General features: G+C 40.3%; 1 gene segment (V, D, J or C); it reads left to right on the plus strand.

Annotated features, from left to right (window-relative positions):
• The first annotated feature begins 4,251 nt into the window (after positions 1–4,251).
• On the plus strand, positions 4,252–10,412 carry LOC103562754 (T cell receptor beta variable 5-5-like). The segment is given in 5 exon segments: positions 4,252–4,349; positions 4,456–4,805; positions 8,102–8,187; positions 8,375–9,116; positions 9,222–10,412. Coding segments are annotated over 2 exon segments (429 nt in total).
• Positions 10,413–72,089: the final 61,677 nt, after the last annotated feature.

A 72,089-nucleotide genomic window follows, 5' to 3' on the forward strand; every position in this document is an offset into this window, starting at 1 on the left:
GCAATCCCAAAGATAAAATACACCATGTCTGGCATCTAATCAAAGATTACAGGCATGCAAAGAAGCAGGAAAATACAATCCATAATGGGAAGAAAAATCAACGAATCAGTGAACAGCAAAAAAATCCACAATGACAAACTGGCAGACAAAGGTATTAACCAGTTATTATAACCATATCCCACATGCTCAAAGTCAAATAGATATGGGGAAGGTATAGAAAGATCCAAGTCAAACTTCTAGAGATAAAAATACATTTCTGTGATGAGAATACACTGGATGGGATTAGCAGTAGATTAGACATTATAGAAGAAAAAAATGAATGCACTGGAAGATGGAATATAAACAGTTAATAATGAAACAGAGAGAGAAAAGAAAAGGGCATCAGTGAGCTATGGGACAACTTCAAGTAGTCTAATGTGTTACTTCCCAAAGGCAAGTTTTTTACATTTAAATTTCTTTATAGGATAATTGGCTGTTTGCATCAAAATAATTCCAACATACTGTGGGGTTGAAACATATATGTAAAATAAAGTGTACGACAACAACAGCAAGACAGAGTGGAGATAAATGGACAAATATCCCACCATTGTAAGGTTTTCACACTCTATGCGAAGTAGTACAGCATCACTGGAAGGCAGACTGTGTAAAGGTGGAGACGTAAATTACAAACCCTGGAGCCACCTCTAAAATTACACAACACCGTCATAGCTAATAAGGCAACAAAAGAGGTAAAATGAATTATTACAGAAATGCTCCATTAATCCACAAGAAGGTATAAAAGAGAATGAAAAAGGAACAAAGAAGAGATGGGACTAATAGAAAACGAATGGCAAGATGATAGACACGAATGTAACGAGATCGATAATCACATCAAATGAAAATAGTCTAAATGACCTAATTAAAAAGTACAGATTGTGATATTGAATAAAAAAGAAAAAACTGCTATGTGCTACCTACCAAAAATGCACTAGGAAGGCTCAGAATGTAAAAAGTAAAAGGGTGGGAAAGATGGACCATGCTAACACTCAACAAAAGATAGCAGAAGCAGTGATATTAATATCAGAGAAAGGAAATCTCAGAGCAGAGTATATCCTCTGGGATAAAGCAGGTCATATCCTAAGGATAAAAGGGCCAATCTAATAAGAGGACACAGTAATCATAAAGATTTATGCATCTAAAAACAGAGCTTCAAATACTGAAGCAAAAAGGGGAGAACTGCAAGGAGAAATAGACAAACCCACAATTACAGTCAGCCATCTCAATACCTCTCAGTAACTGATTGAACAATTGACAGGATAAAAAATCAGTAAGGATATAGAAGACACGCACAACATTATCAACCAACTTGACCTAATTGATGTTTACAGAATACTTCACCCAACAGCAGTAGAATACACGTCCTTTTCCAGGGCACACTAACCATGTGCCAGGATGGACTATAGACTCTGGGCATAAAGTAAGTATCAATAAATTTAAAAGAATTAAATCATGTAGAGTGTGTTCTCTGACCACAGAGGCACTAAATTAGAAATCAACAGAAAGATCTCTGGAAAAATATGAAATATTCAGATTAAATAACATTCTAAATAGCCCAGGGGCCAAAGAACAAAGCAAAAAGGAAATTTAAAGTGTTTTTAACTGAATAAAGATGAAATGATAACATATCAAAGCTGGTAGGACGACACTAAAGCCGTACTTAGGGGAAAACCGAAGAATAGGAATAATCCCCTGTGCATCCTGAGGCCGGCACTGCTATGGACCAAACCAGACAAAGGCATTACAAGAAAAGAAAACTACAGACCAATATCCCTCGTGAATACTGATTAATAATCCTTTTAAGATCCAGTATGTTGAATCCAACAACATCTAAAAAGGATAAGACGTCATGACCAAGTGGAGTTTATCTCAGTAACGTGCAGTCGGTTTAAAAACTGTCAGTGCAAGTCACCACATCAAACACTAAAAAAAGAAAAATCATATGATCATCTCCATAGATGCTCAAAAAACATTTGATGAAATCTAACATCCACACCTGATAAAATCTCTTAGCAAATCAGGAGTGTTTAGAAACTTCATTGCCTAATAAAAGGCATTTATGAAAAACCTACGGTTAACAGAAGATTTTTGCAAGTGGACTACCATAAGCTAAAAATGTATATTTTAATTCCTAGATCAAACAGTAAAAGTAGCACAAAGAGGGGAAAAATAGTGTTTCCAACGAATGGTGCTGGAGAAACTGTGTATCATATGAAGAAATGATGGATCTCAGTCCTTGTCTCACCCCACAATCCAGGAGAGGGCAAACTAAGACCCACAGCCTCAATCCGATCCCTGCCTGTTCGCATGCGGCCCAGAAGCCAACAGTGGTTTTCACACTGTTAAATGGTTGAAAAAATATAAAGAATAATATTTTGTGACATATGAACCTCATACAAAACTCAAATGTCAGTATCCATAAATAAAGTTTTATTGGAACACAGCTGTGCTCATTCATTTGCATATTGTCTCTGGCTGCTTCTGCCCTGTGACGGCCCAGTTGAGTAGCTGGGACAGAGACTGCATGGGGCACAAACCAAACATATTTACCATTGGGCCTTTTACATAAAAAATATGTTCACCGCTGCCATGAGCAAAAATTCGTGTGAGATGGATCAACATTCTCAATGATCTATAAAGCTTCTGAACTACAAAGCGTCTGAAAGAAAATATAGCAAATCCTCTTTATGACCTTGGAGCAGGCAAAGATTTCCTAAAGAGGACAAAAAAAATTGTCATCTTTAAAAAGTAAACTTTTCTTTATCAAAACTTTTTAAATTCTGTCCATCAAAAGATAGTAAGATAATGATTTAGGGGCTGGCCCGGTGGCATAGTGGTTAAGTTTGCAAGCTCTGCTTTGGCGGCCTGGGGTTCATGGGTTCAGATCCCAGATAGGGACCTAGCACCATTCGTCAAGCCATGCTCTGACGGCACCCCACATAAAGAAGAGGAGAGTGGCACAGATATCAGATTGGCTCAGCAACAATCTTCCTCAACCCAAAAGAGGAAGATTGGCAACAGATGTTAGCTTAGGGCGATTCTTCCTCACACACATGCAAAAAATATATTTATATAGATATATAGATAGATATCCGAGAAAGGGCATGTATCCGTAATATAAAGAATTCCTATAAATCAATAATAAAAAAGTCAAGTAATTCAATTTTTTAAAAAGTCAAGTAATTCAATTAAAAAAAAAAAAGAGTGAAAGATTTGAGCAGGGTCTTCAAAACAGGAAAATATACAAGCAGACAGTTCCTTCTCCATGGAACTGATGGGGTTATTTCCCCAGCAGTTTGGAAGACTTTTTGGCTAATGGACTCCACCCTCAGCCCTCTCCAGGAAGTACCTTGGGTCCCAGAGAGCCCTTTGCCCAAGGTTCCAACCCCTTCCCAGGGCAGCTGGCATCAAATGACTGGCTGGTATCGCCTTTCCTAGAACACTAATTATGAGATTTAGAATTATTCTAGTCTTTTTGGAAAAATATTTGCTTAGTGCCTCCCTCACGACCACATGCTAAGGGTCAGCTTGAGAGAGGTAAGCATCAAATCAGCAAGAGCTGTGCTGTGTCCTGGGTCATCCCAACGCCTAATGTAGGTGGTACCCACCTGCTTGGGCACTGTCGATGGAGCTCCTGAACAACTGGCCACGTGAGGGCGCTGTGGATCCACTGAGTGAGCCGCTGATAGCATCCGGGAGAGAGAGAGGGTTAAGGGAGAGACAGTCTTGGCTTGGTCCCTGCATCAGGGAGATAATTTTTTGAATCAAAGTAAGTCCTGGTATATGAAGTGTTGATCATAGTCTTCTCACAAGAACTGATGTGCACTTGTGTTTGCCACAGCAGGGAACCAAGAACTTCCCTTCCATGGAGTAAGGCCTCTCTTGGAGCCTACATTTGGTGGAGAGTGTGATGGGGCTCCAGTGGGGTGGCCTGGATAATCAGAGCCAGGTGTAGTGAAAGGAGCACCTGCTCTGAGGACAGTAGAGAAGGTGTGGAGGTTGGACCCTGGCCAGACTAGCACAGCACAGCCAACTCTCCCTGCTCAAGAGGCAGGCAGACAGAGATGGGAAGACCTGGATCAGCTGAGCCTGTCCATGGGATGCACAGTGCCTACAGGAGCCCACAAGGACAGTGACATCAGAAATGACATCACAAGAAAGCCCTCCAAAGGGAGAAAAGGGAGGAGCAAAACATCTGTTCTCTTCCCCAAAGGCCAGAGCCTTGAGTAGGGAGATGCTCTGTCTTGTGCTGCCTGAGTCAGCCAGGGGCACCCAGCTCCTCTGCTGTGTGGCCCTCCGTCTCCTGGAAGCTGGTGAGTCCTGAACTCAGGTGGGACATATCTTGAGCCTTTGACTGTTGCTGGAGTATCAGCCTCCTTCCTGCACTAGGTCTTCAGCCTCTGTCTCCTTTCTCCACAGGTCCAGCGGATGCTGGGGTCATCCAGTTCCCCAAACACCTAATCAAAGGCATGGGGGGAAATGCTGTTCTGAAATGCTACCCCAGCTCTGGACACAGCAGTGTTTGCTGGTTCCAGCAGGCTCTTGGGCAGGGCCCCCAGTTTCTCATCAAGTATTATGAAAAGGAGCAGGGAGAGAAGCGGAACATCCCTGACCGCTTCTCAGCTCAACAGTTCAGTGACTATAGCTCTGAGCTGGACGTGAGCTCCTTGGAGCTGGAAGAATCAGCCTTGTATCTCTGTGCCAGCAGCTCAGGCACAGCCCTGCGGAGTTCCCGGCTCCCTGTACTCAAACCTTCCTGTCCCAGCTAAGTATGTGATGGGGGAGCGAGGAGGCCTTAGCCAAGTCCCAGGGATGCTTCTAGTTCTGCTCTAACACCCTCTCTTCCCTGCCGAGCTCAGGCAGAGCACTCCTGAATAGTCAGGCCCCAGCATCACTGAGTATTCTCACATCTCTGCCATCACCTTCCAAGTCCTAGCGAATGGCAGGAGTTCCTACTCTGTGATAGACTGTAGGTGAACTTTATGTGTTTTAATGCCAGGTAGATATCAGTGTGCCCACTGTATAGACAAGGAGATCTCAGTATATCACTTTAGAGATAGAAAGCTATCGCTAATAGACTTTCCAAATATTTCATATTTAAAGTGTCAGAGGCAGGAGTCAAGCCTACATCTCCATGCCTCCAAAATCAATGTTCCCCTAAATTCCACAGTGTTCCCCTGGGCCTTGATCAATAAGATATAGCAGAGCACTGTCTCTGGCATTTCAAGGCCAGCTGAGCTGTGGTGGGGAAGTGACCCATCATGGTGTGTGGTCACTATAGCTTATTGCCTGCCAATGTCTAGGACATATAACTTCAAGCCAGAGAATGTGTGTTTGTCCCATGATAGTTCCATATACAGTGGGGCCATTATATCCTCTACTACAGAAGAGAAGTGTCTAGGGGGATTTACAAAGTATCAGAGGATTCAGCCAAGGAAACAGAAGCCCTCCAGCAATTTCAGGCAGAATGGGAGTTAATACGGGGAATTACTGCTTCTAAACCATCGGAAGTTCTGGAGGAGGGAGGGTCTCCGAAGGCTGCAGCTTGCTCTCAGGTCCACCACTTGTGGTCAGAAAATCTGAAATGCTACTTCTGCCCAGGTCAGGGACTGAAGAAAACAGCTGAGAGTCACAGATATTAAATGTATGGTGTAGACATTTGCAGCCTGAAGGTACAAGTTTATTAGTGAACACAGACAACAGCTTTCATTCTACTACTCTGATGTGAACTTACAGAGAATTTCCTTATTTATCACTCATTTCTCTGTACCATATACTTAAGTACACTGTTTCGATTAATTTTCTTAAGAACCACATGAGATAGAACAATTTCTCCACATTACAACGAAAAACTGATTGTAACAGAGTTTAGATAATTTGTTAAAAGAGGCACAGCCACCAACTATGGGAACTGGCACTCAGCCATAGCCAATCCTGATTGCCCCCATGCTTTATCACCCCACCCTCCTGCATTTGGGTAGAGGGAGACGTCTTCAGAACTGAACACTGACCCAGAAGTCCCTTTCTGAAACCCTGGCTCTGACACACATCATTTGCACAATGTCTCTCACCTGGGAGGCTATGCACTGAAGAGGATGGAGCTCTGACTTCAAAGGCCTTGGTCTGTTCCTATTATGACCTGCCTTCAGCCACTTGGAAAATATTTATCTGAGTTTTCTGTTTGTTAACTGAGAACAATAAAATGTGTGTTGCTGAGATTTTACGGAAGCAAATAAAAAAAGTTACCTAATATAAAGTATAGGCTCAAGAAATCTTAGTTCCCTATTACCTCTATGATAAACCTCTGGTCTAGCACAATTGTTTACTATGTGCGATTCTGGGATCACAGGCAGGTGTGGATGACTTTTGCCTGTCTCACCTATGTTCCTGACACAAAGTTATCTGAAATGCAAATACAGTCGTCTGATCATTTATGTGTGAAATTAATTACGAAGTGTCGCCTCTTAAGGCAAAATAAAAATAAGACCCACGACAGCACTTCCTGTTTGATATTAATTCTCATATGAAAGAAAGTGTGGTGCTTCTAGAAATTGTGGCTTCAGAGCAATTGGAGATCACACAAAAGATCTGACGGATGAAGGGACAGTTTCATTTGAAGAGAGACCATCGTAGAAGGGCCTCTCATGCCTTCCATCACATCCTCGGCCCACCTCTGATTTCAGCCACAGCTACAGGGACAGTTACATCCAAGTCTGCGTCCATTCACCTTGTGCCGACAGCCCCCCACATGCCCACCAGGAGTCCCTCTGCTTTCTGGCCTAGTGCCTTCTCTATGTCATAGGAGTCCACTTGGCCCGCACACGAGGGCAGCCAGATCTGCAGGTGCTAATGCTCAGGGTGGGAGAAAAGCTCCAGGCTCTACATTCAGGTAGACAATCCTGAAGGCATTCCATGTGCTTCTCAGCAGTTTCCAAGGAATCCATCTTTTGCTCCAGCGCAACTTCAATATGGCACCTTCATGCTGCTTTTCCCCTTCCCCGTTTCATTCTCCCTGCTTTCTTACTCCTGTCTCCTGGGATTGTTTCCCAAATAAACTGCTTGCACTTAAGTCCTGGACTCAAGACTTTGCCTCCAGGGGCAGCCTAAACCGTGACAGTGATAGAATGACATGACCATTGGAAGACACTCCCCTTTGGAAGAAACTGACATTTTTCTTTCATTCATATTGCCATCCATTCACTCAAATTCTTATAATAACATAGATGAGTAAATCTTTTGTGAGTACATTTGGGTTATTTTGAATTTCCAACAGACTCGCATGGTTCCCGCTCCCTTAAAGCTGTGAACCTATTTGTAACTGTATGGGCTAGGATTATGTTTACAGAAGTAGAGTCTACCTGGACTCAGAAATCTATTTATTCCTTTCTTCATTCATTCAACAAATACATGTGGGATGTAGGTGAAGAGTAGATCCAGGTTTTGTGGGGCCTAAAGCTTATAAAAATTTAGGGTCCTCTTTAGAAAAGAGAACAGAAAAAGTTTTCAAAGTCCTGAAGAAGTTCTGTGCAAGTGAGAAGGCCTGAAGTTATTCTTCACTGACTTTATAGCCAATCCACCCTCCGTGTGTAGGTACTGTTCCAGGTTCTTGGGAAACGCTAGTGCAAAAAAATCAGAAACAGACAAGCTTCAAGATGAAGTGTATGTTTTCTACAACACCAAATTTGTGACTCAATAATTACTAATTAATTTAAAAATAAATTTAAAAAGAGATATTCCTGCAAAATGCTTGTCTCCCTAAAGAAATTAGGATATTGTTGATCATACCTTATTATAAGAACAGTCCTCAGATGTCTGGGATTCCAGGTACCCTACCCCAAACAAAGTGAGTCCTAGCTGAAAAACGCCCCTTTTGTTGCACTGAGCCAGCCATGGGCTGTAGGCTCCTTTGCTCTGTGGCTTTTGGTCTCCTGGAACCAAGTGAGTCCTGGGCATAAATGGGTTTGCCAGGATCCAAACACAAGCCATTCCATGTGGAGCTACATCAGCTTCCTCCTTGCCTCTGATTTCTGATTTTGTGTCCTTTCTCACTGTTGTGTGCTTGTAGGAATCAGGCATCGAGAAGTGCAGTCCCAGAAATAGGGAAGCCTCACACTGAGATATGACCTACAGATGGAACAGCAGTGTGCACAGGTACTGATTAGCTGTGAGCTTTGCACTATGGCAAATTTATGACTCAGTCAATGTTCTCTCATTTGGTGGGTGCAAGACCTTCTGAATGGAGACAGAACATTTCCCAGTGACCACAGAGGCATCAGAAATGTGTACCACTGGGAATAGCTCATCCACATCGCTAACAACCACCCTCTCTTTTTCACAGAAATCACAGTAGCTTGGGCTTCAGTGGTCCACTCGTCCATGGCCTCACCTGAAACAGAGGGAAGAATCTTGCCCATGAGAACATAGAGGCCTGAGTGCAGATGACAGGGCTCCCATGAGTCGGTGAATTCTGAGACAATATCAAACCATTCTTCAAATTCCAGTGACCCTGACCTTGAGACTGAAAAATTTCTAGACATTAAGTGGGTTTTAAAATGAGAAGATCACTGTAAGCTGACATTCAATTATCTACAGTTTAGGCAAAAATAAAAGCTAAGAAAAGGTATTTGGAGGCAAATTTTGAGCAGAGAAGTCACAAAAGTACCAAGACTGCCATGAGAATGTTTCTTAGTCAACAGAAATATTATGAAAAATTTTAATAGTATACAAATAAGGACTTGTATCATTATGGGAATAAAATATGCAGAGGAACAAATTTCCTTACTAATGGTTAGGGGAAAAACAAATATAAGATTTCTTCAAAAAACAGACTTCAAAATTGTTCCTATTCCGTTACACATTCAGTTGTGTATATATGTAAACAATTCATTTATTCCTGTGAGAAAGGGGTGTGGCAGCTTAGCTCTGCAGCATAAGCATTGGTCAGGGATGCTGGCATCATTGAGACACCGAGAGCCCAAGTTATTTCCCCAAAATAGAGCTGAAAGGCACGAGATTCTGCCCTGAATCTGAAATGGGCAGCAGGCTCTTCTGCCATGTGGTTCTTTGTTTCCTGTGGACAGGTGAGTACTGGTCATAGGTGGGTTTCTTTCTCTGGATTCCCAAGACCTCAATCCAAGTCTTCCTCTTAAGATGACAACATCAGGCTCTGTCCCTCTCTATTACAGGACACATGAATGCTGGGGCTAGAATCACTCAGAGCCCGAGACATAGGATCACAGGGACAAGGAAGAGGGTGACTCAGATGTCACCAGACTCAAAACCATGACTGCATGTACTGGTATCGACAAGACCTGGGACATGGTCTGAAGTTAATCCATTATTCATCTGGGATAGGAAGCACTGACCAAAGAGAAGTCCCCGGTGCGTACAGCATCTCCAGATCAAATACAGAGAATTTCCCCCTCACGGTGGAGTCTGCTACCTAGCCCCTCCCAGACATCTGTGTACTTCTACGCCAGCAGTTACTCCACAGTGCTGCACGGCCGCCTCGTCTCTGCACACAAAGTGTAGTTAGAAAGACTGAGGGTGCCCTGCACTCATGAGGCCTAACCCAAAGCCCAGGAAGCCCTTGCCTCCACAGGTGTCACAGAGGTCCTGCCAGCATGGCGGCCTTCCAGCAGTGGGCGATATGACGCTGAGTGTGGAAGTCCATCCCTAAGCCACTCTCGGCCTGACCAGAGGTCATCTCAACATCCTTACCTTGCTGGTTCTCTCTTCTGCAGATCTCAATCTTTCTGCATACAGAAAGGAAAATGTATCTCTAGTTGAGGTACATGAAGATTCCCTTGATAATCTAAAACCTCTACATTCTTCCCTCCACTATGGGCTTCAGTGACTTCCTCATCTACTCCTTCCACACCCTCTACTACCTTCCACTTACAGTCATGAACCTTCACTCATATGGTCTCTGCTGCTGGCAGCCTTTCTTCTCTGATACAATAGACCTACAACTCCTATAATGTTTGCCCTCCACCTATCTCTTCACCATCGTCGTGGACAAGTTCCCCTGGCTCTCTCTGCTTCAGCCACACTAATCTACATTTGGTTGGTTCCTCATATGTGCCATGTTCTTTTATACCCTAGACGTCTTTTTTATAGGCTATTTCTTCTGCAGTGAACATAAGTCCCTCAGTCTTATTTCTAGATCTCTACTTCACTCCTTACACACACAAAAAATATTTCTGGCATACTTATAAAAAGTAAAACTTAAATTTTACTAAGAGAATTTAAGAAAAGTGTTTTTAGGCACTCATTCAAAGAAAGATTTTTTTTCGTGGAGACACAAAAGAACACAAACTACATGGATAAATATTTATATTTTCAGTTTCATTAAGTTAATTTTGTGTACATCAAAACATGCAATAAAAAATGAAAAGGTAAGTCACAGACTGGGAAAAGACATGATGAATGCAGACAAATGGTCAAGAATCAGTGTGACAGAGACCATTCCTGCTCACCCAATCCCCGTGGCTCCTCTGGCATTCCCAGCCTCACCTGCAGTTGGAGGGTTGGGAACCTCTGACCAGGTTCTGACAATTGGATGTGGGTAAAAATTAGGTAAGCCAGTTCCAAGCCTTGTCCTTAAAAATATCCTGTGACGCTGTGTTGGGGGTCCCCAATGCAGTCCCAAGTTTGGAGATTCTCTAGAATGACTCATGGGATATGGCATATAGTTGTGGTCATGGCTAAGATTTATCAGTGACACAGTAAATACTCAGTGACAGATCATAAGGGAAAAAGATACAGGTGGAGTCTGGAGGAATCCACATACAGGCTTCCTTAGGCTCTTTTCCTCCTTGGAGGGGTCACAGGGAGCTCAAGCTTCCCTCAGCAACAGAAATGCAGCAACATGAGTGCAATTTTTCTTCCAAGGGAGCCATTAGGGGCCTGGTGCTCAAATTTTTATCAGGACTGCATCACACGGGCACCCACTGCCCATCATGCACTAAAAGCCTAGTCTCCAGGAAGGAAATCCGGTGTTCAGGATAAACTGTGTTGTTTGCACTCACAGTCTAGGGACAAAGAGCCACCTTTCTCAGTTAGGAAAGTTTACATCAGTGTAGGCAGCTGGTTACCACCAAATTCCCCCATTCCAGCAGAAGGCCAGTCTCTCAGGCAGGGTTCTCTAAGCACAGCGGTCTCTGGTCTGCTGTGTACAGGCTTCTCTGCACAGGCCCCTCAGCTCTCTTTTCAATGCCTTGCTGAACTTGGAAGGTACCTGTTACAGGTTGCCTGATTACGACACGGAAGCAGCCTGGCTCAGTAGATCATAATTTGATGGACAAACACTGAAGAAAGCTCTTCATGCTGTCTTTGTGGTCGTGAGAAACAGAGCTTTATAGAGTAAAACCACTGAGATTTTAGGATTTGTTTTTCTTTGTTTTCTGTAGCTTAGCTGATCTTGTCTAATAGAGCTAGTATCTAGAATGAATAATAATTCTTATTACTTAATAAGAAAAGGACAACTCAATAAAAATGGCAATACTTCATCCAGGTAGTTCACAGAAGAATAAACTAAATTATCACTAAACATATGAATAGATTCTCAGCCTGACTTAGAATCAAAGTGTTGCAAACTGGACAATATGGTATGAATTCAAACTTACCAGACAAGAAAATTTTCGAAAGAGTGACAATCTGAAATTTGTGTAAAGGTATGGAGTAGTGGAACTCTCTTACCCTACAAAAGAAGATTACAGCTATAACAGTAACTCTTTTGGGGATATACTCCAACATACATCACTTCTAGAAAAATTATCAAATTATTCAATTAACTTAGGTTCTGTTTATATGATGGTGGTACGTATTTTTTAACTTTTTTAAGATTGTGGTTATATATATAACAAAATTTGTCAGTTTAAACATTGTTAAATGTACAATTCTGTGGCATTAAGCACATTCACAATGTGCAGCCATCACCGCTTTCTATTTCCAAAATGTGTTTCATCATCTCAAACAGAAAATCTGAACCTATTCTCCATTTACGGCCCCCTCCCCCACTAGGCCCTGGGAACCTCTCATCTATTTTCGGTCTGTGTGAACTTGCCTGTTCTAGATAGTGGATATATTTGGAATCATGCAATATTCTTCCTACTGTGTCTGGAGTATTTCACTCAGTATGATGCTGTCAAGGTCCGTCATGCTATAACATGTATCAGAATCTTTTTCCTTTGTGTGGCTGAATAATATTCCACTGTGTAGATATACCACCTTCTGAACATCTACTCATCGCTTGATGGACATTTGAGTTGTTTTCACCTTTTGGCTATTGCGAATAATTCTGCAATGACATTGGTCAACAAGCATCTCTTTGAGTTTCTGTCTTCAGTTCTTTGGGTTATAAATCTAGGAGTGCAATTGCTGGGTCATATGGTAATTCTATATTTAACTTTTTGAGTAATTGCCAAGCTGATTCTCTCAGCAGCTGTACTATTTTACATTCTCATCAGCAATGCATGAGGGTTCTAATTTCTTCCCATCTTCACTAATACTTGTTTCTTTTCTTTAATAGCCATCCTAGTAAGTGCGGAGTGGAATGTCCTTGTGGTTTTGATCTGCATTTCCCTATGACTAATGGTGTTAAGCATCTTTTCATGTGCTTATTGACCCTTTTCATATCTCTTCAGAAGTGACATATTTTTTGTCTGACTGCTTTTCAGAGTTTCTCTCTGTCTTTATATTTTAGCAGTTTTACTGTGATGAGGCTAAATGAGGTTGAGGATGAGCTTCACTTGGGATTTTAGTGTATGTACTACTTCTGAAACATTTTAACATACTGTAGGAGAGACAAAATGAGTAAATGTATTGATATTATTGGGAACTAGGGTACTTATTAAGAGAAAGGAGTATAATTAAGAACCAGGAAAAGATGAGGTAGAAATGTTGTGTTGATTTGGAGGTATCAATATGCACTTACAATTTTAAACATAATATATTTCCTAACTCTATCCAAGGAAAGGTGTAAGAAACAATTCAAAAGCCAATTGTCTAATTGTTTTATTTTCTTTGTGGTTGTGCTCCCAGTAGCAATGAGCAAATCTACTGCACAGTATTTGATGTTTCAGACTGTGGGTATTTGTGGAGACAGTGACGTCACTACAGGAACTACCTCGTAGGGCCAAAAGGGACATTTCTCCTCCTCTGCTCATGCTCACAAGGACCTGAACTGCTGAACCTCCTGTTCCTATTCTGACCCTGAAATGGGCACCAGGTTCCTCTGCTGGGTGACCATCTGTCTCTTGGGAGCAGGTGAGTCCTACAGATGCCAAGATCTCTGCATTTTATCTTTCCAGTGATTATTACAATCGTTTCCTTTTTCCATTTTCAAATTCTGTCTTTTTCCCCTACAGAACTCACTGAAGGTGGAGTCACTCAGTCTCCCAGACACATGATCACAGGAAAAGGACAGGCTGTGGCTTTGTGGTGTGACCCTATTTCTGGCCACCGTGCCCTTTACTGGTACCAGCAGACCCTGGGACAGGGCCTGGGTCTTCTGATTAGCTTTGAGGATGAGGCTGTAGCAGATGATTCACAGCTGCCTAAGCATCGGTTTTCTGCAGAGAGGTCCAAAGGAGGAGACTCTACTCTCCAGATCAAGCCTGCAGAGCTGGGGGACTCAGCCGTGTATTTCTGTGCTAGCAGCTTAGCCACAGCCCTGCAGAACCCCTTCCTTCCTGTGCACAAAGCATCATGGTTCTCCTCTGTCTATTCAGCTCATGGAGGCTCTAAACAGAGCCCTTCCCTTATTCCTCACGATCAGGGGAAAGAAGTGGGCTTGCAGAGATAAGCTGGCATGTATATAAAGGGAGAACATGAATATTTCTTGAAACATGAGGGCTGAAATGTTTGCAAATAATTATGACTCAGGGATTTGAAGTACTTCTTGATGAGGACTCAAAGATGAAAAACTGAAAGTAACTGATCACAGACTCAGCCCTCAGGGGCTAGGGATGATTGCTCTCCTATAAAAATATGCCATCATGAAACATGCTCAATAAACATTAATAATATAGATGGTGATGAGATGAGAGTAGTGAACAGTGGGCTTTCCCTCTGTGGTTGTATCACCATCTAAACTATTTGAATGGATATCCTTCACTCTCAAGCCTCTTCTCAGGAAGTTTTCTGCCTCAAAGTCTCAACACATAATTTGTGTTTGGAAAACATTTTTTTCCTGTTTTTGTAGAATTGCATTGATAGTAATGATGTTATTGATGATGATGATAATTTCAGCTATTTTATTCAGCCATTTTCCTCTTCAAAGGAATACACACAGATGGATATCCTGGCAACTAGTCCCAAATCATAGCTCAAAACTAATTCTTTGTTCTCCAGAGAGTTCTAACTCTTCAAGGTAACCAGCACAGCTCAACATTATCTCTAGGCTGAGCCAGCCAGTTCAGAGGCTGTTGAGAACACTTCCATCTGTCTGCCTTAGTGTCTTAAAAAAGCTCCTTAGTGCATTAAAATATTCTTCAGTAAGAACTTCTGGAGGGGACGGTGTCAAGAAGGAAGCATAGGTGGACTCTGAACTCACCTACTCCCACAGACACAATGAAGTTACAACTACTCTTGGAAAAATTACCCCTCAGAGAGAATGGAAAACTGGATATTAAGAACTCCTAGGGATGGTACTGACTGAGGTAGAAGAGGCAGAAATTCTTCCAGAGAGGAAAAAACCCCCTTCCAGCTGTGATGTTTCACAGCTGGGCAGGAGCAACCTTAAGGTACGAAGACTTCACTGGAAGAGTGGAGATCTGAGCAGGGAAGTGTTACCACAATAAGCAGCTTTTGGACTCAGCACAACTGAGATGAGTGACATAATGCCTAGCTTTGATGGTTATGAACTACATTGGGGAATACCCACAAGAAAAGCTATTGGACATAGGGGAAAGAAAATCCTGCTCTCAACGTGCCTACACAGAAATTTACCCATTGAGGAAAGCTCCTAATATCACGAGAAAGAAAGGTGCACAGTACTTTGCTGAAAAGAGACTCATCTGACAGTCTCTGGCTGCACCTCAGTGAGAAGTGAGACCTCTGCAGGGACTGAGACATTGGAGGCAGCCATTATCGTGACCTAGTACAGGTGTGCTGATGTAGATGCTGGCAGATGCCATTGGAGGTCTTCCCCTGACCTGTTAGGGCAGAGGTCTGCCCCACCCACTAGAGCACTGATTTAATCCAGCTTAGCCAGGGCAGGCAGTCTGCCCTAGGGACTGGCCCCACCCAACAGTAAGCCCTTGGGCAACTTATGGGTGTGCGTGGATGGGGTGGCTTGAACCTCTGCAGCCAGGGGAGTGGGTCTGCCTCTGTGAGGTAGGGTGTGCTCAAGGGGAAGGCTTTATTGATGGAGTATGTGGAGCCTCTGCAGCAGGGAAACTGGGTTGGCTTCAGTTGGTCAAGGAACCCACATGGGGCAGGAGTGTGTTGATGGGGTGTGTCATCGTATGGGCAATGGGGCTTGTCAGCTGCAGCAGACTTGTGCTTCTCAAACAGCCACATTGGGGATGAGCCCCACCTTCTAAAGCCTGAAACAATTGAGTGCTCCTGTGCCTGGGGCCAGCCCTACTCAGCTGCAATTCTGAGAAAGCTGATAACAGCCTTGCAGGCTGGGGGTCTAAAACAATTGCAAGCCCCTGAGCCTAGAAACCAGCTACACTGAAGACCTATTCATTTAACAGAAAACTGCAACAGCTATGTGCTGTTAGACCTTGCAGCCAACTGTCCTGGGGTTCCCCATGTCTGATAAAGTGACTGAAAAGACCATAGCAGCCACATACAGCTGAGCATTACAACCACCTGGCAAGGGGACAGCCTAGACTCCCCAGACACCTGCAGCAAGAGCAATGCTGCCATAACAGAAGGACACATGTAGTCCACACCAAGAACACCCCTGGAACATTTGAAACTAGTGACAAGAGGGAAGCACTCTGCTGGGCCTCAGAAGCCATATCTTATGTAAGGCTACCTCTCCAAGATTGGGAGACATAGCTGACCTACCTAATACATAGATATAAGCACAGAGAAAGAGGCAAGATGAGGAAACAAAGGAATACAGTCAAAGTAAGAGGATAGGACAAAATCTGAGAAAAAGAAGTAAATGAAACAGAAATAAACAATCTACCTGACAAAGAGTTCAAGCAAAAATTCATAAAGATGCTCACTGATCTTGGCAGAAGAATGGATAAACTCAGTGAGAACTTCAACAAAGAATTGGAAAATATGAAAAAGAGACAATCAGAAATGAATACAATACTGGAAATGAAAATTCACTAAAGGGACTCAACAGCAGAGTGGATAATACAGAAGAACAGATGAGCAAGCTGGACAAAAGACTAAAGGAAATAACCCAAGTCAAACAAATAACGGAAAAAAGAATTACAAAGAATGAAGACAGTCTAAGTCATCTCCAGGACAACGTCAAGCACACTAACATCCATATTATATATGTCCCAGAAGGAGAAGAGAGAGATAAATGGGCAGAGAATCTATTTGAAGAAATAATAGCTGAAAACTCTCCTAACCTAAAGAAAGAAGCAGACATCCAGGTACAGGAAGCATAAAGACCACTAAACAAGATAAACCCAAAGAGGCCCAAATCAACACACATTAAGATGTCAAGAATTAAAGATAAAGAGAGAATCTTAAAAGCCACAAGAGAAAGACAACAAGTTACATACAAAAGAAACCACATAAGCCATATGCTGATTTCTCAGCAGAAATCTCACAGGCTCGAAGGGAGTGACACCACAAATTTAATGTGCTGAAATGACAAAACCGACAGCCCAGAATTCTCTAATTGGCAAGGTTATCATTCATAATTGATGGAAAGATAAAGAATTACCCAGACAAGCAAAAACTAAACGAGTTTATAACCAAGAAAATAGCTTCACAAGAAATGCTAAAGGGACTTATTCAAGTGGAAAAGCGAAGACTACAAATAGGAATAAGAAAATTATCAAAAAAAAGCAATAAAATCACTGGTAAAGGCAAAAATACAATAAAGGTAGCAGATCAACCAGCTATGAAGCTATTATGAAGGTCAAAAGACAAAAGTACTAAAATTGCCTATTTCCCTGATAAGAGGGTAACAGATACACATCTTAGGCTACCAAACAAGTCTGTTCTGCCACAGGCCCAGCTGGGCTAGGGTGGCAGGATATCTTGCCGAGAGATGGAAGAAATGACCCAGAGACTGCGAATGAGACACATATATTTATGGGGTCCTACTTATGGGAGCATGTCCAGTGGCGGCTGGCTGGATGGAAGTGTGCACCCTCAACCGCCACCTAATAGAAGCTTGCTTAAGTAGGCAGAGGAACAAAGGCTGCATACTTGCCAAAGGGCTGTCCTTGGTACGACCAGTGTTCCCAGGAACAGTAGCTCACATGGAGGGTCTCTGTGTCCCTGTAAGATGTGATATTCTTCTAGTGGGACAAGGGAGGATCCAGGCTGGCCAGTCCCATATTGATACAAATCCTGGTAGCTGGGCTGCCAGAAGGACACATGGTTGCAATGGGCCTGGGGGCTTTTGCTGAACAAGCAAGACCCAGTCTGTACGAGTCTCAATAAATTTAAGATTGAAATAATACCGAGCATCTTTTCTGATCACAATGGTATGAAACTAGAAATCAACTATAGGAAGAAAATTGGAAAAGCCACATATCTGTGGAGATTAAACAAAATGCTACTGAACAACGATTAGGTCAATAAAGAAATAAGAGGACAAATCAAAAAATACCTGAAGACAATTGAAAATGAAAATACAGCATGCCAAAATCTATGGGATAAAGCAAAAGCGGTTCTAAGAGGGAGGTTTATAGCAATACAGGCCTACCTCAACAAACAAGAAAAATATCAAATAAACAATCTAGCAGTGCACATAAAGGAACTGGAAAAAGAACAAACAAAGCCCAAAATTAGTAGAAGGAAGGAAATAATAAAGATAAGAGCAGAAATAAATGAAATAGAGACTAAAAAACAATAGAAAAAATCAATTAAACTAAGAGTTGCTTCTTTGAAAAGATACAGAAAATTGATAAGCCTTTGGCCAGACTCATCAATAAAAAAGAGAAGGCTCAAATAAATAAAATCAGAAATGAAAGAGGAGAAATTACAATGGACACCTCAGAAATACAAAAGATTCTAAGAGAACACTATGAAAAGCTATACAACAACAAATTGGATAATCTAGAAAAATGGATACATTTTTAGAATTATACAACCTCCCAAAACTGAATCAAAAGAAGTGGACAATTGGGGCTGGCCCTGTGGCCGAGTGGTTAAGTTTGCGTGCTCCGCTGCAAGCAGCCCAGTGTTTCGTTGGTTCGAATCCTGGGTGCGGACATGGCACTGCTCATCAAACCACGCTGAGACAGCGTCCCACATGCCACAACTAGAAGGACCCACAACGAAGAATATACAACTATGTACTGGGGGGCTTTGGGGAGAAAAAGGAAAAAAATAAAATCTTTAAAAAAAAAAAAAGTGGACAATTAGAATAGAGCAATCACCAGTAAGGATATCGAAAGTATAATCAAAGTTCTCCCCAAAAATAAAAGTCCAGGACCAGAAGGCTTGCCTGTTGAATTCTACCAAACATTCAAAGAAGACTTCATATCTATCCTTCTCAAATTTTTCAAAAAAATTGAAGAGGAGGAGAGGCTTCCTAACTCATTCTGTAAAGCAAACATTACCCTAATACTAAAATCAGACAAGTACAACACAAAAAAATAAAATTACAGGCCAAAATTGCTGAAGAACATCAATGTAAAAATACTCAACAAAATACTAGCAAATTGAGTACAACTACATTATAAAGATCACACACCATGATCAACTCAGTTTATTCCAGCGATGGTTCAACATCCATAAATTAATCAATATAATACACCACATTAACAAAATGAAGAATAAAAATCACATGATCATCTCAATAGATGCAGAAAAAGAATTTGACAAGATACAGCATCCATTTATGATAAAAACCCTGAATAAAATGGGTATAGAGGGAAAGTACCTCAACATAATAAAGGACATATATGACAAATCTGTAGCTAACATCATTCTCAATGGAGAAAAGTTGAAAGCTACCGCTCTAAGAACAGGAACCAGACAAGGATGCCCACTTTCACCACACTTATTTAACATACAGCTGAGCATTACAACCACCTGGCAAGGGGACAGCCTAGCAAGAGCAATCAGGCAAGAAAAAGAGATAAAAGGGATCCAAATCGGAAAGGAAGGAGTGAAACTGTCACTATTTGAAGATGACGTGATTTTATATATAGAAAACCCTAAAGAATCCACCAAAAAACTTTTAGAAATAATAAATGAATAAAGTAGCATTGCAGGATACAAAATCAAGGTACGAAAATCAGTTGTGTTTCTATACACGAACAATGAAGTAGCAGAAAGAAAAATTAAGAATACATCTGATTTACAATTGCAACAAAAATAATAAAATACCTAGGAATAAACTTAATCAAAGAGGTGAAAGACTTGTACAGTGAAAACTATGAAACATTCTTGAAAGAAAGAAATGAAGACACAAAGAAATGGAAAGATATTCCATGCTATTGGATTGGAAGACTTAACATATTTAAAATGTCCGTACTTCCTGAAGCAGTCTACAGGTTCAACGCAATCCCTACCAAAGTTCCAAGGACATTTTTCACAGAAATAGAACAAAGAATGCTAAAATTTACATGGAACAACAAAAGACCCCAAATAGCCAAAGGAATCCTGAGAAAAAAGAACAAAGCTGGAGTGATAACTCCCTGACTTCAAAATATACCACAAAGCTAGTAGTAATCAAAACAGCATGGTACTGGCAGAAAAACAGACACACAGATCAATGGAATAGAATCGAGAGCCCAGAAATAAACCCACACATCTATGGACAACTAATTTTCGACAAGGGAGCCAAGAACACACAATGGAGAAAAGAAATGTTGGAGCGGTTGTGGAGAAAAGGGAACCCTCATACACTGCTGATGGGAATGCAAACTGGTGCAGCCACTATGGAAAACAGTATGGAAATTTCTCAAAAACTAAAAATAGAAATACCTTATGACCCAGCTATCCCACTACTGGGTATTTATCCAAAGAACTTGAGATCAAGAATGCAAAGAAACTTATACAACCCTATGTTCGTTGCAGCATTATTTATAATAGCCAAGATGTGGAAGCAACTCAAGTGTCCATAGACTGATGACTGGGTAAAGAAGATATGGTATATATATACAATGGAATACCACTCAGCCATAAAAAAAACAAAACCATCCCATTCACAACGACATGGATGAATCTTGAGGGTATTATGTTAAGTGGAATAAACCAGACAGAGAAAGACAAACACTGTATGTTTGTACTCAATTGTGGAGATAAACACATGGACAAAGAGAACTGTTCAGTGGTTACCAGGGGGATGGGGGTTAGCGGGTGGGCACAAAGGATGAAAGGGCACACTTATATGGTGACTGAGAAATAATAATGTACAACTGAAGTTTCACAATGTTATAAACTATCATAACCTCAACTTAAAAAATAGGTTAAAAATACAAAGATGCATTTACTACTGGGTTTGTAGGTTTCTCGCTGATAATGATGTTAATGGCAGTGATAGGTGTAAGTTACATTTGTTGAGCACAAACCCATTTCCAAATACTTTTTTAAATCTCCTTTTGAGTGAAAGAAGCACGTAAATCATTACAAATTAAAGTTAATTTTCCTTTATCCATAGGGTCTGATTTGTTAGTATAAAAAGCATGAGTTAATTCTATATATAGATGGATGTCAGCCAATCCTAAACATTCTGAGGTCACTTCCAGGGGCTACAATAGAGCTGTGTTACTTTTAGTGAGGCTTGCCAGACACTGCTATTTTGGCTGTCTGAGGGTTACAGATCCAGTTGGAGCAGAATGAGAAACTAGATACATTTCTAAGCCCTATTTTATCTCACACTATTGCACAGGTTTCCACAGTGTAAGAAAGCTGCTTCTAGACACTTTTCTACTGGCCACAAGGAGGCATTATGATGCCACAGTTAGACAAAAAATCTTCTTTGATAGTTCCTTGAGGTTCCTTGATAGTCTTTGAAAAGTGGATGGAGATAGAGAAATTCCAGGCTTGGTAAAGTGGGGGTAATTTGCAGGCATCAGTAATCCATCTGTGATGTGGATAGCAGAACAAAAAGAGATTATCTCAACAGGTTTATAAGTGAGACTTTAGCAAGAGTATTCATGTGTTGAGAAACCTCTAAGTTGCCTTACAGGATTTAAGAAACTAGGAGTGAGAAGGAGAGGCCTGGATGAACATGCGGCAGATATAGGAACAGGGACAGATAAGGGAACACATCTGGTTCATACCTGGTCCAGCCAAGCCCAGACTCCCTTGCCAAGAGGGAAGCTCTGTCTAATATCACACCAAGGAGTGACCCCCACCATGGTGAAGTCAACAGCAGCACTGTCATCACAGGGAGATCTACCTATCAGGGACCAGGGACTCTCTGAACTCCCACCTCTCAACACAGAGATCAGAGTCTGGAACAGACAGATACCCTGTTCCTGTCTTGGCCCTGCCATGGCTCTCAGGCTTCTCCACTGTGTGACCCTGTGTCTCCTTGGAATAGGTGAGGCCCAGTCTGAAAGGACATCTTTGACTGAAGCTATTGTGTCCTCATTTACATGCCTTCTTTTCATGGCAGCAATATCTGTCTCCTTCTTGACTCTGTCTCTAAATTTTCCTCCTTTCTCTGCAGGTCACATGGGTGCCATGGTCACCCAGAACCCGAGATACCAGATTACCAGGAAGGGAAATCCAGTGAACCTGAGTTGTTCTCAGAATCTGAATCATGATACTATGTACTGGTACCAACAGAAGCCGAGCCAAGCCCCAAAGCTGCTGTTCTACTACTATGATAAAGAATTTAACAATGAAACAGACACCTCCAACAACTTCCAATCCAGCCGGCCTAACACTTCCTTCTGTTCCCTTAGCATCCGCTCCCCAGGTGTGGGGGACTCAGCAGTGTATCTCTGTGCCAGCAGAGACACAGAGCCAAAGCACTGCCTCCCCACTGTGCATAAACCTCTGTTTCCCAGATGCAAGGACCTTCTTAGACCTCCCACCCCTCCTTCAACAATAGGAAGTGGGTTTATGGCTGTCTTTATCTCCTTTGTAGACAGAAGTTGGGCATAAAGCAAGAAAAACTGTTGACAGGCTAAGAATAGGAAAGTGCTTATATTTACCCAATATTCAGTTTGCGGTATTTTCCCAGAATTACCTTAATCTCACATTCTGTTTGCTTCAGTAGATAAACAGGAACTTTTTTTCAGTGTTTTTTTTTTTTTTTTAAAAATCTAAGTTGCAGACTTAGAAATACTTTAAAGAGCAGGCCCAGGAAAGATGTAGCCCCACTCTCACGAATCCTTGCCCTAAGGAGAAGAAACTTCCCCCGCAGGCAAGTAGATGTGGTCTCACAATTTGTGTCAAATTTAAAGACAAATGATTTGCTTGGGGCATACATTACAGAACGTATTTAACCATTTTGCCTGATAGAAATCTGTCTATGAATCATGTAAGTTGCACATAAATAGAACTCATATCAAAAGCTAGATGCTGTGCTCTGGAAGGTGTATTAAAATTACTAGAATTTGCCCCAATTTTTAACATTAATAAAAAATATACTCACTGTGTTTTGTTTGAAACCAAAGGGATTTCTGCAATCTATTAGAACAGCTTTCTAAAAACCAATATCTTATGGTCTTTACTAGTTAAAATACTTATGATGACTCATTGAATAAGTGGATGCATGGGCGAATAAAGTTCGTCAGTGGGAGAAGGAATTGGAATCCTCTAGCATGAGATTCAGAGGATGAGACTGTCCTCATTTTAATTTTGAAGAACACATAGATACGCCTGTTAAGCGATTTGTTTATTACTCCACCACAGACAGTCAACAACAAAGTCACATGCTTCCAACTTTTTAATCAAGAGCCGAAGAAGGGCTATCCAAGATCCAATTCTGCTAATTTTAAGTAAAAATCAGAGAAGCTAAAAACTGTCTTCTGGGCCACTCCCATCTAACTACAATGTCCTGCTTTTCCTCTCTCTTGTACTCACCATATATCTACACCCCTTTTCTCAGAAATTATTAAAGCTTGTGTCTTCATTCGCCTGCCCAGATTTCTATTTTTTCTTTCACAAAATGAGATGTTGGGGATAGATGTCTCTGGGGCCTTTTCCTGCATTTTATGGCTCCATGATATGGCTTAGAAAATTGGTGCATCTTGATTGAAATGGCCAAAGAATTCAACCATTGGGTAGATTGGAGCTTCTTGAGATTATGTAAACACTCCACATCCTCCTGAATAAGGGGAGGAGAGAAATGAAGAGCAGAGACTCATCTCATTTCAGGCCCAGATAAAAGGTAACACTCGAGATTGATGATGTAGATACTTCTGCTGCTCTGGTGCCCTGTCTGATCCTTATACCTGATGGCTTTGAGAGATATGACGAAGGAGAAGGAGGTGGAAAGGGGAATGTTTGGACATTGTTAAGCAGAGCAGCAGAGAATTCCCTTCTTCTCTAGGGGTGCGAAGTTCACGAAAACTGTGGGGACACATTCCAAGAAGGAGGTAATCAAATCTTAGGAGAATCTGATAGCAAAATCTGGAAAATAAACATGAAGTCATGATGTTGGATGTTCTGGGATTTTAGAGAGAGTAAGGGAGCAAGAGTGAGTGGTTTTTATTGTTGTTCTTGTGGTAAGAACACTTAACATGAGATCTGCCCCCTTAAAATTTTAAGTGTAATGTAGTATACACATACAATAAAATATTCAGTCAAAAACAGAAGGAGATTCTTTAATATACACAACATGAGAGAACACTGAGAACATTATGCCAAGTGACATAAGCCTGTCACAGAAGGACCAATACTGCATGATCGCACTTCGACAGGAGTGAGCAGTTTCTTCCTGGGATTACGTCTCATCCAAGCTGCAGCCTCCTCTAATCTCTCTCATTTTCGTTCAGGACATTCATTCTCCAAGGCCAAATAAGGACGTATTTTAAGAGTAGAATCTCTGTGAAGATCCAGTGCCATTATATGGATTTACAGGAACTATTTTCTAGAAATTTCAGTTTCCTCAGCACAGCTTTATACTGGTTGTGACCCTTATGGAGGGCCCCAAACCCACCTAAGAGAGATTGTTTAGTTCAGGTCCTCCAAGAAGTAGATTCCAAGCCTGGATTAGTCATGCAAGAGATTTGGTAGAGAAAATGCCTGTGAGAGAAAATGGGAAGGAAGCCGAGGAGGATGGGCCGTTATACTGTGTTGCAGATCTGACCACTATAAAGAGAAAGGAAAGGAAGAAAGGAGGAAAGGGAGGAAAGAAGCAAGAGATGAAAAAAAGGAAGCCTTAGGTTGCAGTACAGTTCTAAGAAAATCTCAGCAAGAGTGGGCCGATCCTTAAGTCATAGCAGAGCTATGAAGCTCTGTCCTTATGGCCTGCCTCTCCCATGAGCAGAACCTCTGCACATGGCTCCAGAACTGGGGGCAGGGGCAGTGGCCCGCTCCTCTCGGAATGATACCCCTGCTCTGAGTGGGTCCCTGGATGGGGTAATGTGCCCTCATCTTCTTGACTTGGCCCTCTCACATGGAAACTCTACACAATGAGCAAGCCAGAATGAGGAAGATTGGGACCTGGTATTCTTGGCCTGTTGTTTCTGGAATAGAGGGCCCAGCCTATGAGTGGGCAAGGGCACCAGGTAGAAGAAGGGAGCCCAGAACTATGGGCGGCACCAGCAACACAGTTTCTACAACATGGAGCTGGTGGAATGAGAAATGCTGGCAGCCTGCCCCTCACTGGGAGAAACTGAAGGACCCCTGTGTTCTCCACCATGTCCACAAGGAGCAGAGCATCTGTTACACGGAGCTTGGGGTGGTGCAGGAGGAAGGGAGTCACGACTCCAATGCCACAGACTCTTCCTGCCGTTAGTGAGAGAGAGTAGATTTTCTCAAATAAGTCTTTCTCTATTCACTGTATGCTCTTGGGACAATTTTCAGAGGCATTAAATGCTTGTTTCTAAACTTTCAGCAGCTATGTTTTTTCTCTGGAAAGAGGGTACTCAGAGCTCCTCATGCTGCCATTCTGGAAGCGCTTCTCCCCCCAATATAACTGTGCAAACAAGTGGCCAGCCCCTGGGCTGTAATTTACCAACTCCTGCTCCAGCCTAATTTTGTCCCACTACTAAAGCATGATGGCCATTCTGGGGATGGTGGTGAATCTTTTCTGTGGGTCCCTCTCTAGTATTTTTTGAAGTTTCTATTTACACAGACACAGATTTCTGTGGAAACAAAAATTCGTTCTGATCCCTGTGAAGATTTCTGGAGTTCTTGGTGGAGCATCCGCCCCTCTGGCAGTCTTCCTCACAATTTCTAGCTGCTTCTGTCCCCTCTATCTTTCAACCTTGGTCTCCACAGCTCAGGAAACTTTCTGTCTCTGCTTTCCCCTCCTCACCGTGTGTAGACATCGTCCCATGTTTTCTTGCTGTAGGAGAATCACAGTCCTGTGCTGCCTGTTTTCCAATGACTGAGTACAGTAGCTCCAGATATTCTGTTCTCTTTACTTCTATAGAGTAGGATTCTAAATTTAATAGATATATATAGATTCTGGAAATTGCATGTTAAAAATCAATAGACAGGAAATCAGAAATTTAATTGAAAATGATGTGAACGAAACTGAGAGAAGAGAAAGTTCCAGGACTTAGGATATAGTCAGTATTGTCAAATGCTTCAAAGGGATCAAGCAACTGAGAAACAAAAATAAGTTTTCGTTCTACTAAGTATATAATGCTAATCTTTAGGAGAATACTTTTGAAGGAGTATATAGAATAGAAGCATTCCTGAAAAAGGTGAAGATGGCATCTAAAGGAATGATTCCTCGTGATTGCTCTGTGATGAAAGTAAAAGCATCTTTGTATAAAGTCTATTGGATTTTGTGAAGTGATAACGTCACAGAGCAGCTTCTCACAGGGGATGAAAAAGCCTCAGAGAAAGTCCCCTGCCTCTGTTCCTCCCCTCATTCTACCATGAGTCCAATATTCATCTGCTTCATGGTCCTCAGCCATCTCCTGGGTGCAGGTAAGGCTGTTCTGAACTTGTCAGCTCCTGCCCTAAGCCTGTCGTCCATGCCATCAGACTCCCTCATGGGCTACGTCTCCAGCTCTCATCTGCTTTCTTCACAGGCGTCCTCGATGCAGCAGTCACCCAGACTCCAGGGCAACTGATTAAAGGGAAAGAACAGAAAGTAAAAATGTATTGTGTCCCAAAAAAAGGACACCCTTTTATTTTCTGGTATCAACAAAACCTGGCAAAAGAGTTCAAGTTCTTGATTTCCTTCCAGAATGAAAATATCTTAGATGAAACAGAGATGCCCAAGGAGAGATTTTCAGCTGAGTGTCCCCCAAACTCACCCTGTAGCCTGGAGATCCCTCCCACAGAGCTGCAGGACTCAGCCGTGTATCTCTGTGCCAGCGGTGAATCCACAGTGTTCAATATTAGCTCATCTTCATGCACAAACTCCTCCTGGGCCCAGCTCAGGAAGCCGGTGGTTTACTAGCTTGAAAAGAAATGACAGAAACTAACTAGAGCTAACTTGAGCCAAAGGGTGATTTACTGTGAGGCTAAATGTCTGTCCCCCAGAACCCCAAAACAAGAACACAGGGGTTTCTCAGGAACAGGTTGCAATGAAGTCCTGGAATCGTGATATGGCTGATTTGTCAACTCTTATTTCTCTGTCCACCTTGTTGGTCCCATTATTCTCCCTTATTATAAATCGTTTCCTCTCTTTCTTGATCTCATAGTGAATAGAAGATTATAGATTCTGATGTCAATGCTTCAGCCATGCTGAGAAGGACCAACTCAACTTTCTTTCACGAAAGGGTATGAGTCCATAAAACAGAAAAAAATGATTCTATTTTACTGAAGAACATGTTCTCAGAAAACTCAACATTAGCTGAAAGTATTGGATTGTTTTGAACAACATGGTGACTGGGGCCTTTCACTTTGACCTTATGGATCAAAGATTTCAAAGAGAGAAATTCTCTAATTAGGGGCCAGGACACCCTAGGATTCCATCAAAGTGAGGAGTGAAGGTTAATTAAAACATTTGCTGGACACAGAGAATCTAGGAAAAGAGATGGAATCAGAGAGGGGATAAAATCCTTAGATTTTAGAACAATGTTAGATGAAGCAAAGACTCTGGCTAGTTTCTTTTAAAGGAGTAAATCTAGATAACACAAAAAGCATGTTCATTTTAAGTGACAACTTCAGACCCCACAAAGTTGCTAATTAGCTTCTATAGAGCTGAGAGAGGAGGTGTATTAATGTGTTCTCAGTGGAAAACAGTTAAAGTGCAGACAATTGAAGCTTGATGTGCTGAGAGTTGAGAAACCCTGAAGTATATGATCCAGATTGTAATGAGGGTCAATACATTCGACATCAATGGAAGTGAAAGGTGGCATCATGTCTTTAACTCTACCTAGGGAGGCCATTCCACCCACTAGAGCAGATATAGAGCTCAAAAGACCTCTGCTAAAATTTGATGATCCATTCTGTTTACAAAACTGGTCATTTGTACACCACCCATCACTCAGTTTTAGGGAAGTTTACATAGTCTTTCTAGTCACACCTGCTCTTATGTCAATGTAAGCTGAACCCACTTATCTTACTCCCAGAAGTCCAAATATACTTCTTTTCTCAGGTAGAGATTCATTGTCACCCCTTAAAAGAGAAGCTCTCACTTTTCTTGTCTTTCTAATATATGGATCTTTATTTCAAGTTCCTTTTCTAGCGCTCACAAATGAGTGCTGCTTCGTGTCCACTGATGGACCTCTCCAAGTCTCATCTACTGTTAGTGACCCTCACCTTTGCTTTCATCCCAGAGGACTCACTCCTTTGGGTGCCATCTTCAGCTTTTTCACGCAATATTTCCATCCTTCTGAAATGATTCTCCTAAAGATTAACATTATATACTTATTAGACCAAAGACTGAATTTATTTCTCTGCTGCTTTATCTCTTTGAAGCATTTGACAATAGTGACTATACTCTAAATCCCAGAAATTGCTCTTCCCTCAGCTTCATTCACATTGTTGTTAATTAGTTTTTTATTTCCTATGTATTCATTTTTCTTTTTAGTGCAGTTTCCAGAACCTATATCTATCCATTAAATATTCCCTTTCTTGGGAAAATTCCTCTGGTTCTATTTAAATTTAACATTCTAATATAATGCATTAAGTACTCTTCTCTTTTGTTCGTTTAGTCTATTAAAAATTTGTACCCAGTGGCACAGCGGTTAAGTTCCCACGTTCCACTTCGGAGGCCCAGAGTTCGCTGGTTCAGATCCCAGGTGTAGACATACGCACTGCTTGTCAAGCCTTGCTGTGGTAGGCGTCCCACATATAAAGCAGAGGAAGATGAGCACAGATATTAGGTCAGGGCCAGGCTTCCTCAGCAAAAGAGGAGGATTGGGAGCAGATGTTAGCTCAGGGCTGATTTTCCTCAAAAAAATAAAATAAAATAAAATCTCTACTGAAAAATAAATTTAAAGTTTTATCTGAGACAACTTGCCTCAGCATGAACAGAGGCTTAAGTTAAACAGGTATATTCTAGGATAAGGTCAGAATCTTAGAGTCAGAATTTCTGGAGGTGGGTTATAATATTAAATATAATTTCGCCAAGCCCCTGGTGATTCCTGTTTCTGTTCAAGAACTTCTGCCAAGAGAACTTTATGAGCTTGATAAACAGCAACACCATTGTAGTGCTCTACCATTTTCTTCCTTTTCTTTTTCTTTTTCTTCTCACTCTCTCTTTTTCCCTTTTCCATACCACTTATGTGAACTTCAATTTTCCTCAGAACACTCAACAGTTTTTGGTGCTTGTTTACATCATCCATGTAACAAACTATAGTTGAGACCAAACATTTGACCAAGGATTCTCCCTCTCCTGCAGAAGCTGCCCCTGGAGCTGTGAGTGTTGCCAGGGACTGTGATGTCATGGCTAGATCCTACCTTGTGGGCCTCAGGGGAGCCCAGAATTTCCATTCCTCTTTGCTGCTGTGCATGAGAAACCATTGCTGGCAGAGCTTCATGCTGCACTGATCTCGCCATGGACACCAGGCTCCTCTGCCAGGGGACTCTGTGTCCTGGGAGCAGGTGAGATCAGGGGTACATAAGAATTTGTGTAGAGGATGCTTTCCTGGGGCTCCCCTGCACTCTCTACAGCTTCTGTCTTCTCCCACAGGACACACAGACCCTGGAGTCAGCCAGACCCTCAGCCACAGATCACAGAGATGGGATGGGGTTGATTCTGAAATGCGATCCAATTTCTGGCCACATATTTGTTTACTGGTACCAACAGAATCTGAAGCAGGAAATGGAATTTCTGATTTCTTTCCAATACCAAAACACTGCAGATGAGTTGGGGATGTCCAAGGAATGATTCTTAGCCAAAAGACCTAATGGAACATATTCCACCCTGAAGATCCATCCCGCAGAGCTTGGGGATTCAGCTCTGTATCTCTGCGCCACAGAAGCATTGGCACAGTGCTGCGGGGCCAGTTCTTCCAGTGTGCAAACTCACTGGCTACCCTCCTCTCCCCTGAACTCTAGGACATTTGAAAAGACTCCTTCCCCGTCTTCCTGCCTCAGAAGAAAGAATCAGACTGATCATTGCAGCTCCAGCTGCAACCAGTAAGAGAGCAAGACCATAAATTATCTCTTAATTTTGGAGATGGGCTTCTGAAATCCCTAAAAAATGCAGATTAGGCTGTCTGTGGATTCCAAGTTTAGAAATGAAGGCTCCCACCAGGAAATTTTCAAGTGCTGAGACCAGATATTTGAGGCTGATATTATCCGACCAAGATGCTCAGAAATTCCTACTAATTTTGTTTCAAACAACTCCCTTGCAAACTCTGTACCCATCAATGTACCCCATAGAGGGGATGACTTCTTGTGGAGCAACAAAACGTTGATTACTACAAGTTTATTAGAGTCCTTTTATCACAGCTCTGCCTTCTCTATAAATCTGACAGTCCCTTAAGGGCAGGGATTAAGTAGGAATAACTATGAGGGTACAGCAACCATACTCGCTTGAGAGAAAAGAAGCCAGAGAAACACTGATGAATAATTTTCATTCAGGGACTATTCCAGGAAATTCAAACCTCAAATCCAGGGGAGCACTTATGATTTCAAACACTCAGCTTCTCCCTTCTCTCTCTAGCAGGTCCCAGGTCCATGGACACTGGAATTGGAGTCAGGAAACCTGCTTCATGATCCCAACTCTGGGTTTTTTTCTTTTTTTAATTTGTAAGACATTGATAAGTGCCTTCTCCTCTCTGGGACTCAGTGTTCTTTCTTTAGAGCTACAGGCTTGCATGATTTGGCCTCCAAGATCCAATATAACTATGATTCTTTGACTCAATAGCTCCATTTTTCCCACATATGTGCCCACCAGGGATTGCTGTGGAGGACATGTCACAACCATCTGGAAATACCTGAGCATAACTGTACATGTAGACACTACTGATCCAGAGAACATCTGGTTGGAAAGAACATAATAGGTCGTTCCTGTATGCCTCAAGATTCACTCTGACTTGAAATGTGGTCATGTCAAACAGAGTGGTATACATTTCCTGCAATCTCCCCCACTGCTGCCAGATGGCGGTAAAGGAACATGGCAGAAAGTTGACCACCCAGGACAATCAAAGGCTCTGGTTCAATGTGGCAGCCCTGACTTAGGCCTGTTCTTGCATAATTATTAATAGCACCCTCTTCCACATATTAAAGGGTCTCTGTTTGGACAATAAACTAACATGCCATTGTGGATCATGACACAAACTGTCACATCCCTCTGTTGAAAGTAAATTGGTTATTAATATTGCAGTGCATTTTGTTAAATAAAATTTTATTCAGACGTTTGTTAAAACCATAAGCCAGTCTTTATTCAGGAGAACTGTGCTGTTGGGTTTTGCAGTCAGGGGAGACAGATTTGGTTCAACTCCTAATACAACAAGAAAAAGTGGGAATTTGCAGCCAAGGAGCAGGGAGGGGAGGGGGTCAGTGGCTGGAGAATTACTAAGAGGAAGCATCAGGGATAAGGGGGATTCTGGCTGAACTGACTTTGCAGGATTCTTGCTGAAGGCAGGTCAGGATGGTCAGACACCATCTGGAGGATAGAGGGGCATGAGGAATTGTGTCAGATATCAAAAATCCTCAGCTATTGCAGGTTGGGGATTCTGGTTAACTGACCTAACAGGATTCTTGCTAAAATTGGGCTTTTAAGGACTGCCCAAGAGCGAGGTCTCAATGAAAAAGAGGAGAATGGATTCTTGAGGTATAGTATGGACAGAATTTGAACAATTATCTGTTGTAAGAAGTGAGAGAGATTAAAGAGATGAACATGATCCTTTGATTTTGAGAATAACAAGATGGTCAACAAATCTAGGGATTGCAGACAAGAGAGACTGTTCAACAAAGGAATCTACTTGAGGTCATTCTAAAATTGAGGTACGTTAGGGGTATACACATGGATATCCTTAGAGCTAAAAGAAACCCCCTTTCTCCTCCTTTCATGGCCAGTGTCTTCGCCCACTGCTGCCCATGCTGCAAGGCTTACACACACACATGCACATCCACATACTTGCACACACACGTGTGTACAGGCACATACATACACACACACTAAAACATCCACATAAACGCATACATCGACTTTTCCTCCCCTTCCTGACCCTCCCCAGCAGAGGACGGTACCAGATTTAAAAAGTAATCTAATCTGCTTTATTTTTACTAACAGTTTTGCTTTATTACTGCCTCCACTTACCTAAATCTTGTTATATATAATGAGAAAACCATTCTGGAGAAGTAAAAGCTAATCCATATCTCTTTACTTTTACTATTAAGACGTACATAATTGCCAATTAGAGTTTCTCAGGGGTCCAATGCATCAAAATAATGAAATACCTAAGCATAAATTTAACAAAAGAAGTGAAGGAAATGTACACTGAAAAGTGTAAAATATTGCTAGAAAGAAACTAAAGAAGATCTAAATAAATTGAATGATACCCCATGATCTTGGATTGGGAGACTTAATATTGTTAAGATGGCAAAACTCCCCAAATTGATCTTATCAAAATTCCAAAATTTCAGCTACCTTTCTTCTCCCACAAATGGATGCTAAAATTCATATGGAAGTCCAAGGTACTAAAAATAGCTAAAACAATTTGAAAAAGAAGATAAATGTTGGACAAGTCACTTTCCAATTTCAAAACTTACTACAAAACTACAGAAATCAAGACAGCGTTAAACTGCAACAGGATAGAAATATAGATCAAGGGATAGAATTGAGACTCCTCAAATAAACCCATACATTTATGGGGAATTGATTTTAAATAAGAGTGCCAAGACCATAAAATTGGGAAAGAACAGTCTTTTTAACAAATGGTGTTGGGAAAACTGGACATCCATGTACAAAAGAGTGAAGCTTCATTCCTTCCTCACACCATAAACAAAAATTAACTCACAATGAATCAAAGACCTAAATATAAAAGCTAAAAGTATAAAATTCCTTCAAGAAAACACAGATGTAAATCTTTGTGACCATGGAATCAGCAATGATTTCTTAAATATGGACTAAAAGCACAGGCAACCAAAGAAAAAACTAGATCAATTGGACTTTTTCAAACTGAAAAAAGTTTTGGGCTTCAAAGGACACTTTCGAGGAGGGAAAGACACCCCTAGAGTGAGATAAATATTTGCAAATCATATATATCTCACAAGAGACTTGGATCCAGAATATATAAAGAACCCTGGCACTCAACAACAAAAAGATAAATAATCCATTTAAAAAATGAGCAAAAGATCTAAGTACACATGTATCCAAAGAAGATATACAAATGGCCAATTATTACATGAAAAGATGCTCAGCATCTCCAATCATTAGGGAATCCAAAATCAAAATCACAATGAGATACGATTTCATATTCACTAATGTGTAATATAAATGACAGATAGCAACAAATATTGATGCAGATAAGGAGAAATTAGGACTCTCATGCATTACTGGTGGGAATGTAAAATGGTACAGCCATTGAGTAATATAGTGGGCATTTCTTCAAAAGTTAAACACAGAATTATCACGTAGTCCAACAATTTCACTCCTAGGTGTATATCCAAGACAATCAAAAGTATGTGTCTACATAAAAAATTTTACACACACATTTAGAGCAACATTTTTCACAATAGCCAAAAAAATGAAAACAATTCAAACGTCTATCAATTAATGGGTAGGTTAACATGATGTGGTCTATTCATATAACAGAATATTCAGTCATAAAAAGGAACAAAGTTATGATGTATGCTATAATATGGATGAACCTTGAAAAAGATATGCTACATGAAAGAAACCAGACACAAAAGGGCACATATTGTATGATTCCATTTATATAAAATGTCCAGGATAGGCAAAAATCAGAGACGAAAAGTAGATAATGGTTGCCATGGCTAGAGGGAGGAGTGAATGGGAAGTGACATCTAATTGGTATGGGTTCCTTTTACAGGTGATGACAATGTTCTAGAATTAGATGGTAGTGATGATGGCACAGCTTTATGACTATACTAAAAACCACGGCATTATACACTTTGAAATGTTGAATTTTAAGGTATGTGAATTATTACTTCAATTATTCTCTCAAAAAAGATAAAGCAACTCAACCTAAAAAGATGTCAAATATTCTAGCTTGAATTTCAGAAAAAAAAGTATATTTTCAAGAGCTACCATTGTAAATAGGAGAATGTGTTGTCTAATTTGTATTGTATATCAATATTATTGATGAACTTGCCAATCTTCTAAAATTATTGAACATTTTACAAACTTCTCAGTAAATGTACTCTTTAGGTGGCTTAAAAAAATAACTGACTGCAATTATCATAATAATGTAGCTGAGTCTCAAAATAATTACGGTGATGGAAATAAGCCAGAAACAAATGAATATATACTATATTCTTCCATTTATATGAAAATCTAGAAAATGTAAGCAAATCTATAGTGATAGAAAGATTAGTGATTGCCTAGGGATGGGATAGGTGTGGGAAGGGTTGGGAGGGATGGATTACAACATGACACAAAGAAACTTTTTGGGGCTATGGCTATGTTCACTATTTTGATTGTCTTGGTGGTTCCATGTTTGCATATATATGTCAACACTTTTTAAATGTGTGCAGTTTATTTGTATGTCAATTATACCTCAAAAAAGCCATTTCTTAAATTGAGATATAATTAACACACAACATTGTCTAACTTTAAGATGTGCAATTTGTTTATTTGATACATTTATGTATTGCAGTATGATTACTACCATAGGGTTAATTAACACCTCTAATATGTCACATAATTATTATTACATTTTCGTAGTGAGAACAACTAATATCTAGTCTCTTAGCAACTTTGAAGTTTATAATGCTACTAACAGTGGAAAGGAAATCCAAAAGTGTTTGGCAAAGTGTCTAAGCCAGTTTACTTGTTTGGAGAGGGACAAATGAAATTAAATGATATTTTCCACCCTACTTATCTCCTAAACTTACGCAGTATTTGCCCAATTAATTTTTCTTATCCATCTGTCTGTAGTTTAGGCAATCTGCACCCTGTTAAGAAGTGTTCCCTTGGGAAGGGTGGGGCACATTACCAGGGCTTTAAATGAGAGGGAATGAGGAGGAAAAGTGAGGACTATATTCTAAGGCTTTAGCCACTGAAAAGAACCTTCAGCCCTTCGCTTGCTCATGGCAGAGGGAAGGTTACCTGCAGTTTTATCAGAAGAGCCACGTTTGAAGGTCGGAAAGTGGAGGTTTGACCAAGTAAGTTCCAAGCACCAAAGGCATTACATACAATATAATAAATGTCCCACAGCCTTTTGAGCTGCTGAGACCATATCATCAGCATCAATCTCACTAGAACATTAGGAACCACCGCTTTTTAACTCCTCCCATTCCAACACACAACTCAATGCTTGCATCTATTGATATTCATCATGATGTGATTAGTAGCTAAGGCTGGAGGGAGAAGGTTTGGTTTGGAACATGGAGTAGCCAACAGGAGAGACTAAAAGGGGAAGGTCCTTATCTCAATCCTTTGATTGAGTTTGAGCCAGGATACAGAAGACTGGTAGCCAGAAGCTGATGGAACCATTCACAAGTTGCTCAGCGAGATTCTACACAGAAGCAGAGTTGCTTTGGCCCTAAGTAACAAGGATATCTCAGAGATTATGAGGAGACAACTCATTTCCCCAGGTCAGTGTAAACTCCAACACTTCCCTAGCATCCTGAGGATTAGTGGGTCTAACAGCATCCAGGAAAAGTCCCTTTGGGCTCAGCACTGGGTGCTCAGTGATGGGCATTTTCACCAATGCTATTGGAGTATTTCCCAGAGAAATAACTGAGCTGATTCCAAGTGGTGATGGAAGCTGCATGTTGGACGAAGTGTGAATTTGGGGAAGCCTACAGAGTACTTCCCAAAGTAATGAAGACTCTTTGAGGGAGGCCTTAAGATCCTACTACTAATAGAAAAAGTCTGTGAGCCATTGTTATTTGAGCACTAAAAGTTGGCATGATTTTTTTAATTACTCAAAGCCTGGAGTGTTCTAGAAGTACAGGTTACATGCCCTCCAGGGAGTCTGTAAAGTCCAGCAGGGTGGGATGGCACCTTATTCTTCTTTATATCTTCCTTCCACTATGTCTGAGGCAAAGTAGGCTTTCTCAGGATTTTTGTTCAATGCCACAGAGTAGGAAAGGATGGAGGAGTATAAGGAAGGAAAGCCCCTCAAAAATAGCTATCCCATCCATGATTAAAGAGAATAATGCAGATAAATAAGTAGGTTCGGGGAACACGAGGTGAGAGGAAGAGTTTATAGTTTTTCTAATGGTTGTTCTTTCAATTGCTTATATCAGAAATTCAAGTACAATAACAAGTGATGAGAAAAGTAAATTATAACCACAAAATAAGGTTCCCTCAAGGTGCTTTAAACCATTGATTGGCTGAGATGGAGGAGGAAAAAAAGGAAATGAATCAGATCATTTCTTGTCTCTCATTTCTTCCCCAGAAATCCTGATCTCCACTTCCCTGTCTCTCAATATGTGTACCCAGATATCACATCTGGTCACTACCTCTACTCAGCAACAAAAAATGGAATATAAGCCAGTGAAAGGAAAATAAAGGAAAAAAGACAAGAAAAAGTGGAGAAGGAAGTGGTAAAACTAATGTTTCAGAAACTAAGGACCAATAATGAAAATGTCTTTCAACTTTTCCTGAACAACATGACTCCCCATACTAATACAAATTAAGCCAGCTTGTATTTATAATTAAGAACAAATGATGCCCCATTCAACTGATGTACAAGATCAGTACTAGAGACAACAGGATCCACTGGAATAGTGACCTCACAGGAAGACCCGCCTGATAGGAGGCATTTGTGAGGTCCAGCCCCCTGAGCTGCTGCTGTCAGCACCCTTCCTGGGCCCTGCCTGTGGGCTCCCCTTCATGCCCAAGCCAGCCATGGGCAGCACACTCTTCTGCTGGGTGGTCATCTGGCTCCTGGGGGCAGGTGAGTGCTGGGCTAGTGGATCAGCATCACTGGGCTCTGTCTGTGGCTCTATAGCTATGTCTCAAATATGACTTGGACATCCATGTTACCAAGAGATTTTTCTGAAAAGTATCAGCATTTAAATTAAAACAAAGTATTGCATTATGGAGTAAAAGTCAAAATTGATGTGAGTTCTTAAACTCACTCAGGAGACTTGAAAGATATTTGAGGTTGCCTGGGCTTGTTTCACTGTAAGGCACTCACTTCCTCTGTCATTACAACTCTGTCTCATGCAATCTTTTCTTTTCTGAGGTCCCACAAATTCCAGTGTCATCCAGGACCCAAGACACTTGGTCAGGGGAAGAGGCCAGGAGGCAACATCAAGATGCAGCCTGGTGAGAGCATACAGTCGCGTTTACTGGTGTCAGCGTCACCTGTAGGAAAGTCTGAAATTCATGATTTACCTCTAGAAATAAAAAGTCATACACAATTCAGCAAGGTCAGCAAAATGCTTTTCTGCTGAATTTCCCAAAGAGGGACCCAGTGTCTTAAAGATCCAGCTGGCAGAACTGAGAGACTCAGCAGTGTATTCCTGTGCCAGATCCTGATCCACATCAATGCAGAGTCCCATCCTCTCAATATACAAACACCTTCCAGGCCCTGCCAGGGAAGCATTGAGGGCTGGGAGACAGCACATGTTTGATTAGGGAACAAATCAGCTATCAGGCATTTCGCAGGGTAAGGATGGAAATAAGTGAGGATTGTAGAAATATCATGGAGCATCCCAGCCCAAGCTCAGGAACTAAGACTCTGTTACCTGAAATAGGTAAAGATTTTTAAAAACTAGACATAATTCTTCAGGTTAAACACTTATTGACTGACATAGTTCTCTTTTCTTTATTTCATACTCGATTTCAAGTTCTCAACTGCATGCTTTAAATATTAAATTTCATTTCATCAACAAGACAACTAAGCAAAGGAAATATTGTCTTCATTTTCACCATGAGAAAACATGGTTCCAGGAGTTCATTTATCTTTATGAAATCAAAAAAGAAAGAAAGAAAATAGAGAAAGATACAGTATACAAACTGAAATTTGTCTGGCTCAAAGGGCTGTGCTTTTTATACCACGCTGTACTTCCTCTTATTCTTTCTGGAATAATCCAGGCTTTATCCCTTGCCTAACACCTATGCAGGTATGTGTGTTGATGCCAGGATTAAAAGCTCCTGCTATGGGATATCCCAGAGATGGTGGAAGTAGAGTTGGATAAATTTGTCTGGAATTTAGGAAATAGGTCTGGTCCCCAAATGCTGTTCAATGGAAACACGTCTCCTCAACTTTTTGTTGTCTCCATGAATAATTTCTTAGTCTCATCACGCAACAGATGTTGGGCACCTACAGAAAAGTGTTCATATCATTTGCTTTGTTGAAACAATCTCAGAAAACCAAAAGGAAGACGAATGCAAAGTCACTTGAAAAACATACAGACCTAGGAAGTGACCCCTCACCAGAATGGAGTATAAACCACATCATTAGGCTGTTTTCTGCCTTTGGACTTTCTGAAATTATTTTATTGTCCTGCTCCCTCTGCCCCTTCCCTGGAGGAGGTGGTGGAGCAGAAAAACTGCGAAGGAGACAGAAGAGGGGCAGTGACTGGGCCAGAGCGGGGGTTGAGAGACCACCAGAAAAGACACCCTCTGAGTCAGACCAGACAGGACCTGAGGAAGGAGGTTTCAAGGTGCACTCATATCGCTTAAAGAGACAGGCACGTGATTGAAAGGGATCCTGTTCCTAATATATAGCTTCTAAAGGAGAAGAAAAGTCAAAAAGGAAAGAAGACGGGTCCTCTGGCAATTGGATAGTGAAGGAGGAAAAAAAAGGAAAATTGGAAAACTTAGAGTCCCGCAAAACAGAGGAGAATCACAAAACTAGAGGGCTCACAACACTGCCAACGTGAAAACAAACAAAGAAAACTTCCTAAAATGGCTGCACTTTGCTAGAACAACAGGAGAGGGCACCATTACGCTGGGTATGTTGCAAAACACCTCAGCAGCATGAAAATGAACAAGAGGAAAGCACAATCCATAGAGTAGGAGAACTCTTCCGCTTTTCACCATCTCCTCCCAAAAAACAATCATGAGTCAGAAGAAAGTGTAAATCTACACTCCAAACACAGTTAAATACACTAAAGCAAGCAGTTGAAGATAGGATAACTCACCTGCAACCAGAAGAAGAGAAGAGAAATGGCAAACACAGGGAGAAATTTTAAAAAAAATGTCAATTGAACTCAGGAAAGAAATGAAAGAAGCAAAAAGTATCTAAGAATATATGAAAAGATACCCAAGGAAGAATAAACTCAAATGGAAATTCAGTAAAGGCTTGAAGAAAGGCTATGTTTCCAGAGCCTTTCTCTGTCTTCCGTAGGCACCATGGACGGTAGAATCACTCAGAGCCCAAAATCCCTGTTCAGAGAAGAAGGACGAGATGTGACCCTGGAATGTGAACAGAATTTGGATTACAGTGCCGAGTACTGGTACCGACAGGACCTGGGCCAAGGGCTGAGACTGATCTACTACTCGCACATTGTAAATGCTGTTCAGAAAGGAGACGTATCTGAAGGCCACAGGGCCTCTCAGGAGAAGAAGGCATTCTTTCCTCTCACTGTGACATCCACTCAAAAGAATCAGACAGCCCTGTATCTCTGTGCCAGTAGTAGAGACACAGTGAAGAACTGCCACCTCATTTCTGTGCGTAAATGTGTCCCTAAGCCCTTCTTCCCACCAGGTGGCAGGGTTTTCTAGACTGAGTACCTTGGTCTACTGGCTTCCTTCCACCTCAACCAGGCCTCCAAAGTAGCTGCCGCCATCAGCGATCTTTGTGGAATGGCAGGGACTTCAGCGATACATTAACTTGGTTTTAAACGTGACATATATGCATATATCTATATATTTATCTATCTGTCTGACTATATCATGATGAGAGAGAGAGGAAGAAGAAGGAGGAGAAAGAAGAGGAGCAGGAGGACAAGAAAGAGGAGGGGAGGGAAGAGAGAGGTTAATTGTACAACCCAGTTCTGTTTTCTATTTTACCAAACACTGGAAAAGAAAAATGAACCTAAAATGGTCTCTTTCTTTAGAAAGACAATAAAAACCAAGTGAGGAGAGAAATGTGTAGTAGATAAATACTGTAATCTAATAGCAAACATGTACTTTAATCAGAGGTTTTGGTGGAGTATAAGAAACAACATGTCCAATTCTGTCTGGTGACACCAGGAAGGGCTTCCAAGAAAAGACAAAATATGAGACAAAGCTCGAATGGTGAGTAGGATTTCACCAGATGCACAAGCACCACCTGAGTGATACGGGCTTAGGGACCTATGTTAGGAGAGAACTATGAGATAATATCAAGAATAAAGATGATTAATCCCCCCTCCCTTGGAACACGACAATAAGAGAAAAGTTGGAAGAATGAGTGGAGCAAAGTTATGAAACAAAATTGAGTTACTAGAGCTAGTGGGCCTTCCATGGATATCTGCATAGAAAAACTCAGTAGGCTCCTGTAAATGCACTCTGCACTTAGACGAGAGAGTCGGGCTTGAGAGAAATATTTGCGTGGGTAATCACCAGACAGGTAGTCAATATTATTTTGCAAATGATCTTTATGTTTTCTATATGTTTTGCCCTTTGTGGTCTTCCACGTATCTATGGAATTAGAAGGCAAATGGTATTAATTCCTGGGACTGCATTTGTTTACAAGTTTTTATTTGATCACATAATTCTGTTTCCAGAAGTGAATGACAGTCTATATTTTTCAGACTAACCTTCACAATGCATCCAACTAAAACTACTGGATGAACTATATTTTTAAATAATCTTGGAAGAATCTGAGAAGCCGAGTCTGTTCTCTTTTGTAGCCCTGTGTCTCCTCAGGCAAGCAAATTATGGAAAAATATGGAAAGACTCTCCTTGACTATCAAACACAAGCCTTGGCTTCATGTCTTTTGTTTGGATCCCTTCCTGATTCTGTGGTTATTTCTGGCTTTCTTCTCCCATATATTCTGTGGTAGCTTGACTCACCCAGAGACCAATATATTGAGATATAGATATGGGAAAGAGACACTAACCTCTGAATAGGATTTAAAACACTGATGTGGTGTGATGAGCATTCGAAGCTGTCGTTGCAACTAATGCTCTCTGATAACAATGAGGAAATCATTGGGAATGGGACGGATCTAAGATGCTTCACTTGGACTGTCCAGAGCATGTTCACAGACACCCCCAGGTCAATTATTTCCTGAGCCAAATGATGCCGTCATGGACTTTTGTGGCAGTCGGGGAGACAGCCCTAGACTTCTCTGCTCCCTGTGTGCAAGCCACATTCCAGAGGCCATGGGATGGGGTGAGGCTATCTGTCCAATGAGAGAAAGGAGATTAAAGGCATGACAGGAAGAGAGAGACAGTCTTGTTCTTCTTTGTTGTCTTGGGAATAACTGGAAGGGATACAGATTTCTTCTGTCCATTGAGGAATTTGTCAAACAAAGCATAGGGACTTTACTTGATTTTAAAACGTTCGCTCTAAAACTATTGAACCATTTACTTTTTCATATTGCTCCTGACACTAAAAAGCTGTGAAGTTTCATAATAGCTTTGATTTCCATGATCAAGCTGTAAGAGAGTTCTTGTATGAAAATAAAGCCAAAAAATTTAAAAAGTTGAAATATCACTAAATGTTTCCTAGGTAAGTTTTGAGAAGCCTTTGCATCTATTAACTAAGAAGAATAATTCATATAAAAATATAATGAAAGAACACAATAAACACGATTTCTAAATTTAAAAATACGCTGGAAGCAATAGTAGTAAATTAGAGAAGTCAGAGAACTAACTGTTAATTGTATAGAAACTGAAGAAATATTCCAGAATTTTGAGGAAAAAGAAGGGAATATGTGAGAAAACCATATCATCACAGCTCCTTTGTTCTTGATGACCTCAAACTGGAAAACTCTTAAATGTCAATCAACAATGCAATGGATAAACTGTGTTACATTTATATAATCGAATAAAATATAGCAAAAAATCAAATATTATTTGAAAAATCATGGATGGATGAATCTCATAAACATAATGTTGAATAAAAGAAGCCAGAAGCAAGAGTACACAGTACGTGAAGGTAAAATAGTGGCTACTTGGTGATATTTTCAATTTACCTGGAGAGAAGCATGAGGGAGGCTTCTGGGCTTCTGAAAATGTCCTATATCTTGATCTGGCTTACAGTTCCAAAAGTGTATTCGCTTGTGAAAATTTACCAAGCTATACACTTTAGATTTGTCCAGTCTATTATATATATATATCTCACTTAAAAAGCTTAGAAAACCAAGCTAACAACCACCACCCCAAAATGTAGTAACCTAAAATAAAAATGTTTTATCTCTCATGGTTCTGTGGCTTGAACAGTCTTTGTTGCGCACTTCCCACTGGGCTCTCTCAAGTCGTCACAGTCAAAAAGTCACTGAGGCTGGGGACATCTGAAAGCTAACCTGGGTTGGACAGCCAAGATGGCTTCTTTGTGCACATACCTGATTCCTCTCCTGGGGTGGCTGAAATAGCTGTGGACCAGCCTGGCATGTCTCTCTTTCTTCACACAGCCCCTCAATGTGGTTAGGTGGCTCTCCTCATGGCATGGTGGCCTCAGGGTAGTTAAAATTATTACATAACGGCTGGCTTCCTCAAAAGTGAGCATTCAGGAGAGCCAGGTGGGATCTACAAGGGTACTGTTCCATCTTGGAAAATCTTACATCTGTTTCTACCCCAACAGGCCAGCCCATAGTCAAGAGGAAGGAACTGACGTAAACATGAATACTGGGAGTTATGTTTCATCTGGGTGCCATCTTTGAAGAGTAGCTACCATAATATGATAAATTCATAATTCTGATTCTGTTCCTCACTGCCTTGGACCAATGATGACTTCAGAGCATAGTAACAGCTGCTTCATTTGCAAATAATTTTCTTGAGATCAAATCTAATCAAGGACTATACCAGGAAGAAGGTTCTGGGAAAAGCATTTCCTCCTTAGTTAAGTTGATACAGTAATATAAACCACAGGTGTGTACCTGATAGTTGGTGGTCCTCAAAAGGAGTAGAAAGATTTTCTTCTGATCTGGGGGCTTCCAGCCACTTTATCCCATATATGTCATAATGTTATACCAGAAGTAATGCATCACAAGGTAATTTAACCTACTCTTTGCGGGAAAAGTACAGTTAAAGTAGGAGTTGGTCCCAGTCTAATATGATGTCTACCAACCATGAAACAAATATAGTCACAGGAGCTTGTAAGATGACATTTAATCCGTATATTAGTCTTATGTATACCATAATATTTAGTATGCAATAATCATACTTCCTATGATTAAAATCTGTGTCACTATAGGACAAACATAATTTGATGGATCAAGTCCTAATCCCACTTTTCTTAGTTACCCACTCCAGATAAAAAGAACTAGATACTGAGTGAAGGCACAACTGGGAGGTTGATAGAAAAATGAAAGCGTAATGCTTTGGGGAATAAAACCTTCAGTCTCTCTGAAATTGCTATGCATTTCCAAGAGTAAGACATTTAAAACAAATATCCCATCATGTTCAAAGCAGAAGTAAAACCTCAAATCTCCTAGAAGCTATTTCCGTTAGCCAATACATAACTTATGACCTGCATCATGGTGAAAGAGCTATAAATAAATTATCCTCATGGCCTCCACAGTGCTTTACATGAAGACATATAGATTATAATAGATAGTCATGTTTAGAATTAAGTCCACCAATAAGGGGGGACTCTCATGACATAGTTGTGAAATAAATTGCTCATTTGGAAGATGAGGATGTATCCTAATCATTAATATAAAAAAATATTGAACTTCTAGCCTAGGACTTCTTATGCCCACCCATAATTCTGGTGATAAACCTCCATGAGTTGTCTTGGTGTTGTGTGCTTGTCTCAGCCTATGAATAACCAATGTCGTGGCTGGACAAGCCCTGTGGTTATTATCAGTATTTCAAGATGCCCTCAGCAATAACCATTAGGAACGTCCTAGGAAAAAATTTATTACTTACAGGTCCTAGAAATTACATGGCACAGCTGGGGCTACACAGCCAGATCTCAAGTAGAGAAAGCATGCAAGGGCCTGGGATCCTGTTTTCACTGGGGTTGAGGGTGGAGGCCTCGTGTTTTTTGGACTCACTCCATATTGGTGAATTTAAAACATAAGAGCAGCAATTTAAAGTGTGGGAAAACAAAAAATAAGTGGCCCAAGTGGTCAGTTATCATAATCAATCAAGATCTTTAAAACAAAGGAGGCTGGGCTGGAGGACTGAAGGGAGGGGGCCCGGCTCTGTATCTAGTTATATGGCTGGCAATGTGAATATTTGAGATCGCCATTTTTGAAGTGGATGCCTCTTTGAAGTGAATGCCTTGGCAATCAAAGCTTAAGTCAGGCACTTACATGACAAAAAAGAAAATCCAACCATCAGGGCTTACACTGTACTTGGTTAATTCGAGGATGTGGCACAGAAGTAAAGAACTGACTCTAATGCCATTTACGACACAAACATATTCCCCTTTCCTTTTGTAAGGCTAAGAAACTTGTTTCAGTCATTTCAGTGATCTAGATCTCAGTGTATCTTCTGTAAAATTAGGAGTTGAACTGAACATTTTTGAGGTCCCTTTCAGCAGCATATATACAGTTAGTTCTTTGATAGTCAGAAAGAGTAATGGATCCTACATCATTGGCAAAGGTCACCACCAGGGGGCAGATTAGAGCATTCTCAGGATCATGTAAGCAGTCATCCATCCTTCTAAGGGAGGAGGAAGGAAGAATGAAGAGCAGGGTCACAACTCTCTTGAGACAGGTGTGGTGTGAGGTCAACCCCTGAAGATGCTGATGCTTCTGCTGCTTCTGAGCCCCAGTATGAGCCTTTTTATATATTTCATTAGCTTGGGCAGTTGTGCATGGGTGTTGCCGTGAGTGAGGTGATAGCTGGAGATTGTGGATACTTTCTGCTGATTACAATGAGAGGGAACATCCATACCCCTGGGGATGTAAAGGGTACGGTGAGAAGTCACCAGTCAGGAGAGATGGGGGATGATGATTCTAGGAAGTCTGAGAAGATTTTACAAAACAAACAGGATTGTCTGGGAGCTGGGAAAAAGGTGAGGGAGGGAGGCTGTGGGTTCTCTGGCCGTGGACATGTCTGACTGGTTCTGCTGGCCTCGTTCATCTCTTTGACCTCTGTTTCAGCAGGTTTAGGACTTGGTGCTCTCGTCTCTCAACATCCAAGCAAGGCTATCTGTATGAATGGAACCTCTGTGAAGATCGAGTGCCGAGCAATGGACTTTCAGGCCCAAACTATGTTTTGGTATCGTCAGTTGCCGAAACAGGGCCTCACACTGATGGTAGCTTCAAGTGACAACTCCAGCATCACATATGAACAAGGTTTTACCAGGGCCAAATTTCCCATCAACCATCTCAACCGAACATTTTCAACTCTGACAGTGATGAGTGTGCATCCTGCTGACAGCGGCCTCTACTTCTGCAGTGCTAGTGACACAGTGCTGGGCAGATCTCAGAGACCCAAACAAGATCCTCTGCAGCAGCCCCCTCTTTCTCACCCCACCAAACCCCTGGAGCCCTGTGGAAGGAGGTGTAGAGAGAGGAAAACCACAGCTTCCCTTTAAGACATCTGTGAGTCTGTGTGTGTATGTGTGTTTGTGTGTGTGTGCGTATAAAAAAAGAGAAAGAAAAAAATATCTGAGTGTGAAATGTGGAGAAGTGGTGTGTTTGCAAGCTAGACAAATAGAATGGAACTGGGTCCATAAAGCAGCCAATGACATGGAAAGGTCCCTGGGCTGAAGATTATAAACTTGGAATTTTTCTGACTCAGCTGTATGTTAATCATATGTTCTTAGATAAATCCATACATGCTCCTCTAGGTAGATCTCCAACACTTGTATAAGACACTGTGTATTTTCTATAACACCTTGGCAGTTGGATCTCCAAGCCTATTCAGAACTGTCTTGTCTCCATCCTAGATCCTCAAGGTAAAGAGAATTTTAAGGCATCCAGAGATATTCACTCATGAAAGGATTTGATGATATGCTATATGTAGTGTTTCCATAGATGAATGAACAGTGTAAGACTGGATACAAAGGAAGATGGGCACTCTCTTTACCTAGGTACAGAGCACACAAAACCTTCACAGAGTGGGTGTTGTTGAGCTGGATCTCGAGAAATGTGTCAAAGGGAAGAGAATGAAGAGGGAGCATATAAGAAAGACTTCAGACAACATGGATGTCAACAGAACTAGAAAGTTCTGTCAGAAGCCAGAAGATAATAGGTGGAGCAGTAAATGTGAGCCTGTCAGAAAAACCCTTTCCTAGGAAGAACCAAAAAATGATACTGAACACAAATCTCATATGACTATCAAAAAATTAGCAAAATATATTAACATATTTAATAGAAGAAACACCTATGACCAATAAATATATGAGGAGACAATTAAATTCACTGATGATCTGGAAAATGTGCAGCGATATAGAAAGCTTGGAAATAGAATCTGTTCATCAGGGTCATGGAGCCACGGGATTACTGTGGGAGCTTTAGCGATACAAAAAATTCAGAAAGAGTTTGGCATTATCTCATATAGTTGATCATTCCTGTATTCCAAGACCCAGCAATTCCACTCCTACGTTTACATCAGGGTAAGCTCTTACATATGCACATCAGAAGACACGAAAACAAAAATATTCTTTCAGCACTGTTCGTAACAGCAAGACATAGAACAGAGCCACATATGCATTGAAAAGAGACTAAATGCTTAAACGGTGGTATACTCATGATGGAAAACTATATGTACCTCTGTGAAAATGAATGAGGGGCCAGCCCAGTGGTGCAGCGGTTAAGTGCGCACGTTCTGCTTCGGCTGCCCGGGGTTCACCGATTCGGATCCTGGGTTGCAGACATGGCACCGCTTCGCACACCATGCTGTGGTAGGCGTCCCACGTATAAAGCAGAGGAAGATGGGCACAGATGTTAGCTCAGGGCCAGTCTTCCTCAGCAAAAAGAGGAGGATTGCCAGCAGTTAGCTCAGGGATAATCTTCCTCAAAAAAAAAAAAAAGAAAGAAAGAAAAGAAAATGAATGAACTCCAGTGTTGAGCAATGTTATAGGTGAATCTTAGCAATATAATACAAAATGCAAAAACCTCGATAATATTATGTAAAGCATGATAAGTTTTTTATAAAGCTAATAATATTCAAGAAAATAATTTTCACAATTAAGTATAAATTACATAAAGTTATATTGAAAGGAAACAAGAAAGAGTTGTTGCTGGAACTGGCTTTTACCAGCTCTTGAGTCTTACTTGTACACACCTTTCTGAACTCCAATTTCAAAGACATCATGTAGGTAGCTTGAAATCAGCCATAGTGGGAGTATTGACACCACAACTAACAGCAGACACAGCAAATCAGGGCTTGTTTTATTTTCTTCCAGAGAGTTTGTTGTCAAACATTTACCCACACATAGTTATAAGAAATGATGCTGACTCAAGTTCGGAAAGTGTTTAACGTGGGACTTGGAAGGGGGTGGTAGGAGATGGGATGGGAGAGAACCACATTGCTAAGTTTAAGTATTGTCAAGGTCTAGCTTGAGTATTGTTGGGCGAGAGGGAGAGAATGTTTCACAGGTACCTGCTATATTTTTAAATAAATAAATAACCACGCATCCAAGAACAATGAGTGGGTTTGATGAACCAAGGGTTAAGATGAATCAAATCCCGTGTATATAATATCAAAAATGAGAAAAAATAAAGTGACAGAAGGGATTAGAGTTTGTGAAAGAGGAGACTGAAGAACTTTGTGTAGTGAGAACCAGGGTGTGAGGGCTTAGGCACCAAGTGTGAAAATGAAGGTGTGGAAACAAGACCTTTCCCCAGACCCGAGTAGAACTGAACAGGCGAAGATGGGAGCCAATTCAGCATTGGACTTGCTGCCGCATTATATCCACACGAAGACCGTGTCCATGTTCTTACTGGTGATTAAATACTCCATCTGGGGTCAGTCGCCTCAGACTGTGTTCATTGCCACTGAAACCAGGGACTCATTTTAATTGTAGCCCCCTACTCTATCAGCATTTTCAGCCTGGAGAAGAGAGCTAGGAAAACACTTTTTAAATATCCCACTGCTCCCTTCCCCAATGGCAAGGACAAGAGAAGAGCATTTTGGGTTCTGGCATGAAACATAGAAAGCGATCACATCCCTATCTCCAGCAGTCATTTGTTTCCTTCCTCTATATTAGGCTTCACACTATTACAGTGTCAGTTAGCATGGATGGATGCTGTGTCCACACTTGCCTTTTCCCACACAGCTGACTGTGAGAGACACAGCCGGCTGCCCACATGTCTTATTTTAGGGGAATACGGCAATAGCTCTGTATGTAATCTGATCCAAATTGGTGTCCTGTCCTCCTTGGACCAGGACTTTCCAAATAAAATTCTACAACATTTCCTCAAAATTATTCATGATATAAATGAACAAGTCTTTTTAACTGTAATACTCTCTTTTTCTTCTCAAAGTCTATATCCTTCTCTGTGGAGTGTGTTGTATTTGAAACTGAGTTAACATTTGGTACTGCCTTATTCTTCTTTGTATCTTCCTTTCACTATGCCTGGAACAAAGTAGGGTTTCTCAGAATTTTTGTTCCATGCCACAGAGTAGAAGAGAAGGACAGAAGAATAGAAGGAGGGAAGATCCTTTAAACACAGGTATCCCATCCATGATTTTAAAGAGAATAACACAGACACATAAACAGAATCAGGAGACACGAGGTGAGAGGAAGAGCCCCTAGTTTTTCTTACGGTTGTTCTTTTAATTACTTATATCAAAAATTCAAGTACAATAACAAAAGACAAAAAAAGTCAATTATAAACTATAAAATAAGGTTCCTTCAAAATGCTTGAAACCCTGCTTTGCTGTGGTGAAGGAGGAAAGAAGGAAGATGAGTCAAATCTTTTCAAGTCTCTAAATTTTTCCCCAGCACTCCACTTCTCTGTCTCTCAATATGTGTCCCTAGATATCACACCTGGTCACTACCTCTACTCAGCAACAGAAAATGGAAAGATCATATGAGCCAAGGAATGGAAAATAAAGAAATAAAAGATAAACAGCGGAGAAGGAAGTGGTAAAATTTAATGTTACAGAAATTAAGGATGAATAATGAAAGTACTCATCTCTCAACTTTTCCTGCACAACGCTCTACCCCGCACTAACGTGTTAAGCCAATTTGTAAGTATAGTTAAGAAAAAAGGATGTCCCAGTCAATTGATGTACAAGATCAGTTCTAGAGACAACAGGATCCTCTGGAAATGGTGACCTCACAGTAAGACCTGCCTCATGGGAGGCAGCACCTTCCTGGGCCCTGCCTGTGGGCTCCCCTTCATGCCCAACTCCGCCATGGACAGTAGACTCCTCTGCTGAGTGCTCATCTGGCTCCTGGGGACAGGTGAGTTCTGGGCTAGTGGATCAGCATCACCGGGCTTTGTCTGTGGTTATAGAGAAAGCTGGGTCCTAAATATGCCCTGGACCTCTGTGTTGCCCAAAGATTTTGTGAAAGGAATTGACATTCAAATGAAAACAGAGACCTGCATTAAGGAGTAAAAAGCAAAATTCATGTGAATTTTTAAATGAACACAGGAGACTTCAAAGATGTTTGAGCTTGCCTGGGCTTCTTTCACTGTAAGGCACTCACTTCCTCTTCCATTATGACTCTATCTCGTGCAATCTTTTCTTTTCTGAGGTGCCACAAATGCCAGCATCATCCAGGACCCGAGATACTTGGTCATGGAAAGAGACCAAGGAGGTGCAGTCCAAGGAGAGGACATCATGTTTAGGGTTATCTGCCCCTCCTGGAGGAAGGTCTGAAATTCATGGTTGACCTTCAGAAATAAGAAGTCAGACGAGCCAGGAATGCTAATGAAATGCTTTTCTGCTCAATTTCTCAAAGAGGGATCCAGTGTCTTATAGAGCCATCTTTGAGGTGAATGCCTCTTTGAAGTGGATGCCTCAGCAATCAAAGTTTAAATCAGGTACTTAACATGACAAAGAAAATAATCCAACTGTCAGGGCTTACTCTGCAGTTGGTTACTTTGAGGATATGGCACAGAAGTAAAGACCTGACTCTTAATGCTATTTACCACACAAACATACACCCCTTTCCTTATATAAGGCTATAAACTTGTTTCAGTCATTTCAATGATCTAGTTCTCAGTGTATCTTGTATAAAATTAGGAGCTGAATTAGAACATTTTCCAGGCCCCTTTCAGGAATGGATGTATGGTTCTTTGATAGAAAGAGCAATAGATTCTGCATCAACGCAAGGATCACCACAAGGGGGCAGATTACAGCATCCTTAGTGTCGATGAAAATAATCCATAACCAATCTATAAATGAAAATTTGGGTGAGTTTATTCTGAGCTGAAATCTGAGGACCATGGCCTGGGGCCTTTCTTTCCGAAGGAAGAAAGCGCACCAAAGAAGTGAGGTATATAGAGTGGTTATATACCACCAAACAGGACATTTCACATATGATTGAAATGTCCCTCCCACAATAGTCACAAGATTGCCCTGTCGGCACAGCGCTCGATGGACACAGCAGGTGGTGGGTCTGCTATCTTGGTGGGCATAGCAGGAGGCAAGTCGATTGTCTGGAGCTGGGCGGTCACAGGTGAGCGCGGCAATCAGTTTCTAGCCTAAGGAAAGATGCTTAATCCTTTAGGAAATGCCAAAGTTGGGAGGGGGAGGGAAGTTGCACCTTTATCTCAAGGGTCTTTGCTCTTTCCATAGGGAATATCTAAAGCAGATATACAATGCATGCTCAACGGCCTCGGTCAGGCCCTTTTGGAAAGACAAGGTCAGGCCGAATTAGGTTTACACCAAATGGCTTCCTCATATTCTCCAATATATCCTATTGCTTGCCATTTTTATTTGTCACTCAGGATTATGTAAGCAGTCATCCATCCTTCTAGGGGTGGAGAAAGGAAGAAAGAAGAGCATAGTCATACCTTTCTTGAGAGGGGGTGGTGTGAGACCAAACCCTGAAGATGCGGATGCTTCTGCTGCTTCTGGGGCCCAGTATGAGCCTTATTATATCAGTAGTTTGGGCGAATGTGCGTGTGTGTTGGCATGAGTGACGTGGTAACCAAACTTTGTGAATTTTTTATGCTGATCAAAATGAGAGGGGACATCTACACCCTCTGGAGGTGTAAAGGGTGAGGTGAGAAGTCACCAGGCAGGGGAGATAGGGAATTATGATTCTAGGGAGTCTGACAGGAAGACTTCAGAAAACAAACCAGATTTCTCTGGGAGTTGGGAGAAAGGTGAGGGAAGGAGGCTGTGAGTTCTGTCTGTGGTCATGTCTGACTGGTCCTGCTGGCCTCTTTCATCTCTTTGATCTCTATTTCAGCAGGCTCTGGGCTTGGTGTTCTCGTCTCTCAACATCCACGCAGGATTATCTGTAAGAATGGAAGCTCCAGGGGCCGGCCCGGGGCTAAGTGGTTAAGTCTGTGTGCTCCGCTGCAGGCAGCCCAGTGTTTCATTGGTTCGAATCCTGGGCACAGACATGGCAGTGCTCATCGAGCCATGCTGAGGCAGCGTCCCACATGCCACAACTAGAAGGACCCACAATTAAGAATACACAACTACGTACTGGCGGGCTTTGGAGAGAAAAAGGAAAAAAATTAAATCTTTAAAAAAAAAAAATTAATTAATTAATTAAAAAAAAAAGAATAGAAGCTCCGTGGAGATCGAGTGCCGTTCAGTGGACCTTCAGGCCACAGTAATGCTTTGGTATCATCAGTTGCCAAAACAGGGCCTCACACTGATTGCAATCTTTAATCAGGGCTCCAGCCCCACATATGAACAAGGTCTACCAAGGCCAGATTTCCCATCAACCATCCCAATCTAACATTTTCAACTCTGATGGTGACAACAGTGCATCCTGCAGACAGCAGCCTCTACTTCTGTGATGCTAGTGACACAGCGCTGGGCAAACATCAGCTACCTAAACAACCTTTGCAAGAGCCCCCTCTTCTCCATCCCCCTAAACCTATGGAGCCCTGTGGAAGGAGACATAGAGAGAGGAAAACCACAGCTTCTCTGACTGAGACATCTGTGAGGGTGTGTGTGTAGAGAAAGAGACAGAGAGAATATCTGAGTGTGGAGTGTGGAGAAGGTGCAGTGTTTGTGAATCAAAACGGGAATGGGGCTGGACCTGTAAAGCGGTCAGCTAGTGTGGAAAGTTCCCTGAACTGAAAATTATAAACCTGTATTTTTTCCTGACTCTCCCATATGTCAGTCATATGTTCTTATAAATCTACTCATAATCCTCTAGGTGGATCAAAACACTTCTATAAGACACTGTGTATTTTCTATAATGAACTTTGGCATTTGGCTCTCTAAGACTATTCAGTACTGTCTTGTCACCGTTCTAGACCCTCAAGATAAAGAGAATCATAAGGCAGCCAAGCAGAGATATTCACTCACGAAAGAATGCGATGATGTGCAAGATACAGTGTTTTCATTGATGAGTGAACAAGGAAAGACTGGGAGCAAAAGAAGGTGTGCACTCTTTATACCTAGGTACACAGCATACCAAACCTTCATAGAGAAAGTGTTGCTTGAGCAGGCGTGTGACAAGTGCATCAAAGGGCAGAGAAGGCAGAGGGGGCAAATAAGAAAGACTTCAGGCAACACGGCTTATCTACAGAGCTAGAAATTCTGTCAGAAGCCTGGAGATAATAAGTGGAACAGTTAGTTTAAGCCCTTCAGATAAATCCTTTTCCAGGAAAAACCAAAGCGTTACATTGAACACAAATCTTGTATGACTCAATTAAAAATAAGCAAAAGATATTAACATACATTTAGTAAAAGAAACATCTAGGACCAATAGACATTTGAGGAGATATTTAACTTTACTGGTGACCAGAAAAATGTGAAGCAAGATGTAACTTTATATCTATTTGATTAGCAATATAAAATGCTTGGAAATATAAACTATTAGAGAGGGTATGGAGCCAAAAGATTGTGTGAACAAAAGTGATACACATAATTTGGAAAGAGTTTGGCATTATCTCATACAGTTCATCATTTATGTATTCCATGACCCAGCAATTTCACTCCTGGGTTTACATCAGGAGAAGCTCTTACATATACACATCAGAAGACAGAAAAACAAAACGTCCTTAGCAGCACTACTCACCCTAGCAAAACGTGGAATCCAGCCACATATACATTGACAAGAGAGTGAATGAATAAACGACGGCATATTCATAGGATGGAAAACGATATATACATCAGTCAAAATCAATGAACTCCAGTGATGAACGATGTTACAGGTGAATCTCACCAATACAATATCGAATGCAGAAACACTGCAAAGATTATGTAAAGCATGATGCACTTTTATAAAGCTAAAAGAAAATAAATCAAGGAAATAATTTTCATGACTACAAATACATTAGATAAAACTATATTAAAAGGAAAGCAAGATATAGTTGTTGCTGGAAGTGACTTTTACCATCTCTTGAGAGCCAACGGTACACATCTTTCTGAATTCCAGTTTCAAAGACATCATGTTGGATAGCTTGAAATCAGCCATAGTGGGAATATTTACACCATGGTTAACAGCAGACACAGTAAATTGAGGCTTGTTTTATTTTCTGCTAGAGAGATGATTGTCAAACATTTCCCAACACACACTGGAAAGGAATGATGATGACTCAAGTTCAGGATAGTGTCTAATATGTGACTTGGATAGATAGTGGTACGAGATGAGATGAGAACCATATTGTCAAATTTAAATATTGTCAAGATCTATCTTGAGTATTGTTTCATGAGGGAGAGAGAAGTTTTTCAAGTACCTATTATATTTTTAAATAAATAAATAACCATGCATCCACAAAAAATGCCTATGAGTGAACTAAAGATTAAGATAAACCAAAGCCTATGAGATCAAAAAAGAGAAAAAATAAAATGAACCAAAAGGATTAGAATCTGTGAAAGAGGAGAATGAAGAGCACTGTGTAGTGAGAATCAGGGAGTAAGGGCTTAGACTCTAAGTGTGAAAATGAAAGCGTGGAAGGAAGACCTTGCCCCCAACCAAAGTAGAACTGAACAGACTAAGATGGGAACCAGTTCAGCAATGGACGTGCTGCCACGTTATATCCACATGATGACCAGGTCCATGTTGTTACTGGTGATTAAATACCCCCCCTGGGGTCGGTCACCTCAAACTATGTTCATTGCCACTGAAACCAGAGACCCATTTTAATTGTAGCTCCCTACTCTGTCAGCATTTTCAGCCTGGAGAAGAGAGCTAGGAAAATACTTTTTTAAATGTTGCACTGCTTCCTTCACCAATGGCAAGGAAAAGAGAGGAGCATTTTTGGCTCTGGCATAAAACTCGTTGAGAAGGTGATCACATCCCTATGTCAAGCAGTCATTGATTTCCCTCCTTTACATTAAACTTCATAGTATTGCAGTATCAATTAACATGAATGGATGCTGTGTCCACACTGGCCTTTTCCAATCCAGCTCACTGTTAGATACACAGTAGTCTATGTATCTAACAGTATATTTTAGGGGAATATAGCAATAGAAGTAAGTATGATCTGATCCAAATGTCTGTCCTGTCCTCCTCGACCAAGACAATCAAAATAAAATTCTACATTTCCTCCAAATTTTCCATGATATAAATGAGCAGTTCTTGTTAAGTTTACTACTTTCTTTTCACGCTCTGAGTCTACATTCTAGTCTATGGTCTACGTTGTATTTGAAATCAAGTTAACCTTTGAGAGCCAGTGATGAATGGAGTAAGAGATGGTCTCTTATCTCCAGCTCCCCAACACACACACACACACACACACACACACACTCAACAGAGGCACAGTGTTCTCTAGTAATGGAGATGCCAAGGGGAGAATTTCAGAGGCTTTGAGGGAGTTAGAGTCCTTTACTTCTTCCATATCCTTGCATATTCCAATTCTGAGTGTCCATTTCTTACTCAATACCCTGCCTTACACATAAGACATTTGCAATGCTGTGACTCAACAGTCATGGTAATTCAACATTCCACAAAAGTAATTTCCTGAACTAGTTTACAGGAGTCTCAACCCAGTTGCACAGGACATACTACATCTCAGGTGTCTGAAGGTGATCGTTTGATTAGCCGCTTTATGACTTCACACCACTGTAGCTATGTTTCCATTCTGGAATACGGAAAGCCGTCTGACTGCTTTTGACTGATAGTCAGTTTCAAATACTCTACATATATTTGAGTCTTTTAATTTGTAATCTACTCTCTGGTACCCTTTTAAAAAAACGGTTAAGATTCTTTGCTTTTCCTAGCAAAATTCGGTTGTGGCTAATTTATTGCAGGCAACTCTTGATCAAATACTCCCTTGAAAATTTGAAGCCCCTGACATCATATATTTAATGATTATCCTCCTTTTAAGAAAAGGTGTGAAAAACACCATTAAGCATTATTCCTAAATATTTAGATCAAGATCCTTGTGTCCTTTTACTAGAAACATTACTTTCTCCTTGTAACAAAATATAAGGTAAAAAAGGCTGCAAAAGATCCTGTCAAAAATCTAGGTCTAATTTATTTACGTGGAATCTATTTGTAGTCCTTATGAAAGAATAAAGTCTTATAAAATAAACCCACTTCAAATAATTAATGGAATTATGATTATAACTTTGTCATTTTGTTTCTACTTCAGAATGCTCATGAATAAGATGAAAATACCATGCACTTTTGAAGCAGACACTTGGTTGTGAGTATAAAACTTTTGGGTCCACTGTCCCAAAAGAGTTGGGGATAAAGATGTCTCAGATTTTAAAAGATCTGCTCTCACAACCAGAGGGCTGAAACCTGAGGATACGATAAGTGAATGTTATTTTATTATGTCTTGCATAGAAATTGAAATCCAGTAGAAAATCCCTTAGGTGGTTTTAAGTTTCTTATTGGTCTAAAACTTTGTAGTCCCACACATCTGTTTTTGCATTTGTTGCCTGTGCTTTTAGATGATATCCAAAAACTCATTGTCAAGACTAAATTCCAGAAGCGTTTTCCCTCCATTTTCTTCTAGGAGTTTTCCAGTTTCAGATCTTATATTTAAGGGGTTTTGTTGTTGTTGTTGTTGTTGTTGTTTTTTGAGGAAGATGAGCCTTGAGCTGACTGCTACCAATCCTCCTCTTTTTTCTGAGGAAGACTGGCCCTGAGCTAACATCCGTGCCCATCTTCCTCTACTTTATATGTGGGACGTCTACCACAGCATGGCTTGACAAGCGGTGCCATGTCCGCACTCGGGATCTGAACCAGCAAACCCTGGCCGCCAAATGTGAACGTGAGTGCTTAACCGCTAAGCCACAAGGCCAGCCACTTATATTTAAATTTTTAATCTATTTTGGGTTGATTTCTGTGTGTGGTAGAAGAAAAGAGTCCAATTTCATTCCTTCGCATATGGATATCCAGTTTTTCCAACACCATTTGTTAAAGAGACTGTCCTATCCACACTGGCGCAACCGTGTTAAAGATCAGTTGACCTTTTTTAATTGAGTTTATTTCTGGGCTCTCTATTCTGTTCCACTGGTGTATATGTCTGTCTTTATGTGAGTACCATACTATTTTAATTACTATAGATTTTCCTGGGATTGGAGAAAATATGTGCAAACCATATATCTGGTAAGGTGTTAATATCCAAAATAATGTAAGAAATTTCTATGACTCAATAGCAAAAAACAAATAATCTGACTTAAAAATTGACAAAGGACTTGAACAGGCATTTCTCCAAAGAAAATGTGCAAACGGATGAATGGTTCATGAAAAGCTACTCAACGTCATTAATCATCAGGAAAAAACAAATCAAAACCAAGATGAGATATCACCTCACTTCAATTAGGATGGCTATTACCACAAAAACAAAAGATAACAAAGTATTGGTGAGGGTGTGGAGAAATTGGAGCCCTCACACACTGCTTTTGGGAATGTAAAATGGTGCAGCTGCTATGGAAATCAGCATGGAGTTCCCCAAACAGTCAAAAATAGAACTAACATATGACCCAGCAATCCCACTTCTGGGTATATATCTAAAATAATTAAAATCATGATCTTGAAGACGTGTCTGAACTCTCATGCTAATTGCAGAATTATTCCACAATTGCCAAAACATGGAAACAGCACCATCAACAGATAAGTGGATAAAGAAAATGTAGTATGTGCATATAGTAGAATATTATTCAGCCTTAAAAAAGAAGAAAATCTTGTCATTTGTGACAACATGGATGAACCTGGAGGACATGCTAGGTGAAACAACCCAGTCATAGAAAGATAAATGCTGCATGATTCCACTTATATGAAATATCTAAAGTAGCCAGATGCATAGAAACAAAAAGTAGAAGGCAGGATGCCAGGGCCTATAGCGAAGAGGAAATGAGGAGTTGTTCAATTGATGTAAAGTTTCAGTTATGCAGGATGAATACTTTCTAGAGATCTGCTGTAAGACATAGCTGTACAACGTAGTGCCTTTGGATAGCAATACTGTGCTGTGCACTTGAAAAGTTGTTAAGAGGGTAGATCTCATGTTAAGTGGTCTTACTGCAAAAAAAGCAAAAACACAACAAAACAAAGGGACACCAGGAAACTTTGGGAGGGAACGATATGTCTATTACTTGGATTGCGGTGATGGTTTCAGGGGTGTAGGCATATCTCCAAACTCATCAAATTCTGTACATTAAATATGTGCAGCTGTGTGTGCATTAGTTCTACCTCAATAAGGCTAAAAATAAATAAAAGGAAAGCAAACCTGATAAAGGAGAAAAGGGCTCCTTAAGACACTAACTTCCATATTAAAGGGAATTGTTGGCACAGATGCTGGAGGAGCTCAGAGGGATGAGAGAAGAGACCACCAACTGCGGCTGAATAAGAACAAAAATCTTAGTCTCATATTTCTAAGCTACAGGAACTCAGAAGTCTTCTTTCTAAAATTCACCATAAAGATCCTCTACCACTACTTTCCATCTCTATGTCTCTATTAAACTCATGGGAGAGAATATTTGTTGGGATCCAGTGTCTCTGCCCTTGTATCAGTGAGGCACAGCCAGGGCATTGAGTAAAACTGAATCCAGCTGCCACTGCTTGTGACACAGGGAACAGGTTTCTTAGTTGACATCATGTTTGAGATGACATCCTAAAGATGAACTGGAGATAATTAAATAGTACTGGGGATAATGAACTGATAAGCATTTAAGAAAGATGGAAGATCCAGTGCAAAACTTTTCAGGCAGGAAAGAAATTAGTGTGCTTAATGAGTGGAAAGATGTAGAGAGGAGGCAGGAGGAAGGGAGTGAGCACAAGGTGAGACTGGAGAGAGGTAGGCAAACATCAGACCCTTCCTGACCTTATAACTCACAGTATATGATATGGAATTTAACATAAAATGCAATAGGACTCAGAAGTTTTTTAATAAACTTTATTTTTTAGAGGAGTTTTAGGTTCAAAGCTACATTAAGTGGAAAGTACAGAGAGATCTCATATAGTCCTTGCCCTGACATTGAGGTTAAAGAATTTGACTTCTGTAGCAATCAGATTAGTGTTTGTTGTTGGTGTAGGGGTGTGTGTGTGTGTGTGTGCACATGCATGTTTTATTAAATGGCCTGGCTACAGCGTGAAAAAATCACAGTCAGTGTGAAAAGAGCTGACGCAGAGAGAGAGCCAATGCATTGGCCCAGGCAGGTGAAAGCATAGCTAGGGTGAGGATGGTGGTGACAGAAACACTTGGAAATGAGAGATTTAGAAGATGTTTTGGAAGTAAAGTCAAAGGACTTGGTAATTGATTAGACACGAGAGGCAACAGACAGGGCAGATTGAAGAAGACTACCACAGACAGATGGATTCGGAGGACCAAGTGGGAAGACGATGATTTATTTGATACTAGGGGTATCTTTCAGGTAGAAATTTGACTGGAAATGAGCAGAAAGCAGTGGCACGTACAAGTCATAGACTCAGAAAGTGGATGTGGATGAGAGGTGAAATGTTGGGACATTCAGCAAAATTGGAAGAATGAAAGTGCTTATGATCCCTTGATCATAGAACATACCAAGAAAAGGGCATAGAACCTAGGACAGAGATTTGAGGAGCACCCTCACCTTGAACAGTGGCTAGAAAAGATTGAGAAGGCAAATTATATTCATAAACCATCAACCAATATTAGATTAATGACTGAGTGTTGATGTAACTAATTACTCCCGACGATTCTAAGCAGTACGCGCAGGTTATCACACCAAGGACTGCTTATTTCCTAATTCCTCTCTGATACTTGAGGTGTCTGGATGCTGCTTCACAGGTTGGAGCTAGCAAATCCCCACTCAGACCCCATTTACCTGGAAGGTGAAGGCAGTGAGAGATCAGAGGGCATTTGATGAATTTGCCCCTTTGGCCACTAGGAGGTGATGTGGGTCTTTCTGTAAAATATCCCTGGAGAATAAAGAGCAGGCTCAGCTCTTCCTTCACCTGAGAGAAGTTCTTAGATCCTGCGGGTCCCTCAGGTGAGATACGTTAGACATTGGTTGGGAGAATGATTTGCAGATATCCTGGGAGGCCAATTGGTCATAGCAGGATCCAACCTTACCCTTTGTAAGCCCCGTGCATTTACCACATATCCAGTACCTGTAATTGTCTGATTCAAATATAATTGATAAATAAGCAAATAAATGTCACCACAATTTCTATTCCACTTTGTGCTGAGTTTCCAGTCAGTGGAACAAGAAAAAAAGGGTGAGAATGAGAAAGGAAGGGCAAAGAGTGATTATTGACAGATGAAAAGTTTAAAGAAAGACTCTAAGGAATCTTTAGAAGCTTTGCATTATTAATAACAAAATTTAATAACTTTACAGAATTCAACACAAATATAAGGAATCAGTTTTATTTCTATATACTAGCAGCAGTTAAAAGATACGTTTTAAAAAGAGAGAGACCATTTACAAATAGTAACATAAAATATAAAACACCTAAAAACAAATCTATTAGAAGATAATCAAGACTTTAATGTGGAAAATTATTAAAATTTTAGAGGAAGACATTTTGAACATCTGAAATAAGTTGAGATGTATCCCATGATCATGAATAAGTAAACTCACTGGTAAGAGTATTCTAATTTCTGCAAACATCATCTGTAAATTCAATGCAGCACTAAACAAAATCACAAAAGATATTGTTTCATGAAATTTGACTCTACAAATCTGGTATCTAAGTGCAAAAGAGGGACAAAAACAGGCAACATATTATTGAAGAAGTTCAAAGTGAGGTGACTTGCCCTACCAATCATTAAATTATTTTATTATTTAGGATAAGGAAAAAACACACAAATGGGAAACAATAGATTAAAAATAGGCCCATGCCTATATATAAGTACTTAATATATGATAGAGACATCATTACAGGTGTGTAAGGGAATGACATAACATAAAATAAGCTATTTTGGGGGCCAGCCCTCTGTCCAAGTGGTTAAATTTTTGCACACTCCACTTCCTCGGCCCAGGTTCAAAGTTTCGGATCTCCAGCGTTGACATGCTCCACTCATCAGCCATGCTGTGGAGTCATCCCACGTACAAAATAGAGGAAGACTGGCATGGATGTTAGCTCAGGGCTAATCTTCCCACCAAAAAAAAGATAGATAAATAAAATAATCTATTCTTGGACAAGTGGTTATCCATACAAGGAAAGATTAGATTAAACACAGCAGCAGCAAAAATAAATTCTAAGTGGATTAAATGCGTAAATGCAACATTCAAAATGTTTACTGTCTGGGTAAATAATATGAGAATATATCTTTATGAGCTTGAGCCATGGGAGTATGCCTTATAAAGAATTAAAAAATTCATACCCCACCAAAAAAATGATAAACTACTAAATTAAGAAATTTCAACAAAAAAGATTACAAAGAGTGAAAACACAAGCCACAAATTGGAAAGATATTAGAAACACATATAACTGACTAAGGTTTGGTATCCAGAATATATCAAGCACTGTTACAAATAAATAATAGTAATCATCCAAAAAAAAAGACAGGCAAAGAGGGATTTACAGAAAACAGGAGTGGCCTGTGCATAGTAGGAATATGTTCCATCTCCACAGCAATCATAAAAATTCAAACAAAATCTGCAGCGAAATACAATTTTAACCTCATAGACATGCAAAATTAAAAGGATATTAAATTCCAATTGAGTCTTAGATGTGGAACATTTGAAAATACTCATGAAATGCTAATGAGACTATTTATTTAACTTGGTTAATTTGGAAAGCATTTTGTCATATTATATAAAGTTGATGTGGTTTCACTAAGTCTCAATCTTTACATTCCCAGGAATAGAAAAAATCCTGCACCTAGGTTAGCAGAGAAAGGTACAAGAATGCAGTCCTATCTGCAGTAGCATGAAAACCTAGAAAAAAAAGCGTGAGTTAATTTAAGAATGGTTATAAATTCGGCAAACAAATAGAATGGTTTCCTATATAATAATGAAAGTGAATTATCTAAATTTATACGAATCCACGCGAATTAATATCACAAACATAATGCAGAATAGAAAAAGAACATGTCACAGAAAAAAAATATGAACCCAATGATTCCAGTTAGATAAATTTCAAAGACATACAACATTAAAAAATATATAATTTACAGATTCTTACATACGATCTAAAAACGATAATGAAAACCAAGTGGATAAAAATATCAGCTGTAGGGTTATGATTACGTGGACGTGGCGAAGAAAGGGCAATAAAATCTGGAAGAATAATACAGGGGCTAAAAAATTCTCAGTGATAATCTCTCTCCTAAGCTATTGGCTCAGGCAAGAATGTTCATTTTATTGTTCCCCTAGATGCATTGGATATTTGTAATAGATATTGTTTTGGATAGTTTAACATTTAATTTTTTAATGTAACGTCGCTGCTATGTGATTTTATAAGTGAGGTGAAACTTATGATTGGTATACACCAAGCTATATGATGTATTTCCTGATATGGAAGGAAGGAGTGGGGGAGGCACATTAACAGGTTCAAAAAGCAAATAAATACATGATGTGTAAGTGATTTTATTTAAAAAAATAATGAAAGAACAGAGTCAGGGAAAAAGAAAATAAAAGCAGTTTGAAAATTCACACCGGTTATTTTCACCCGCTCTTCCTGTCCAACCACATCCTGTGAAATGTTTTAGTCTCAGGCACACAGCAACCGTGAAGACCATGGGAAACGACCACATCACAAGGAGGTTGCTCATGGGGTATGAGGAAGCCATAGAGAAAAGGCCACCTGCCATTACTTTCCCTGAGCCAGCCATGTGCCACAGACTTCTCTGCTGTGTGGCCCTTTTTTTCTGGGGAGCAGGTGAGTTCCTGTTGTGACCATGTCCGATTCCAGTTTCAGGACTGGCTGCTGGGGCTGCTGAGTACCAGGCTCCCTCCTGGGTCCTTTCTCCACTTTTTGTCTTTTTCCTCCACAGGCTCCATGGACACTAAGGTCACCCAGAGGCCTGGACATCTAGTCAAAGGAAAGGAACAGAAAGCAAAGATGGATTGTTTCCCCATAAAAACACATATTCATGTTTATTGGTATCGCCGGAAGCTGGAAGGAGAGTTTGAGTTTTTGGTTTACGTAAGGAATGGAGAGATTACGGATAAAATAGAAGGGTTTGATCAGCAGTTCTCAGTTGAACGGTCCCAAGATGAATGCTACAGCCTGGAAATCAAGTCCACTGAGCCAGGAGACTCTGCACTGTATTTCTGTGCCAGCAGTGAATCCACAGTGCTGAATGTGAGCTTTTCTTAGCACACAAACTCATCGTGGACCCAGCTCAGGAAATAGTGGTGTGTTAGGTGAACAGGAACTAACAGAAACCAACTTGAAGATCATAACTCAGAAGGAAAAATGTGTAAATGGCAGTTCTAGCTGAGCAGAACATACTGTTTAAAATAGCTTATGGGGACAAGAAACCCAAGGAAGGGGAAGGAAGGTGTGAAGGGAGCTCAGATTCTTAGGTTTGCAGGGTATCTGGCAAAGGAAAGACCCAGGATGCATTTTTCCCCCTGAGCTTGATAGATTTCTAACAATCTTTATTTAAAAAGTGTAATTCTGTACTTCCCACCTGGCAAACCTGTGCCTTCAGGAATAAGGATAACAGGCGGGTCAGCTGTCTTTCCTGAGGACCCTGATCCTCTGGCCCAGCACATTCCGTTGATCCAGACCCAGAGACTCATTAAGGTTTCATGACTGCTTCTCATAGCTGTCCCTGCCATAGGAACTCAGTCTCCCTTACCCAATTTCTTCTTTCCCCTTCTAGGTAACCATTTTAGTTATTTTCTTGGCTTATCTTTTCATTGTTTCTTTGAAAATATATAAGCATTCCAGATGAAGAAAGACAGCATTAGAAGCACGGAATGGGAGCAGAGTGTGGAATCTTTTGCAAAATGGGAAAGGGTGGTGAGGAATATAAACTTTTTCATTGTTTACTCCTTTGAACTACCTCTGAAACCTGACACTGCTTCACAATGAAAGCATCAAGGATCTTGAACCCACTAGAATTGTCTGAAATTCTGTCAACAAAAATAGTATATATATTACCATTCAGTGAGATCTGAAGTGTCTCAGAATTAACAACACATGCTATTGTAAGGGATTATTTTAAAGTATATACAGTGTAGGTCTTTTTGGTATTCAATTTTGGGGATATTTTTTCTGATTGCAGGTTTCCTTAGCATAAAACCTCACTCTTTCATGAAAGAAAGTATATTTCTATCATACTGTGTCCCTGTCATTTTCTATTCCAATAGTGCCCCTTGAGAATCACATATACATCATGATAATGAGGAGGATGGGGATGTTGATGAGGAGGAGGAGGATGAAGGTGACTCATAATGAAGGTGCTATACAGAAACATAGTTATAGAAATTGTGCATGTTCCCAGGACCAAATACAATCATAGTAAGTAGCTCTCATTGGAGATGTGGGCCTGTAAATCAGTCTAAAGAAGTGGTTTAAATCTTTTTTCCTTTTTTATTTTTTAATCAGGACTCCTTTGAAAAATCTGAGATTGCACATGTGGGTAAACTATCTCTAAGGATATGTCAACTTCCTAATGTTTCAGGTCCACTGATTCCATCATGAGGCATATTCTCTTCTAAAGCAAAAATTTTTAACCTGGGACCAATGGACCTTCTTCTATAGATGGCATTCAGGGAATCCATGAATTTGAATGCGAAAAATGTATCTTTATTTTCACTTATCTCTAACTAAAATATAGTATTTAGTTCACAATAGAAAGTAGTGAATAAACCACAGCAATGTTAGCAGTACCTGTGACAAAGTCAATAATGGAAATCACAGATATTTGCATATACTACAGTTGAAATGAAAGTCACAGTTATTTTCATATCACGTTATGTAGAGTAAATATCATTTAACTTCATCACTACTTTGAAATCACGGCAGTTTTCAGAAGCTAGGATATATTTTATTTAATGAAATTTAAAGATGTATGTATATTAATATATCATAAATTTTTAAAAAATATTTTTATAACTACATTTCAAAATAAGTGGTTTCCTTTGTAACACTATGCATTCTATTTTATGGGTTTAAAGCATTATTCTGAGAAGGGGTCCTTAGGATTTGCCAGATTGTCAAAGGGGCCCATGGTACAACAAGGGTAAGAGATCCCATATGAGGATGAGATGCTCAGCTTTGCAGATTTGACTGAAAACCTGAATCCTAAACGCAGTCATTGGAAGCAACCTGTCAGCAGGATTCTTTCTCAGAGTTCTGTGCACATGCTGCACTTTCTAATGATGCTCATTCTAAATGATTACGTTCTTTTCTTCTCCCTTCTCCCTCTCTCTCTCTCTCTCTCCCCTCCACACACACACACAGACACACGCCTTTCTTCCAGGAGTGGGCAGCAACAGTTTCGAAGTCACCACATTATAGCAAAAGTTTCACCATGAAAGTGTCTTTTATTACAGATAACCTCAGACATAAAAATGAAACAAACATTTATCTGCCAAAATAATAGCATCCATTAAGAAGTAGTTAATCTACGATCACATTTTCATTTATCTAAGACTCTTGAGAAGAAAGTATGCCATGCAATGAATTCACACTCATATACATTTCAACTCAGTGCTGGGAAATGACATTTTAGTTAGCTGGTGCAATCCTATGTCAGTATGTGTCTCATTTTCTTTAACAAAACATTAACTTCCTAAATCTGTGGATTAGAATGCCAGGTCCAGAAAATAATAATAGCAAACAGGAATATGGTGCTTCTTTGTGTTAAGAAGTGTTTTAATTTCTTTATTTATATAATATTCACAACAACTTTAGAAGTAGAGACTCATTATACCCCTTTTACTGATGAGAAAATCACATCAAAAGGAGGGTGAGAGACTTGCCCAAGGTTACATAGCTGCCAAATGGCCCAGATAGGACTCAAACCCAGGCCATCTCCCATATCCCTGCTCTAATGCACTGCCACCAGGGGACAGTGGGTTTAGGGCCCTTGGCTATTGCTGAAATTACTGGAGTAGCCTCTGCTCCTTCACTACTGCATCAAATACCACTGTATCAATAAACACAGAGGATGGAGAGGATTAGATCTATTTTACAACAACAAAGCATCTTAACCTCTTCTTGTGTTTGGAGATTCCCCACTTAACAATATTGGTGGGAAACACAGAGGTTGACAAGCATGTAATAGACTCTGAAACTTGTACGTATTTCTTTTCCTTGTTCTTAACACAGCTTGTGCACAGGCACATGGCGTTCAGAGTGCGACTCTGACCAGGAAATGGGAGATTATGTCTTCTCACCATGCAAGATCCTGTCCATTTAGAAGGGATATAAAGAGCTCTGTAGGCAGAAGAGAAGATGCAAGTGACTTCATCTCTCTAAGCTTCAGTCTCCCCTTCTAAAAAATTACCTGTGGCAGTCAGCCATTTTATAGCAATGACAAAAGCTGCACATTGAGCCTGGGGGAGCCCTCAACCCCAGCCCCTTCCCTTGGCCTCTCTCAGAGTCTGTGTCTGGAGCGTCACAAAGATCCTGTCCCTGCCATGGGCTGCAGGGCCCTCTGCTACATTGCCTTTTGTCTCCTGGGAGCAGGTAAGTCCAACACCCAGGTGGTAAATTCTTATCCTGAGTGTGCAGACGCCCACTCCAGCACCTTCTTACAACACCGTGGGGTTCCCTTCTAAGCCTTACCCCCCACATTTGTATCCTTACCCACAGGACCTGTGGATGCCAAAATCTACCAGATGCCAGCATTCCTGCTCACTGGAGTTGAACAGGATGTGACCCTGGAGTGTAAACAGAATTTGGAATACAACGCCATGTACCAGTGCCGAAAGGACCCAGGTCAAGGGCTGAGACTCATCTACTACTCACAGGTTGTAAATTATGTTCACAAAGGAGACGTACCTGAAGGCCACGCTTTCTCTCGAGAGGAGACAGAGATGTCTCCTCTGACTGTGAGGTTGGCCCACATCAATCAAACAGGCTTGCATCTCTATTCTGGTAGCACAGCAGAGTCGAGCACGGCCACTGTCCACCTGTGCACAAACCTGCTCCAGCCCTGCAGCCCCAGCACAGCCTCTATTTTAATACTTGGCTAAGTATCCTTCCCTACACTCTCCGAATTCTTCATCAGGGGCTCAGGAGAACAGACCCAGAGGATGCACTTTCTCCTTGTGCTTCCAGTCATTTAATGACTCCTTTTACATTCATCTATATCGTTTCTTGAGATTTTACTATGTCCTCCCACTTTTTCAAATATGAAAGATACAAAGTTGAATAGAAAACAGATCCTTCCTCAAAGAAGCTAACAGTCTACTAGTAAAGAAAGTAATTATAATAGAATGGAATTTAATATAATACATCATAATATAGTATCATAATATAGCAACATAATATATGACAATACTATAATCAGAAGTTCTTTGGAAACTCTGGGGAGGACATGCGAATTCTCTCTTGTTGGATCACAGAAAGCTAAGAGAAGGTTACATTTGAGGTTCACCAGATGGACCTGATTGTGAGAAGCTCATTCTGGACAAAGAGAACAAGTTCTGCAAAGGTATATTAAAGAGAATGATACTTCAGGAAAAAGAAATGAAGAGAAAGAAGATGATCAACTGAGATGAAATAAATCCAATTGGACAAACTTGACAGAACAGATAGAATGGAGTTTCTGAATAAGTTGAGTTTCTGGTCATGGATGTAAGTATGGAAGTCCCTTGTAGGCTGTTGCTCCAAAGAGAGAGCTGAGGCTTGATAAAATATTTGGTTATCATCAGCAGACAGGTGATCAACACAATTTTTCAACTGTCTCCATATGACTTTGGTTTCTTACAATGACCGCAACCTCAAGTAATGTGGGATCTTGCTAGCAGTAGCAATTCCCATTTGGGTTAGCAAGCTTTGAGTTGTCTGTGGGACAGCCAGATGAAAATTGGAAGTAGGTGATTGTATACACAGATGTAAAATTGAGGTGCAATAGAGCTGGACTAGAGATAGAGATTCTGCAGAGCTCAGCATATAAAGGGTTAAACTATGGGGCCGGAAAATTTCACCCAAAGTATAAATTTCCATAACGGAGATAAAATGCTTGGAAATATAGAATGCGGTATTCTGGCTCTTTAGGGTGATAAAAGAATGCAGAAAGGGACTGTTGAGGCTGATTGAGTAGGGAATGATCAGGTTGCAAAATGCAAAAACAAAGAAGTAGTTTAGAGAGAGAGTGGGTTTTGGCTTGCCTAATGTTGATATTTCTTTAAAAACGAGAAATAAAAGGTAACCACAGAGAAAAACCCTCAAACACTTCTTGGATAACAGGCAGAAGTAGGGGAATGGTCAAACGTTAGTTTCTTCTGGTAAATAGGATCTTCTACATTGCAGTAAATATACAAATATATAAAGGCTGCTGACAGCCATTAAAGAAGGCATAAATACTAAAAACAGATCCTATCTTTATAGGTTGGATAGATTGAATGCTTTAAAAAAAATTTCATTTTTTTCCAAATTGATTTATAGATTTAATATGTTCCAGTCAAAATCCCAATGTATTTTTGGTATAACTTGGTAAGTTAAATTTAAAATTTATGTTCTGCTGCAAAGAGCCAAGGATAGTCAAGACCGTCTTGAAGTAGACAACCAAGTGGGAGGATATAATTAATGTCAAGAATTATTATAAAACCACAATAATAAAGGTAGCATAGGGGCGGTGATATATATATTGATCCATTGGAAAGAAATATAAGGATATGTACATATACACACGGAAGTAGTACTGCAGAAGCCAAAGAATAGATTTTTCTGCAAGTGTTGTTGGAAAAATTGTATATCTCTAGGAAGAAAACTGATAGTCACTTACCTCACCTCACAACATATCTAAAATTAGTTTCCATTGTATTAGAAGCATAAACGTAATAAGCTAAAAGGCTTTAAGAATATACCTTAGGAACATATCTTTAGCGTCTCAAGGCAGGGAAGAATTTCTTAACTCTGTTAATCAGTAAGGAACTGATTGGTAAAACCAATCACATCAAAATCAGGTTATTCCATTCATCAGAGTTAATCATATAAGAATGAAAAGTTTACCTATATAATGAGATAGGATTATATATACTTATAGAAATATATAATAGGTTTCTTATATAATATATATTAATATACCTATAGATATTGAAATTTATGTACCAAAGAAAGGCTGGTATATAGAATTTATAAAGAACACCTGCAAATTAATTTCTCTACCAAGGAAAAAACTTAACCCAATAGAAAAATGGGTAAAAATCTCAACATTCACCTCACAAAATTTTGTAGGCCATTAAATGTGCAAGCATTGCTAAATTTAATTATTAATCAAGGAAATACAGACTAACACCCCAATAAAATATATCACAAGAACAGCTAAAAAGGAAATAGTGCACTATATCAACTGTTGGCAAGGGAACGTGTCAAGAACTCTCTTGAACCGTTGGACAGAGCGTATATTGGTAGATTTAACTTGGAAAGCAATTTGGCATTATCTACTAAAGTTCCAGACAAGTAGACTTTTGGAAGTGATGGATATGTTTATTATCTTGAATGTGGTGATGGTATCACAGGTGTATGCATCTGTACAAACCCATCAGACTCTATAATTAAATACATGTTTTTGCGTATCAATTACACCCAATAAAACTGTGAAAAACACAAGAGAAAGATGTGTGTACCCACTATCTGGGAATTCCACCCTTGAGAAACTCTTTCCTAGAGGAACTCTTATATGTAAAAACCAGAGAACAAGTACAAGAACATTCACGTAATACTACTTTGTAATAGCAAAAAACCATGATATACCCAAATGAACACCATCAGAAGAATGGATAAATAAATGATTGTGAATTACTATGAAGAAATTACACAGCAGTGAAAATGAATGATCTAAAAGTGAACACATCAATATGACTGAATTTTGTAATTTTGAGAGAAAAATTACATTACAGAAGACATGTACAGCATTATCCCATTTGTACAAGGCTTAAAGCATGCAAAACTACACACTATTTTCCTTAGTTATACACCTATGTGTTAAAATATAGATTAGAAGCAAAGAAAGATAAGCACAAACACCTCAATAGAGTTAGAGAACAGGGAGTGGAGGGGCATCAGATCCTGGAAAGAAATAGGAGATTTCAAAGACTCTGGCACTATTTTATTCCCTAAGAGGGATTATTTGTTCAAGTTCTCATTTGATTGGTATTTTATCAAATTCTTGTGTACGTATTCAATATCAATTTTTTAAAGGGGAGGAAACATCCTCATAGAACAACTGAATGATCCATGAAATGATACACATTACACTGTTAACATTACTTACCTAGAATGGGGATGGGATGAAGGAAGAAGAAAATAATCAAATATAGATCATGAAAAAAGAAGTGCTTTATTTAAAATAAAGGGTGGTGGAGAGAAAAATCAGGGAAGAAAAAGAGAACTTATCTAAAATAAACACTAATAAATGAACGAGCTAATATATACCAGAAATATCAAGAAGCTGAAACATTCTGCAAAGCAGTGACTAGTCTCCAAATCATAAAAACAACAGTAACAAGAGGGATCTGTATTATAGTAAAAGATAATTAGGTAATTAATCATCAAAAGCAGTGCCCAGTCCCGAGTTAGAAACCGATGTTCAAACCAATGACAAAGGACGTTTTTCAGACAACTGCTAAACTTTGAAGAAAAACTGGTTGGTAAATAAAATGAGAATGCAATGAAAGGGAAAGATGCTGATCATTAATTGAAAAAGAATAGGTTAAAAACAGCATTAACAGAATAACATTTTTTATCAAAAAGAATGTCTGTGTATAAACTCACACGCATAAAGAAAAACAGAGAATGAGGGAGAGATCTGTTAAGAGCATCTCTAAGGTGTTAACAGTGATCTTCTTTGGCAGTGATACGGTGTTTTATCTTTATTTTCTAACTTTTTAAAATATATATATATATATATATCATTTCTGTTAGGAAAACTATAAAATGTTTTTTAAATGAATATTTTAAAATGAGTAACATATAAACTATGCTTACTGAGCAAGGATAAAAGCTTTCCTTCTGATACCATGAAGTGGTTTTGTCCTGTAACATGAAGCAGTAACATAAGGATTATGAGTCTGCAAAGCAATCACATCACAGGATAGTTGCTTGCTGATGGAACATGGAAAAGCCTCATCCTTTTGCTACTTCAATGCCACATGGGTGCAAGTCTCCTCTGCTGTGTAACCCTTTGTCTCCTGGGAGTAGGTGAATCCTGAGCACAAAAAAACTCTCCTTCTAGGTTTGCCAAATCCCAGTCCCAAGCTTTTTCCTTGTCAGTCTCCCTCCTGGGCTTTATCTGTAGCTGCTGTGTCCTCCTCTTACAGGCTCTGTTGAAGCCAAAGTCACCCAGACTCCAGAACATCCGGTCAAAGGCAAAGGAGAGAAAGCAAGGGTGGATTGTACGCCCTAAAAAGGACATAATTCTGTTTACTGGTATCAATAGATTCAGATAAAAGAGTTTAAGTTTTTGTTTATTTTGAGGATGAACAAGTTCTTGATCAAACTGAGTTGGCCAAGGAGCGATTCTCAGCTCAATGCCCTAAAAGTCACCCTACAGACTGGAATCCAGTCTCCAAATAGGAGTCTTGGCACTGTATTTCTGTGCCAGCAGCCAATCCAGAGGGCTGAAATGGTAGTTCCTCTTAGTTCGAAAACTCACCGTGGACCCAACTCAGGAAGCAGGTGATGTATGAGGTTGGAAGGAAGTAACAGAAATTAACAAGGAAGCTCAAGCCACAGCAGAATTTAGTAAAAGGCTAAAGGATGTTTAGTATCAGTCAAGGAGTGATGGACGGACAATTCTGGACAAAACACCACTTGGCCAGAGTCTGGAATGAATGTCTCTCCAGTTCTCATGTTACTTCTCTTATTTTGTCTGCCACAAGTTTTGTCTCCCTGTATTCTGTGTTTCTCTTTTCTTCCAGTCCTTATGATGAAAACAAAATCGTCGTTGGTCATAATCAGTTATCATTTCACCACACTGACAAAGATCAGCCCAACTCTTTCTAAACCGGGGTTTAAAATCCCAGGGGAAAGAACACACTGGTTATAATCCAGCCATGAGCCTTCTCCAGGAGAATTCAACTCCTGCTGTGTATGTTTGTATTTAAAATCATGTAAATCTTACTTTATTATGCGTGCAATTCTGTCTGTTAGATTGTTCCACTCAGTTCAAAGTAAGTGAAATGCTTCATTTTTCTGTATGTACATCTAGTCTGTGGTTTCTATATGATGCACATTACTCCATGCCCCCATCTCCAGAAATAGACACCCAGTTTTCCTCCAGTTTCAAGCCAGCATTTGAATTTGCTTGCACATATTGCATCATGGACCTGTATAATCATTTTATGGGATCCTGGATCCAGAGTCAGGATTGCTGAGACACGGAGTACTGTATGTATATGTAATCTTTTGTATCCAAATACCACCAGAGGGCTCTTCAGAAGTTCTGTGTAAGTCTAAAATCCCATTTAAAAGTGCATAAGGCTTTCCATGGCCCCCAGTCCTCTTATGGCATTATCCAGTTTTCTATATTGTTGCTGGTCTAGAGGTGTAAAGAGATTCCAATCTCTTTTCCACCCCTCTCTACAGGTAGATCTCAAAACACTTCTATAAAATTCGTTGTATTTTCTATAATAAATTTTGGCATTTGGATCTTCAAAACTA

This window comes from Equus przewalskii, chromosome 4 (assembly GCF_037783145.1).
Source record: "Equus przewalskii isolate Varuska chromosome 4, EquPr2, whole genome shotgun sequence".
In the NCBI taxonomy this organism is placed as follows: domain Eukaryota; kingdom Metazoa; phylum Chordata; class Mammalia; order Perissodactyla; family Equidae; genus Equus; species Equus przewalskii.